The sequence below is a fragment of the Scomber japonicus genome, chromosome 1 (assembly GCF_027409825.1).
Source record: "Scomber japonicus isolate fScoJap1 chromosome 1, fScoJap1.pri, whole genome shotgun sequence".
In the NCBI taxonomy this organism is placed as follows: Eukaryota; Metazoa; Chordata; class Actinopteri; order Scombriformes; family Scombridae; genus Scomber; species Scomber japonicus.
The window spans coordinates 44,003,187-44,066,067 of NC_070578.1; the positions used below are offsets into that span (position 1 = coordinate 44,003,187).

Consider the following 62,881-nt stretch of genomic DNA (forward strand, 5'->3'; position numbering starts at 1 on the left):
AGAGGAAGGAGAGGAGAGAGAGGAGAGAGGAAGGAGAGGAGAGAGAGGAAGGAGAGGAGAGAGGAAGGAGAGGAGAGAGAGGAAGGAGAGGAGAGAGGAAGGAGAGGAGATAGAGAGGAGAGAGAGGAAGGAGAGGAGAGAGAGAAGAAGGAGAGGAGAGAGAGGAAGGAGAGGAGAGAGAGGAAGGAGAGGAGAGAGAGGAAGGAGAGAGAGGAAGGAGAGAGAGGAAGGAGAGGAGAGAGAGGAAGGAGAGGAGAGAGAGGAAGGAGAGGAGAGAGGAAGGAGAGGAGAGAGAGGAAGGAGAGGAGAGAGAGGAAGGAGAGGAGAGAGAGGAAGGAGAGGAGAGAGAGAAGAAGGAGAGGAGAGAGAGGAAGGAGAGGAGAGAGAGGAAGGAGAGGAGAGAGAGAAGAAGGAGAGGAGAGAGAGGAAGGAGAGGAGAGAGAGGAAGGAGAGGAGAGAGAGGAAGGAGAGAGAGGAAGGAGAGAGAGGAAGGAGAGGAGAGAGAGAAGAAGGAGAGGAGAGAGGAAGGAGAGGAGAGAGAGAAGAAGGAGAGGAGAGAGAGGAAGGAGAGGAGAGAGAGGAAGGAGAGGAGAGAGAGGAAGGAGAGAGAGGAAGGAGAGGAGAGAGAGGAAGGAGAGAGAGGAAGGAGAGAGAGGAAGGAGAGGAGAGAGAGGAAGGAGAGGAGAGAGAGGAAGGAGAGGAGAGAGGAAGGAGAGGAGAGAGAGGAAGGAGAGGAGAGAGAGGAAGGAGAGGAGAGAGAGGAAGGAGAGGAGAGAGAGAAGAAGGAGAGGAGAGAGAGGAAGGAGAGGAGAGAGAGGAAGGAGAGGAGAGAGAGAAGAAGGAGAGGAGAGAGAGGAAGGAGAGGAGAGAGAGGAAGGAGAGGAGAGAGAGGAAGGAGAGAGAGGAAGGAGAGAGAGGAAGGAGAGGAGAGAGAGAAGAAGGAGAGGAGAGAGGAAGGAGAGGAGAGAGAGAAGAAGGAGAGGAGAGAGAGGAAGGAGAGGAGAGAGAGGAAGGAGAGGAGAGAGAGGAAGGAGAGAGAGGAAGGAGAGGAGAGAGAGGAAGGAGAGGAGAGAGAGGAAGGAGAGGAGAGAGAGGAGAGAGAGAGGAAGGAGAGGAGAGAGGAAGGAGAGAGAGAAGAAGGAGAGGAGAGAGAGGAAGGAGAGGAGAGAGAAGAAGGAGAGGAGAGAGAGGAAGGAGAGAGAGGAAGGAGAGGAGAGAGAGGAAGGAGAGGAAGGAGAGGAGAGAGAAGAAGGAGAGGAGAGAGAGGAAGGAGAGGAGAGAGAGGAGAGAGAGGAAGGAGAGGAGAGAGAAGAAGGAGAGGAGAGAGAGGAAGGAGAGAGAGAAGAAGGAGAGGAGAGAGAGGAAGGAGAGGAGAGAGAAGAAGGAGAGGAGAGAGAGGAAGGAGAGAGAGGAAGGAGAGGAGAGAGAGGAAGGAGAGGAAGGAGAGGAGAGAGAAGAAGGAGAGGAGAGAGAGGAAGGAGAGAGAGAAGAAGGAGAGGAGAGAGGAAGGAGAGGAGAGAGAGGAGAGAGAGAGGAAGGAGAGGAGAGAGAGGAAGGAGAGGGGAAGGAGAGGAGAGAGAGGAGAGAGAGAAGAAGGAGAGGAGAGAGAAGGAGAGGAGAGAGAGGAAGGAGAGAGGAAGGAGAGGAGAGAGAGGAAGGAGAGAGGAAGGAGAGGAGAGAGAGGAAGGAGAGGAGAGAGAAGCACATTGAAGGTCCAGGACTGGAATCTGTCATCCGGACGTCTCCAGGCCCAGATTACCTGTGAGACCAGAAAGCACAGACAACTCCGGGGAAGAAGGATAGATGGATGGATAGAGAGAGAGAGGGAGGAGGAGAGAGGATAGATGGATGGATAGAGAGAGAGAGGGAGGAGGAGAGAGGATAGATGGATGGATAGAGAGGGAGGAGGAGAGAGGATAGATGGATGGATAGAGAGAGAGGGAGGAGGAGAGAGGATAGATGGATGGATAGAGAGAGAGAGGGAGGAGGAGAGAGGATAGATGGATGGATAGAGAGAGAGAGGGAGGAGGAGAGAGGATAGATGGATGGATAGAGAGAGAGGGAGGAGGAGAGAGGATAGATGGATGGATAGAGAGAGAGAGGGAGGAGGAGAGAGGATAGATGGATGGATAGAGAGAGAGAGGGAGGAGGAGAGAAGATAGATGGATGGATAGAGAGAGAGAATGGATGGATAGAGAGAGAGAGGGAGGAGGAGAGAGGATAGATGGATGGATAGAGAGAGGGGGAGGAGAGAGGATAGATGGATGGATAGAGAGAGAGGGAGGAGGAGAGAGGATAGATGGATGGATAGAGAGAGAGAGGGAGGAGGAGAGAGGATAGATGGATGGATAGAGAGAGAGAGATGGAGGAGGAGAGAGGATAGATGGATGGATAGAGAGAGAGAGGGAGGAGGAGAGAGGATAGATGGATGGATAGAGAGAGAGAGGGAGGAGGAGAGAGGATAGATGGATGGATAGAGAGAGAGGGAGGAGGAGAGAGGATAGATGATGGATAGAGAGAGAGAGGGAGGAGGAGAGAGGATAGATGGATGGATAGAGAGAGAGAGGAGGAGGAGAGAGGATAGATGGATGGATGGGGAGGGGGGGGGGGATGGATAGAGTGTGAGAGGGAGGAGGAGGAGAGGGTTTGATGGATGGATATGAGTGAGAGAGGGAGGAGAGGATAATGGTGGTTGAGAGTGAGGGGAGGAGGAGAGAGGATAGATGGATGATAGAGAGAGAGAGAGGAGGAGAGAGGATGATGGATGGATAGAGAGAGAGAGGGAGGAGGAGAGAGGATAGATGGATGGATAGAGAGAGAGAGGGAGGAGGAGAGAGATAGATGGATGGTAGAGAGAGGAGAGGGAGGAGGAGAGAGGATAGATGGATGGATAGAGAGAGAGAGGGAGGAGAGAGGATAGATGGATGGATAGAGAGAGAGAGGGAGGAGAGAGAGGATAGATGGATGGATAGAGAGAGAGAGAGGGAGGAGGAGAGAGGATAGATGGATGGATAGAGAGAGAGAGGGAGGAGGAGAGAGGATAGATGGATGGATAGAGAGAGAGGGGGAGGAGGAGAGAGGATAGATGGATGGATAGAGAGAGAGAGGTGGAGGAGGTGAGAGGATAGATGGATGGATAGAGAGAGAGAGGGAGGAGGGAGAGAGGATAGATGATGGATAGAGAGAGAGAGGAGGAGGAGAGAGGATAGATGGATGATAGAGAGAGAGAGGGAGGAGGAGAGAGGATAGATGGATGGATAGAGAGAGAGAGGGGAGGAGGAGAGAGGATAGATGGATGGATAGAGAGAGAGAGGGAGGAGGAGAGAGGATAGATGGATGGATAGAGAGAGAGAGGGAGGAGGAGAGAGGATAGATGAATGGATAGAGGAGAGAGAGGGAGGAGGAGAGAGGATAGATGGATGGATAGAGAGAGAGAGGAGGAGGAGAGAGGATAGATGATGGATAGAGAGAGAGAGGGAGGAGGAGAGAGGATAGATGGATGGATAGAGAGGAGAGAGGGAGGAGGAGAGAGGATAGATGGATGGATAGAGAGAGAGAGGGAGGAGGAGAGAGGATAGATGGATGGATAGAGAGAGAGAGGGAGGAGAGAGGATAGATGGATGGATAGAGAGAGAGAGGGAGGAGGAGAGAGGATAGATGGATGGATAGAGAGAGAGAGAGAGGAGGAGAGAGATAGATGGAAGGAAAGAGAGAGAGGATAGATGGATGGATAGAGAGAGAGAGGGAGGAGGAGAGAAGATAGATGGATGGATAGAGAGAGAGAGAGAGGAGGAGAGAGGATAGATGGATGGATAGAGAGAGAGAGGGAGGAGGAGAGAGGATAGATGGATGGATAGAGAGAGAGAGGGAGGAGGAGAGAGGATAGATGGATGGATAGAGAGAGAGAGGGAGGAGGAGAGAGGATAGATGGATGGATAGAGAGAGAGAGGGAGGAGGAGAGAGGATAGATGGATGGATAGAGAGAGAGAGGGAGGAGGAGAGAGGATAGATGGATGGATAGAGAGAGAGAGAGAGGAGGAGAGAGGATAGATGATGGATAGAGAGAGAGGGAGGAGGAGAGAGGATAGATGGATGGATAGAGAGAGAGAGGGAGGAGGAGAGAGGATAGATGGATGGATAGAGAGAGAGAGGGAGGAGGAGAGAGGATAGATGGATGGATAGAGAGAGAGAGGGAGGAGGAGAGAGGATAGATGGATGGATAGAGAGAGAGAGGGAGGAGGAGAGAGGATAGATGGATGGATAGAGAGAGAGAGGGAGGAGGAGAGAGGATAGATGGATGGATAGAGAGAGAGAGGGAGGAGGAGAGAGGATAGATGGATGGATAGAGAGAGAGAGGGAGGAGGAGAGAGGATAGATGGATGGATAGAGAGAGAGAGGGAGGAGGAGAGAGGATAGATGGATGGATAGAGAGAGAGGGAGGAGGAGAGAGGAACCCAGTGAATGCATTAATAGAACATGGTTCTCTGTTGTTCTGCAGTTCTTGAAGCAGATGTACGTTCTGGTTCTGGGTCTGGATGTTCTGGGGAACCCGTTTGGACTGATCCGAGGTCTGTCTGAAGGAGTGGAGGCCTTCTTCTACGAGCCCTTCCAGGTGAGAGACCAGCTGACTAACCAATCACACACATTCATACACCGTTGGCATAGCAACGGGAGCAGTTTAGGGTTAGGACACGCGGACACGTGGACCGGAGGAGTCGGAATCGAACTGCCAATCATCCGATTGGTGGACGACCGCTCTACTTCCTGGTCCACAGCCGCCCTGACAGACCTGGTTCAGGTGTGGATCTGGTTCTGTGTTTCAGGGTGCGGTTCAGGGTCCAGAAGAGTTCGCTGAAGGTTTTGTGATCGGGGTCCGGAGTCTGCTGAGTCACACTGTCGGTAAGACCTGAATCCTACAGCTGATCAAAACCTGATAACACTTATTAAAGATAAGAAAAACCTTTTATTGGTCCCACAGCGGGTTAGGGTTAGGGTTAGCTGCTCCTCCGTTAAAGGAGGCGAGGGTTAGGGTTAGCTGCTCCTCCGTTAAAGGAGGCGAGGGTTAGGGTTAGCTGCTCCTCCGTTAAAGGAGGCGAGGGTTAGGGTTAGCTGCTCCTCCGTTAAAGGAGGTGAGGGTTAGCTGCTCCTCCGTTAAAGGAGGTGAGGGTTAGGGTTAGCTGCTCCTCCGTTAAAGGAGGTGAGGGTTAGCTGCTCCTCCGTTAAAGGAGGTGAGGGTTAGCTGCTCCTCCGTTAAAGGAGGTGAGGGCTAGGGTTAGCTGCTCCTCCGTTAAAGGAGGTGAGGGTTAGGGTTAGGGTTAGCTGCTCCTCCGTTAAAGGAGGTGAGGGTTAGGGTTAGCTGCTCCTCCGTTAAAGGAGGTGAGGGTTAGGGTTAGCTGCTCCTCCGTTAAAGGAGGTGAGGGTTAGGGTTAGCTGCTCCTCTGTTAAAGGAGGTGAGGGTTAGGGTTAGCTGCTCCTCCATTAAAGGAGGTGAGGGTTAGGGCTAGGGTTAGCTGCTTCTCCGTTAAAGGAGGTGAGGGTTAGGGTTAGCTGCTTCTCCGTTAAAGGAGGTGAGGGTTAGGGTTAGCTGCTCCTCCGTTAAAGGAGGTGAGGGTTAGGGTTAGGGTTAGCTGCTCCTCCGTTAAAGGAGGTGAGGGTTAGGGTTAGCTGCTCCTCCATTAAAGGAGGTGAGGGCTAGGGTTAGGGTTAGCTGCTTCTCCGTTAAAGGAGGTGAGGGTTAGGGTTAGCTGCTCCTCCGTTAAAGGAGGTGAGGGTTAGGGTTAGGGTTAGCTGCTCCTCCGTTAAAGGAGGTGAGGGTTAGGGTTAGCTGCTCCTCCGTTAAAGGAGGTGAGGGTTAGGGTTAGCTGCTCCTCCGTTAAAGGAGGTGAGGGTTAGGGTTAGCTGCTCCTCCATTAAAGGAGGTGAGGGTTAGGGCTAGGGTTAGCTGCTCCTCCGTTAAAGGAGGTGAGGGTTAGCTGCTCCTCCATTAAAGGAGGTGAGGGTTAGGGTTAGGGTTAGCTGCTTCTCCGTTAAAGGAGGTGAGGGTTAGGGTTAGCTGCTCCTCCGTTAAAGGAGGTGAGGGTTAGCTGCTCCTCTGTTAAAGGAGGTGATCAGCTGTAGATGATTGATCAGTAGGTTATTGATGAGCTGCTTCCTCAGGTGGAGCTGCAGGTGTGGTGTCCCGGATCACGGGCTCGGTGGGGAAGGGTCTGGCAGCGATCACCATGGATAAAGAGTTCCAGCAGAAGAGACGAGAGGAGATGAACCGAACGCCCCGAGACTTTGGAGAGAGTCTGGCTAAAGGCGGGAAAGGTCTGCTGAAGGTAACCATAATAAATAATGAACATTAACACTTCAAATCATCCCTACCTGAACATGAGCTGATGGTCGGTATGCTGTGTCCCTGCAGGGTGTCGTCGGGGGCGTTACCGGCATCGTCACCAAACCTGTGGAGGGTAGGTCCCCCCACCCCTGTGTTTTCATTGGCTCAGTAGATCAGCTGATCACTGATCAGCTGGCTTTGTGTCACAGGTGCGAAGAAGGAGGGTGCGGCCGGCTTCTTTAAAGGCATCGGGAAGGGTCTGGTGGGCGTGGTCGCCCGGCCGACGGGCGGCATCGTGGACATGGCGAGCAGCACCTTCCAGGGGATCCAGAGGTAGTCACATGACACGCCTCCGCTGCCGTCAGTCACGTGATCAGCTCAATGATTCGTGTGTGTCTGTTTCCTGTCTGCCGACTAATGTTCACGTGTTCTGCTTTTGTTTTTGGGTGTTTTCTGTTCTGCTGTTTTTTGGTGAGAGTTTCGACTCATTAAAGCTGAGCTCCTTCATCACTGCCCTCTGAGCTCTTCCTCTGTGGTGTATTTAACAACTAGTGTTTGACTCTGAGCTCTTCCTCTGTGGTGTATTTAACGGTCAGTGTTTGACTCTGAGCTCTTCCTCTGTGGTGTATTTAACGGTCAGTGTTTGACTCTGAGCTCTTCCTCTGTGGTGTATTTAACGGTCAGTGTTTGACTCTGAGCTCTTCCTCTGTGGTGTATTTAACGGTCAGTGTTTAACTCTGAGCCAGCGATGAAGGAGCAGCTGTTTTATGTGTGCACGTTGGTGTCGTCCTGCAGCGGACACACGGTAAGTCGCTGCATTGTGTCACATGATCATCGCTCATCGCTCATCGCTCACCGCTCACCGCTCGTACCCCCGCCCCCTCTAAGCCCTGCCCCCAGCCTGTTGCTTGGTCACGCCCCCGAGGAGAGTCACATGACACGCAGGTAGAAAGGTCACTGCCTGAACAGCCAATCAGCCCTCAGTGGAGTTTATGAGCTCTTGGTTTCCATGACAACTCGTCCCACCCCCTCACGCCTCACTGGGTGCCTCCCCTTAGGGATTGGCTGATTGAATGTTCACATGGTAATCCAGGCTGATATACTTACCTGTAACCTAACCCTTACTCTTGAATACAGGGTTAGGGTTAGGGTTACATTTACTGTGTGAGCACACGTAAAACTGAACCAGAAATACTTTGTAGCTTTGTGTAAATCAAAGTAAATATTTGTGAGTACTACTAAGTATAAGTACTTCAACATACATGTGAATATTTGTACATACGTGTATTCTTTAGTACTGTGCTGTTCTTGATTAACGCAACATGCCTCAGTAGGATTCAACAGTTAGTAATATTAAATATATTTATCTATAGTAAATGAATAACAGCAGCTTCTTTTACATTTAAAGAATTTATTTATTAATGCTTTTATTTGATTGAATCTGTCGTCGCCTCGACAACCTGCTTCTGTCCCCAAAACATCCTCCATCAGTCATGTGACCCGTCAGCTATGAATCAGTCCATGATAACGTGTTAATGTTACTATTTCACGCCGTCACTGTAGAGGTCACGACAGGTGAGAACTTTAGAGACTCAGCATCGTGTGCACGTCAGCTCCATTCAGATCAGCTTCACACGCTGCTTTCACATTTACTGTGACCCCCTCTCACTGTGTGTGTGTGTGTTTGTGTGTGTGATGTCAGAGCGGCCGAGTCCACGGAGGAAGTGACCAAGCTGCGTCCCGTGCGGCTGATTAGAGAGGACGGTGTCATCCGGCCGTATGACCGAACGGAGTCGGAGGGTTTCGAGCTCTTCCAGGTTTGTGTATTTCCCTCCAATAGAAACACGCAGCGCCACATCAGCTGTAGGAAGTGTGTCAGTTGCCGCCATCAGCGCCTAACCCTTCACTGTTCAATCAATCAAACTTTATTAGTACTCAGTGTTCAAACGGGGACTGAGCAGCAGATAAAACAGAAAACTATTTAAGACTTAACACAATAATCAGTTCAGTTTTATTCAATTTAATCCGTCCTGTCTCCGGGTCTTGGTGGCATCAGGCTGAGCAGTGAAACCCAGAACTCCTTCTCTCCAGCTCTGCTCATCAGCTCCTCCTGGAGGATCCAAGCTGTTCCCAGACCAGCAGAGATATGTAATCCCTCCAGTGTGTTCTGGGTCTCCTCCCAGTTGGACCTGGAACTCCTCTAAAGGGGGGCGTCCAGGAGGATCCTGAGCAGGAGCCCAAACCACCTCAGCTGGCTCCTTTCCATGTGAAGGAGCAGCGGCTCTACTCCTAGCCTCCCCCGGATGTCTGAACTCCTGACCCGATCTCTAAGGCTGAGCCCAGACTCTCTCTGCTTGGATCCAGCATCTCATAGTTTGGGTCACTACCCAAAGCTGGTGAGCAGAGGTGAGGGTTGGGACATAGACTGACTGCTGCACTGAGAGCTGCACCTTCAGGCTCAGCTCTTTCTCCACCAGAACGGTCATCACTGCTGATGCTGCACCCATCCACCTGATGCTGCACCCATCCACCTGATGCTGCACCCATCCACCTGCTGCTGCACCCATCCACCTGATGCTGCACCCATCCACCTGTCAACCTCACGCTCCATCTGACCCTCACTGTGAACAAGACCCCCAGATACTTACCATACTCCGCTTGGGGCAGCAGCCCCCCCCCCCCCCCCCCCCCCCCACCCTGAGGGGGCAGTCCACCTTGTTCCAGCAGAGCACCATGGCCTCAGATGTGGAGGTGCTGACTCTCATTCTGACCGCTTCACATTCAGCTGTAAACCGTCCCAGAGCCTGTTGGAGATCTTCACCTGTAGAGTCCAACAGAACAACATCAACCGTAAACAGCAGACAGGTGATTCTGAGGTCCCCAAACTGGATACCCCCCCCCCCGGGCTGCACCTTGAGACTCTGTCCATGAAGATCACAAACAGGATCAGAGACCAGGGACAGCCCTGATGGAGCCCAACACCCACTGAGACCAGGTCTGACTCACTGCAGAGAATGTGAACACAGCTCTCACAGCGGTTGTTTAGGGACCCAATGGCTCACAGCAGAGACCCTGGTACCCCAAACTCCCACAAGGTCCCCCGAGGGACATGGTACTAAGCATTCTCCAAGTCCACACAGCACATGTAGACTGGATGTGTGAAGTCCCATGACCCCTCCAGGATCCCTGCAGGGTGAAGAGCTGGTCCACTGTTCCACGGCCAGAATCCACATCGCTCCTCCTGAATCAGGTTCAATGATCAGCCGGAGCCTTTCAGCAGCAGCGTCAGCTTCTCCTGGAGGCTGCTTCCCTTTCCTGACCCTACTGATGCTGGATCCTGGTGTTTGTGATCCATGGCTAGCACACAGTCCAATAACAATACGCCACTCAAATGGGGACATTCCTCCCAATCGCCCCCCTCCAGGTTTCTCCATCGTTGCCCACGTGGGCGTTGAAGTCCCTCAGCAGAAGTATGGACTCAGCGGGCCGCAGCCCCTCCAGGGCCCAGTGAGTCCCTGAAGGCCGGGTACTCTGAGCTGCTGTCAGTCCCAGGTAGCTCCAGCTGTGAAGCATTCGTGTCTCTGAGGCTCAGAACCTCCGACTGAAGGTTAGGGTTAGGGTTAGGTAATTGATTGATTGACAGTTCAGTGAGTTATGAGGCTCACATTGACACAAAGAGGAACAGCTGGTGTGGCACTGTGTGTGTGTGTGTGTGTGTGTGTGTGTGTGTGTGTGTGTTACAGTGTGTGTGTGTGTGTGTGTGTGTGTGTGTGTGTGTGTGTGTGTGTGTGTGTGTTACAGTGTGTGTGTGTGTGTGTGTGTGTGTATGTGTGTGTTACAGTGTGTGTGTGTGTGTATATATATATATATATGTGTGTGTGTGTGTGTGTATGTGTGTGTGTGTATATATATGTGTGTGTGTGTGTGTGTGTGTTACAGTGTGTGTGTGTGTGTGTGTGTGTTACAGTGTGTGTGTGTGTGTATGTGTGTGTGTGTATATATATGTGTGTGTGTGTGTGTGTGTTACAGTGTGTGTGTGTGTGTGTGTGTGTGTTACAGTGTGTGTGTGTGTGTGTGTGTGTGTGTGTGTTACAGTGTGTGTGTGTGTGTGTGTGTGTGTATGTGTGTGTGTGTATATATATGTGTGTGTGTGTAATGATGTAAAGCTTTGTGTGCACTAACCCTTTAACATGATGCCTCTCTTGTGTTACACGCAGCGTGAGGAGGATTAAACAGCATCAACTTTATAACAAAGTGCTTTTAAAGTCTCTAAAGTCTCTATATTCAACCCACTGTGTCTGTGTATATGTAAAGAAGTTATTTATATTATATTAATTATTATTCTCTGCATGTCTCTCAGACACTAAGGTCATTTTGGTTTTTAGTCATTTATAAATAAAGTTTCTGTAGAATCAGCAATATTTTTGTAAAAGCTGGTAGCATCACACGTGAGTCACTGCTGAGCTGTTTATGAATATATTTCATATTTCTGTCTTTGTGGTGATAAATACTGCATGACCTCTGACCTCTGTGTTTGTGACCTGTTTCAACATCTGTAATAAAAACTATAATCTGATGCAAACTGCTTTTATTTTGACGGGGAGGAGGAAGTAGTTAATATGAGTTATAGTCACCATTTAATAATGTGATGTGTGTGTTTGGTAGAAAGCTGCTGCAGGTGAGTCACACAGTCACCTGACCCTCCCCCAAACTCACCTTCTAACCCTTTTATGGATCAGTTAGTTGTATGTGTTGGTTTCAGCGTTCAGACATCCGGCAGCTGGAAGGGGAAGTGTTCAGAGATCACCTGCTGTTCCCCGGCCAGAGGAAGACCAACATCATCATCACCAACAGGTAATGACATCACCGACAGGTACATGACATCACCGACAGGTACATGACATCACCGACAGGTATATGACATTACCGACAGGTACATGACATCACCATGACGTCACCGACAGGTACATGACATCACCGACAGGTAATGACATCATCATGACATCACCGACAGGTACATGACATCACCGACAGGTACATGACATCACCATGACGTCACCGACAGGTACATGACATCACCATGACATCACCGACAGGTATATGACATCACCATGACATCACCGACAGGTATATGACATCACCGACAGGTACATGACATCACCATGATGTCACCGACAGGTAATGACATCACCATGACATCACCGACAGGTACATGACATCACCGACAGGTATATGACATCACCGACAGGTACATGACATCACCATGACATCACTGACAGGTACATGACATCACCGACAGGTATATGACATCACCGACAGGTACATGACATCACCATGACATCACTGACAGGTACATGACATCACCATGACATCGCTGACAGGTACATGTACCCTAACCCTCAGACCTGCAGACTCCTGTAGATAGGCAGAGTTAGATTATTACTAAGTATTCATTATTTGTTAATTGTATTAATTATTCATTATTAATTATTAATAATTTGTTATCAGGAGGGTTTTCTGCATGAAGGAAATCGACTTCGTCGGTCATTTCAACAAAGAGTGGGAATGTTTGTTTGAGAACTTTTATCGTCCTCCAGCCGTGGCAGGAAGTGAGCTGAAGATCTACTGCAAGGTAACACACCTGTTCACCTCAAGGAAGCATATAATATAATAAAGGAAGCATGTATAAGGAGCATAATGGAGTGTGTGTGTGTGTGTGTGTGTGTGTGTGTGTGTGTGTGTGTGTGTGTGTGTGTGTGTGTGTGTGTGTGTGTGTGTGTGTGTGTGTGTGTGTGTGTTTTTCAGGAACAGCAGAAGTTGATGCTTCCTAAGAGAGATGGTCATGAGTCTGTGCGGACCGTCCAGCTGAGAGACACACACACTGCTCAGGTACTGTGTGTGTGTGTGTTACAGTGTGTTACAGTGTGTGTGTGTGTGTGTGTTACAGTGTTATACAGTGTGTGTGTGTGTGTGTGTATCTACAGAAGCTGCATGGAGTCATCTCGGAGGCCCAGGTGCAGCAGCAGCAGCGCCGCCTGGTGAAGCAGAAGTCGCAGCGCTTCCTGAAACCCTAAGACCACCGTTTCCATGGTTACCGTCACATATATCCATTGTTTCCATGGTTACAGTCACATATATCCATTGTTTCCATGGTTACAGTCACATATATCCACTGTTTCCATGGTTACCGTCACATATATCCATTGTTTCCATGGTTACAGTCACATATATCCATTGTTTCCATGGTTACAGTCACATATATCCACTGTTTCCATGGTTACAGTCACATATATCCATTGTTTCCATGGTTACCGTCACATATATCCACTGTTTCCATGGTTACCGTCACATATATCCACTGTTTCCATGGTTACGTCACATATATCCACTGTTTCCATGGTTACAGTCACATATATCCACTGTTTCCATGGTTACAGTCACATATATCCATTGTTTCCATGGTTACAGTCACATATATCCATTGTTTCCATGGTTACCGTCACATATATCCACTGTTTCCATGGTTACAGTCACATATATCCATTGTTTCCATGGTTACCGTCACATATATATAAAAAACCTTTATTTACAGTTTTTCAGTTTAGAGTTTCTCTTCGCTTCTTTATTCTTATTGGATGAATTCAGATCTGATCCGTCCAATCAGCTGACAGCAGAGCTGAGTCATGTGATCACTTTGATATATTACTATCTATAGAAATAAATATTAATGTCTGAATGTTTGAATATGTTTGAATACGTGCTGGAAGATGAAGCCATAATAAGTTTATAATGAAGAAATATTTGTTTAAGTTTTGTCTGATTTTCTGGAAATGAATAAATAAAGATTTACTGACGTTGTGTTTGCTTTAATATCTGATGATGATGATGATGATGATGATGATGATCAGGGTTTGCTTTAATATCTGATGATGATGATGATGATGATGATGATCAGGGTTTGCTTTAATATCTGATGATGATGATGATGATGATGATGAAGATTAGGGCTCAGCTTGCTGTAATGACCTACAGGTATGACTTGTAATAAAAGATGAATAAATATAATAGATATTTGGAGGTCCGTCTCCTTCCTCCTGAACCAGAGGGTTAGGGTTAGGGAAGGACAGTCAGTGTTTGGTTCAGATCCTCCTTCAGTGCTGCAGGCCGCCCCCCCGACAGGCACCGCTGCCCCCCCGACGACCCCCTGCCTTCCATCATCCATCAGCAGAAGACCTGCAGACCCTAACCCTGCAGACCCTAACCCTGCCTTCCATCATCCATCAGCAGACCTGCAGACCCTAACCCTGGCCTCCATCATCCATCAACAGACCTGCAGACCCTAACCCTGGCCTCCATCATCCATCAACAGACCTGCAGACCCTAACCCTGCCTTCCATCATCCATCAACAGACCTGCAGACCCTAACCCTGCCTTCCATCATCCATCAACAGACCTGCAGACCCTAACCCTGGCCTCCATCATCCATCAACAGACCTGCAGACCCTAACCCTGCCTTCCATCATCCATCAGAAGACCTGCAGACCCTAACCCTGCTGCTCCTCCTCAGCTTCAGACTACAGCCTAACCCTGCTGCTGCTCCTCCTCAGCTTCAGACTACAGCCAGCCTCCATCCGTCAGACTGAACCACTGCATCTGCTTCCTATAGAGACCCAGGTAGTCACATGACTGTAACTCAGCAGCTCTAACCCTGCTTCTGTTACACACTGCTCTGATTGGCTGGGATTGAAGGTGGAGGCCACACCTCCAGCCAATCAGAGCAGGAGCTCATTACTAATGCAGAGGTCTGCAGGTCGTCGTCACGGCAACACAAACCAGGACAAGATGGTTTCCAGATGTTTCTGCTGCCTCCTCCTGATTGGTGGGCAGCAGGTAGAAATGTGATCTGATTGGCTGTTTGGAGTATCATGTTAGTGTGAGAGCTGCCCCGCAGCATCATGGGTAAATTTCCTCCAGTAACTTGAGCTCGTCAAAACGGAAACATCTGGAAGAGATGCATGATGGGAGAGGGGGGGGGGGCAGAGAGAAAGAAACAGAGAGAGATTCTGAGTTTCAAACTTTATTGAATCTATTTAAATATCAGGGTTCAAACATTTGGTTAAAAACTGAATAAATAATAAAACACAAACAGATCAGCTGATCTGAGAATATGAGTTCATGTTCTTCTAACTCTAACCCATCACACAGAATGAGTCCATGAGTCCATATCAGCCTGAACTGATCCAGGTCCTGCATCTCTTTGTAATATTTAAAATCAATCAGGACTCTGCTGAACAATAAAACCACATCAGTGTCCACACTGTCCTCTACCTTCCTCTTCCTGCTCACACACTCAGCCATCTTTGATTGTCCCAGAATAAAATTCAAAAGCTGACATTTGTGTTTATAAGCCTTCCTGTATCTGAAGCCGAAGGATGAAGGTGTGGAGAGAGAAGACCTCTCCTGCCTTCCTGAGAGGGCTGAGACGAGGACACTTAGAGAAGCAGTGGACCACTGTCTCTACGGCACCACAGAAGGGACATTTGTCTGAGACAGCAGGGTTCAGGATGGAGATGAATGCATTAACTGCTAAAATCCCATGGACCAGTCTCCACTGCAGGTCAGCCACTCTCTTAGTGAGCGGAGGTTTGTAGAAGCTCAGGCCGGACTTCCTCACCTGAGCTCAGGTGAGCTCTCCAGGGAGAGTCGGCCCGACGCTGCAGCTTCTGTCTGTTCAAACACTCCACCATCAGACCTGACAGAGCTTTACCTGTGGCCTCCTGCAGGTTCACCTCACACCGTCTGACACCGTCTGTCCAACAAGGATGGACACTGAGGGGGGGGGGTCATCAGGGCGGGGGACAGTCACACCGCCGCTGTAGTGCGTCAGCAGGAGACGCTCATGTCCCGTCAGACAGCTCCTCCAGTGGTCCAGCAGCCTGCCCACGATCCTCTCTGACCTCCCCCCGAGTGAAGGTGAGGACATCTCCCAGAGTTTAAATCCCTGCTCTGCTGAAAGCCTCAGTTACTGCTGCTCCCGCCCAGCAGGGGGTGCTCAGGTGTGGACCAGCGGTTCCTGCAGCAGCCAGAACAGAGAGTCACACTGAGCTCTCTGCTTCAGCAGCAGTTTCCACACAGTGAAGAGTCTTCCATAAAAACCAGGCAGGGTGTGAAACCTCACAGTCTTAAAATCCATTAAAAACACAGAGTCCTGTAGTCCCAGGCCACCGAGACGCTGCAGGACCAGCTGAGCCAGAGACCTCCACACCAGTTCCCTCGGTCCGTACAGCAGCTTCTGGACGAACTGGAGCCTGAGAGCAGCGTCCCTGCTGGCCAGGTGCACCAGTCCCTGTCCTCCCTCCTCCTTAGGAAGGAACGGAGGAGCCTGTGGGAGCCAGTGCAGTCTGTCCCAGAAGAAACCCACCAGAACTGCCTGGATCTCTGACAGGAGACTTAGGGGGGGTCGACACAAGCCAGCCGGTGCCAAAAAGAGGAGCACACCAGCAAGAGCCACCTCCACCTCTTCAGTCTGCCCTGTATGGACTCCAGAACCCCGTCACCTAAAACACTCCCAGATACTTTATCCCACCCGTCTTCCAGCTCAGCCCTCCCAGTAAAACCAGCTCACTTGGTCTTTTTTTAATTGACTTCAGTACCTATTATTAATATAATTATAATGAGCCCACTACTAACCAACATGTATGTAACCCTAACCCGCTCTGCAACGGTTAGGGTTAGAGGATGTTGGCGTTCTAGTGATTTAACATCAAACTGTTATTTTCATTATTCATGTAGAAAGACTATAGAGGACTATAGTTGCCTTAATAATGTAAAACTATATATCCAGCAGTAATAACTAGAACTACCTCCGTTACACCAAAATGATGTTTAATCACACACAACTTAATGTTTTCAATCACAAGTAAAAATAAAATAAAGACTTATAGATTAGAAACAATATGAATCACGGCCCACCGCGTGACGACAGGGAATCCGTGCGTCCATGAGAGCGGATCCTCGTTGTTTCCATGGTGACGCATTAGGCGTCCCCACCACTGTGAGATCAGGTCAACCCAACCTCACAGAGCAAGGCTGATATAACACTGTTAAAGCAGTCAGTAGCACACAGGCAGGGTATATATTACATTTATTAGGAAACAACCTGTTTGACTTACGTTGACTTTTATTGACAGAAAAAAGATTAGTCAGTAAAACTCTGACGGGTTTACATGAAGGACAGCTTCTTTAAAACTCTGACGGGTTTACATGAAGGACAGCGTCTTTAAAACTCTGACGGGTTTACATGAAGGACAGCTTCTTTAAAACTCTGACGGGTTTACATGAAGGACAGCGTCTTTAAAACTCTGACGGGTTTACATGAAGGACAGCTTCTTTAAAACTCTGACGGGTTTACATGAAGGACAGCTTCTTTAAAACTCTGACGGGTTTACATGAAGGACAGCTTCTTTAAAACTCTGACGGGTTTACATGAAGGACAGCTTCTTTAAAACTCTGCCGGGTTTACATGAAGGACAGCTGCTTTAAATATGGTGTTAAAATACATGTGTGTGTGTGTATGCCTAACCCTTTTATTACTGACCCTAACCCTTTTATTACTGACCCTAACCCTTTTATTACTGACCCTAACCCTTTTATTACTAACCCTAACCCTTTTATTACTGACCCTAACCCTTTTATTACTGACCCTAACCCTTTTATTACTAACCCTAACCCTTTTATTACTGACCCTAACCCTTTTATTATTGACCCTAACCCTTTTATTACTAACCCTAACCCTTTTATTACTGACCCTAACCCTTTTATTACTGACCCTAACCCTTTTATTACTGACCCTAACCCTTTTATTACTGACCCTAACCCTAACCCTTTTATTACTGACCCTAACCCTTTTATTACTGACCCTAACCCTTTTATTACTGACCCTAACCCTTTTATTACTGACCCTAACCCTAACCCTTTTATTACTGACCCTAACCCTTTTATTACTGACCCTAACCCTTTTATTACTGACCCTAGCCCTTTTATTACTGACCCTAACCCTTTATTACTGACCCTAACCCTTTTATTACTGACCCTAACCCTTTTATTACTGACCCTAACCCTTTTATTACTAACCCTAACCCTTTTATTACTGACCCTAACCCTTTTATTACTGACCCTAACCCTTTTATTACTGACCCTAACCCTTTTATTACTGACCCTAACCCTCCATCACGCTGTAAGGAACCAACGAGCTCTGACAGGACGCTCAGTGTTGGAGAGTAACTCATCTTGAATCTTCTTCCATTACATTTATGGTGAATGGATTTCATTAATTTGACACTTTTCACTCACTCACACACACTGAAGGGTGAGGGTCAGGGTCAGGGTCAGGGTCAGGGTCAGGGTCAGGGTCAGGGTCAGGGTCAGGGTGCTGACCTGCTCATCAGGAGGACTTCCTGATCCTGCAGCGTCTTATCAAAGGACACGTCTAGGATTCGAACCACCGATCTTCCGATCAGCGGACGCTCTACCTCCCTTCAGATTAAGATTTATATCAAAAGCTAATAAATGGAAGCAGACATCAAACCACTTTGACTACTTTTAACTACTTTTACTTTTAATACAAGTGCTTTGTTCTAATGTGTTTTAAAAATACTTTGAAGGCAGTATTTCTACTTTCATTTCTTCATTCTACTATTTGAAGGGATTTGTTAACACTAAGAAAATATAGAATATTTCCAGCGTTGTCCTTTTTTAATATTTGTGACAAAAGATTAAAAACACCAATAAAATAACATTCACAATGTGAACTCGTGTCAGGTGGAAAATAAAAAGATATCATTTCTCTCAGCTACACATTCTGCTTTTACAAAGCTTTCATCATATTTAAAGTCACATGGTCACAAGTTGCCATGACAACACCTGACCTGTCAGGGACGGGGCTAAAGTCTGTGCAGCACTTTGGTTAAATGAGCCTGTGAGTGTTCCTCTAGTCCCCCTCCCCCTCAGGACAAACTGCATGATACATTATCAGCATGTTGAGGCTGTAATTAACCCTGCAGCCTGTGGGAGGCGCTGTTGCCATCAGGTCCTGTAGTGGAGTGACTGTGGAATAAAAACATCTGTTTAGTACTGAAGCTTCCATAAATCATTCTGTCATCAGCAGTCTGATGAAGGTTCTTTGCCTCCTCTGGGTTTGTCTCAGATTATTTGGTCCAGGTTCTTTGCGGTCCCGCCTCTTCTGGGTCTGTCATATATCATGAGGTTCAGGTTGTCCGGTCACATGTCCTCATAGAGTAGCATCCCGTTAAAGATGGTGAGCGGCTCCACAGAGTGGGCCAGTTTGCCCATCACCAAGTCGATGCAGACTGTGTCTCGGGTTTGCAGAGGCAGAATGATGCTAAAGACGGCCAGCGAACCCGGGGGGGTCTTGGCCTCGGCCACGGGGTTGTTCTCCAGGCCTTCAGGCTGGTAGCCCCCAGAGTCTGCCCGGGTCATGCCATAGTTGGACTTGGACAGAACTGCCTCAATCTTCTCATTCTTGTAGCCTGTCAGGACGGCACTGAAAAAGTAGTGTCCGTCTACAGGGGCAGTGAAGATGCCTGAAGAGGACAGAGTTGCATATTTATAGAGCTACAGTTATACAAGTATAGTGTGATAGAGGTGCAGAGTTATAAAGGTGTAGAGTTATAGAGGTGTAGAGTGATAGAGGTGTAGAGTGATAGAGGTGCAGAGTGATAGAGGTGCAGAGTGATAGAGGTGTAGAGTGATAGAGGTGTAGAGTGATAGAGGTGTAGAGTGATAGAGGTGTAGAGTGATAGAAGTATAGAGTGATAGAGGTGTAGAGTGATAGAGGTGTAGAGTGATAGAGGTGTAGAGTGATAGAGGTGCAGAGTGATAGAGGTGTAGAGTTATAGAGGTGTAGAGTGATAGAGGTGTAGAGTGATAGAGGTGTAGAGTTATAGAGGTGTAGAGTGATAGAGGTGTAGAGTTATAGAGGTGTAGAGTGATAAAGGTGTAGAGTGATAGAGGTGTAGAGTGATAGAGGTGCAGAGTGATAGAGGTGTAGAGTGATAGAGGTGCAGAGTTATAGAGGTGTAGAGTTATAGAGGTGTAGAGTGATAGAGGTGTAGAGTGATAGAGGTGTAGAGTGATAGAGGTGTAGAGTGATAGAGGTGCAGAGTGATAGAGGTGTAGAGTGATAGAGGTGTAGAGTGATAGAGGCGTAGAGTGATAGAGGTGTAGAGTTATAGAGGTGTAGAGTGATAGAGGTGCAGAGTGATAGAGGCGTAGAGTGATAGAGGTGTAGAGTGATAGAGGTGTAGAGTGATAGAGGTGTAGAGTGATAGAGGTGTAGAGTGATAGAGGCGTAGAGTGATAGAGGTGTAGAGTTATAGAGGTGTAGAGTGATAGAGGTGCAGAGTGATAGAGGTGTAGAGTGATAGAGGTGCAGAGTTATAGAGGTGTAGAGTGATAGAGGTGTAGAGTGATAGAGGTGTAGAGTTATAGAGGTGTAGAGTTATAGAGGTGTAGAGTGATAGAGGTGCAGTGATAGAGGTGTAGAGTGATAGAGGTGCAGAGTGATAGAGGTGTAGAGTGATAGAGGCGTAGAGTGATAGAGGTATAGAGTTATAGAGGTGCAGAGTTATAGAGGTGTAGAGTGATAGAGGTGTAGAGTGATAGAGGTGTAGAGTGATAGAGGTGTAGAGTGATAGAGGTGTAGAGTGATAGAGGTGTAGAGTGATAGAGGTGTAGAGTTATAGAGGTGCAGTGATAGAGGTGCAGTGTGATAGAGGTGCAGAGTGATAGAGGTGTAGAGTGATAGAGGTGTAGAGTGATAGAGGTGTAGAGTGATAGAGGTGTAGAGTGATAGAGGTGCAGAGTGATAGAGGTGTAGAGTTATAGAGGTGTAGAGTGATAGAGGCGTAGAGTGATAGAGGTGACGAGTGATAGAGGTGTAGAGTTATAGAGGTGTAGAGTGATAGAGGTACAGAGTGATAGAGGTGTAGAGTGATAGAGGTGTAGAGTTATAGAGGTGTAGAGTGATAGAGGTGCAGAGTGATAGAGGTGTAGAGTGATAGAGGTGTAGAGTGATAGAGGTGTAGAGTGATAGAGGTGTAGAGTGATAGAGGTGTAGAGTGATAGAGGTGTAGAGTGATAGAGGTGCAGAGTGATAGAGGTGTAGAGTGATAGAGGTGTAGAGTGATAGAGGTGCAGAGTGATAGAGGTGTAGAGTGATAGAGGTGTAGAGTTATAGAGGTGTAGAGTGATAGAGGTGTAGAGTTATAGAGGCGTAGAGTGATAGAGGCGACGAGTGATAGAGGTGTAGAGTGATAGAGGTGCAGTGATAGAGGTGTAGAGTGATAGAGGTGCAGAGTGATAGAGGTGCAGAGTGATAGAGGTGTAGAGTTATAGAGGTGCAGAGTGATAGAGGTGTAGAGTTATAGAGGTGTAGAGTGATAGAGGTGTAGAGTGATAGAGGTGTAGAGTGATAGAGGTGCAGAGTGATAGAGGTGCAGAGTGATAGAGGTGTAGAGTTATAGAGGTGTAGAGTGATAGAGGTGTAGAGTGATAGAGGTGTAGAGTGATAGAGGTGTAGAGTGATAGAGGTGTAGAGTGATAGAGGTGTAGAGTGATAGAGGTGTAGAGTGATAGAGGTGCAGAGTTATAGAGGTGTAGAGTGATAGAGGTGCAGAGTTATAGAGGTGTAGAGTGATAGAGGTGCAGTGATAGAGGTGTAGAGTGATAGAGGTGTAGAGTGATAGAGGTGTAGAGTTATAGAGGTGTAGAGTGATAGAGGTGTAGAGTGATAGAGGTGTAGAGTGATAGAGGTGTAGAGTTATAGAGGTGCAGTGATAGAGGTGCAGAGTGATAGAGGTGTAGAGTGATAGAGGTGTAGAGTGATAGAGGTGTAGAGTGATAGAGGTGTAGAGTGATAGAGGTGTAGAGTGATAGAGGTGTAGAGTTATAGAGGTGCAGTGATAGAGGTGCAGAGTGATAGAGGTGTAGAGTGATAGAGGTGTAGAGTGATAGAGGTGTAGAGTGATAGAGGTGTAGAGTGATAGAGGTGTAGAGTGATAGAGGTGTAGAGTGATAGAGGTGTAGAGTTATAGAGGTGTAGAGTGATAGAGGTGCAGAGTGATAGAGGTGTAGAGTGATAGAGGTGTAGAGTGATAGAGGTGTAGAGTGATAGAGGTGTAGAGTGATAGAGGTGTAGAGTTATAGAGGTGCAGTGATAGAGGTGCAGAGTGATAGAGGTGTAGAGTGATAGAGGTGTAGAGTGATAGAGGTGTAGAGTGATAGAGGTGTAGAGTGATAGAGGTGTAGAGTGATAGAGGTGTAGAGTGATAGAGGTGTAGAGTGATAGAGGTGTAGAGTTATAGAGGTGCAGTGATAGAGGTGTAGAGTTATAGAGGTGTAGAGTGATAGAGGTGTAGAGTGATAGAGGTGTAGAGTGATAGAGGTGTAGAGTGATAGAGGTGTAGAGTGATAGAGGTGTAGAGTTATAGAGGTGTAGAGTGATAGAGGCGTAGAGTGATAGAGGCGTAGAGTGATAGAGGTGACGAGTGATAGAGGTGTAGAGTGATAGAGGTGCAGAGTGATAGAGGTGTAGAGTTATAGAGGTGTAGAGTGATAGAGGCGTAGAGTGATAGAGGTGACGAGTGATAGAGGTGTAGAGTTATAGAGGTGCAGAGTGATAGAGGTGCAGAGTGATAAAGGTGTAGAGTGATAGAGGTGCAGAGTGATAGAGGTGTAGAGTGATAGAAGTGTAGAGTGATAGAGGTGTAGAGTTATAGAGGTGTAGAGTGATAGAGGCGTAGAGTGATAGAGGTGTAGAGTGATAGAGGTGCAGAGTGATAGAGGTGTAGAGTGATAGAGGTGTAGTGTGATAGAGGTGCAGAGTGATAGAGGTGTAGAGTGATAGAGGTGTAGAGTGATAGAGGTGTAGAGTTATAGAGGTGTAGAGTGATAGAGGTGCAGAGTGATAGAGGTGCAGAGTGATAGAGGCGACGAGTGATAGAGGTGTAGAGTTATAGAGGTGTAGAGTGATAGAGGCGTAGAGTGATAGAGGCGTAGAGTGATAGAGGTGTAGAGTTATAGAGGTGCAGTGATAGAGGTGTAGAGTTATAGAGGTGTAGAGTGATAGAGGTGTAGAGTGATAGAGGTGTAGAGTGATAGAGGTGTAGAGTGATAGAGGTGTAGAGTGATAGAGGTGTAGAGTTATAGAGGTGTAGAGTGATAGAGGCGTAGAGTGATAGAGGCGTAGAGTGATAGAGGTGACGAGTGATAGAGGTGTAGAGTGATAGAGGTGCAGAGTGATAGAGGTGTAGAGTTATAGAGGTGTAGAGTGATAGAGGCGTAGAGTGATAGAGGTGACGAGTGATAGAGGTGTAGAGTTATAGAGGTGCAGAGTGATAGAGGTGCAGAGTGATAAAGGTGTAGAGTGATAGAGGTGCAGAGTGATAGAGGTGTAGAGTGATAGAAGTGTAGAGTGATAGAGGTGTAGAGTTATAGAGGTGTAGAGTGATAGAGGCGTAGAGTGATAGAGGTGTAGAGTGATAGAGGTGCAGAGTGATAGAGGTGTAGAGTGATAGAGGTGTAGTGTGATAGAGGTGCAGAGTGATAGAGGTGTAGAGTGATAGAGGTGTAGAGTGATAGAGGTGTAGAGTTATAGAGGTGTAGAGTGATAGAGGCGTAGAGTGATAGAGGCGACGAGTGATAGAGGTGTAGAGTTATAGAGGTGTAGAGTGATAGAGGCGTAGAGTGATAGAGGCGTAGAGTGATAGAGGTGTAGAGTTATAGAGGTGTAGAGTGATAGAGGTGTAGAGTGATAGAGGTGCAGAGTGATAGAGGTGCAGAGTGATAGAGGTGTAGAGTGATAGAGGTGTAGAGTGATAGAGGTGTAGAGTGATAGAGGTGTAGAGTGATAGAGGTGTAGAGTGATAGAGGTGCAGAGTGATAGAGGTGCAGAGTGATAGAGGTGTAGAGTGATAGAGGTGCAGAGTGATAGAGGTGCAGAGTGATAGAGGTGCAGAGTGATAGAGGTGTAGAGTGATAGAGGTGTAGAGTGATAGAGGTGTAGAGTGATAGAGGTGTAGAGTGATAGAGGTGTAGAGTGATAGAGGTGCAGAGTGATAGAGGTGTAGAGTGATAGAGGTGTAGAGTGATAGAGGTGTAGAGTGATAGAGGTGCAGAGTGATAGAGGTGTAGAGTGATAGAGGTGTAGAGTGATAGAGGTGTAGAGTGATAGAGGTGCAGAGTGATAGAGGTGCAGAGTGATAGAGGTGTAGAGTTATAGAGGTGTAGAGTGATAGAGGTGTAGAGTGATAGAGGTGTAGAGTGATAGAGGTGTAGAGTGATAGAGGTGCAGAGTGATAGAGGTGTAGAGTGATAGAGGTGTAGAGTGATAGAGGTGTAGAGTGATAGAGGTGTAGAGTGATAGAGGTGCAGAGTGATAGAGGTGTAGAGTGATAGAGGTGCAGAGTGATAGAGGTGCAGAGTTATAGAGGTGTAGAGTGATAGAGGTGTAGAGTTATAGAGGTGTAGAGTGATAGAGGTGTAGAGTGATAGAGGTGTAGAGTGATAGAGGTGTAGAGTGATAGAGGTGCAGAGTGATAGAGGTGCAGAGTGATAGAGGTGCAGAGTGATAGAGGTGCAGAGTGATAGAGGTGTAGAGTTATAGAGGTGTAGAGTGATAGAGGTGTAGAGTGATAGAGGTGTAGAGTGATAGAGGTGTAGAGTGATAGAGGTGCAGAGTGATAGAGGTGTAGAGTGATAGAGGTGTAGAGTGATAGAGGTGTAGAGTGATAGAGGTGTAGAGTGATAGAGGTGCAGAGTGATAGAGGTGTAGAATGATAGAGGTGCAGAATGATAGAGGTGTAGAGTGATAGAGGTGTAGAGTGATAGAGGTGCAGAGTGATAGAGGTGCAGAGTGATAGAGGTGTAGAGTGATAGAGGTGTAGAGTGATAGAGGTGTAGAGTGATAGAGGTGTAGAGTTATAGAGGTGTAGAGTGATAGAGGTGTAGAGTGATAGAGGTGTAGAGTGATAGAGGTGTAGAGTGATAGAGGTGTAGAGTGATAGAAGTGCAGAGTGATAGAGGTGTAGAGTGATAGAGGTGCAGAGTGATAGAGGTGTAGAGTGATAGAGGTGTAGAGTGATAGAAGTATAGAGTGATAGAGGTGTAGAGTGATAGAGGTGTAGAGTTATAGAGGTGTAGAGTGATAGAGGTGTAGAGTGATAGAGGTGTAGAGTGATAGAGGCGTAGAGTGATAGAGGTGCAGAGTGATAGAGGTGTAGAGTGATAGAGGTGCAGAGTTATAGAGGTGTAGAGTTATAGAGGTGTAGAGTGATAGAGGTGTAGAGTGATAGAGGTGTAGAGTGATAGAGGTGCAGAGTTATAGAGGTGTAGAGTTATAGAGGTGTAGAGTTATAGAGGTGTAGAGTGATAGAGGTGTAGAGTGATAGAGGTGTAGAGTGATAGAGGCGTAGAGTGATAGAGGTGTAGAGTGATAGAGGTGTAGAGTGATAGAGGTGTAGAGTTATAGAGGTGTAGAGTGATAGAGGTGTAGAGTGATAGAGGTGTAGAGTGATAGAGGTGTAGAGTGATAGAGGTGCAGAGTGATAGAGGTGTAGAGTGATAGAGGTGTAGAGTGATAGAGGTGCAGTGATAGAGGTGTAGAGTGATAGAGGTGCAGTGATAGAGGTGTAGAGTGATAGAGGTGTAGAGTGATAGAGGTGTAGAGTGATAGAGGTGTAGAGTTATAGAGGTGTAGAGTGATAGAGGTGTAGAGTGATAGAGGTGCAGAGTGATAGAGGTGTAGAGTGATAGAGGTGTAGAGTGATAGAGGTGCAGTGATAGAGGTGTAGAGTGATAGAGGTGCAGTGATAGAGGTGTAGAGTGATAGAGGTGTAGAGTGATAGAGGTGTAGAGTTATAGAGGTGTAGAGTGATAGAGGTGTAGAGTTATAGAGGTGTAGAGTGATAGAGGTGCAGAGTGATAGAGGTGTAGAGTGATAGAGGTGTAGAGTGATAGAGGTGTAGAGTGATAGAGGTGTAGAGTGATAGAGGTGTAGAGTGATAGAGGTGTAGAGTGATAAAGGTGTAGAGTGATAGAGGTGTAGAGTGATAAAGGTGTAGAGTGATAGAGGTGTAGAGTTATAGAGGTGTAGAGTGATAGAGGTGTAGAGTGATAGAGGTGTAGAGTGATAGAGGTGCAGTGATAGAGGTGTAGAGTGATAGAGGTGCAGTGATAGAGGTGTAGAGTGATAGAGGTGTAGAGTGATAGAGGTGTAGAGTTATAGAGGTGTAGAGTGATAGAGGTGTAGAGTTATAGAGGTGTAGAGTGATAGAGGTGCAGAGTGATAGAGGTGTAGAGTGATAGAGGTGTAGAGTGATAGAGGTGTAGAGTGATAGAGGTGTAGAGTGATAGAGGTGCAGTGATAGAGGTGTAGAGTGATAGAGGTGCAGTGATAGAGGTGTAGAGTGATAGAGGTGTAGAGTGATAGAGGTGTAGAGTGATAGAGGTGCGGAGTGATAGAGGTGTAGAGTGATAGAGGTGTAGAGTGATAGAGGTGTAGAGTGATAGAGGTGTAGAGTTATAGAGGTGCAGAGTGATAGAGGTGCAGAGTGATAGAGGTGTAGAGTGATAGAGGTGTAGAGTGATAGAGGTGTAGAGTGATAGAGGTGTAGAGTGATAGAGGTATAGAGTGATAGAGGTGTAGAGTGATAGAGGTGTAGAGTGATAGAGGTGTAGAGTGATAGAGGTGTAGAGTTATAGAGGTGCAGTGATAGAGGTGCAGAGTGATAGAGGTGTAGAGTTATAGAGGTGCAGTGATAGAGGTGTAGAGTTATAGAGGTGTAGAGTGATAGAGGTGTAGAGTGATAGAGGTGTAGAGTGATAGAGGTGCAGTGATAGAGGTGTAGAGTGATAGAGGTGCAGTGATAGAGGTGCAGTGATAGAGGTGTAGAGTGATAGAGGTGTAGAGTGATAGAGGTGTAGAGTGATAGAGGTGTAGAGTGATAGAGGTGTAGAGTGATAGAGGTGCAGAGTGATAGAGGTGCAGAGTGATAGAGGTGTAGAGTTATAGAGGTGTAGAGTGATAGAGGTGTAGAGTGATAGAGGTGTAGAGTGATAGAGGTGTAGAGTGATAGAGGTGCAGAGTTATAGAGGTGCAGAGTGATAGAGGTGCAGTGATAGAGGTGCAGAGTGATAGAGGTGTAGAGTGATAGAGGTGCAGAGTGATAGAGGTGTAGAGTGATAGAGGTGTAGAGTGATAGAGGTGTAGAGTGATAGAGGTGTAGAGTGATAGAGGTGCAGAGTGATAGAGGTGCAGTGATAGAGGTGCAGTGATAGAGGTGTAGAGTGATAGAGGTGCAGTGATAGAGGTGCAGTGATAGAGGTGTAGAGTGATAGAGGTGTAGAGTGATAGAGGTGTAGAGTGATAGAGGTGCAGAGTGATAGAGGTGCAGAGTGATAGAGGTGTAGAGTGATAGAGGTGTAGAGTGATAGAGGTGTAGAGTGATAGAGGTATAGAGTGATAGAGGTGTAGAGTGATAGAGGTGCAGAGTGATAGAGGTATAGAGTGATAGAGGTGCAGAGTTATAGAGGTGCAGAGTGATAGAGGTGCAGAGTGATAGAGGTGCAGAGTGATAGAGGTGTAGAGTTATAGAGGTGTAGAGTGATAGAGGTGTAGAGTGATAGAGGTGCAGAGTTATAGAGGTGTAGAGTGATAGAGGTGTAGAGTGATAGAGGTATAGAGTGATAGAGGTGTAGAGTGATAGAGGTGCAGAGTGATAGAGGTATAGAGTGATAGAGGTGTAGAGTGATAGAGGTGTAGAGTGATAGAGGTGTAGAGTGATAGAGGTGTAGAGTTATAGAGGTGTAGAGTGATAGAGGTGTAGAGTGATAGAGGTGCAGAGTTATAGAGGTGTAGAGTGATAGAGGTGTAGAGTGATAGAGGTATAGAGTGATAGAGGTGTAGAGTGATAGAGGTGCAGAGTGATAGAGGTATAGAGTGATAGAGGCGTAGAGTTATAGAGGTGTAGAGTGATAGAGGTGTAGAGTGATAGAGGTGTAGAGTGATAGAGGTGTAGAGTGATAGAGGTGTAGAGTGATAGAGGTGTAGAGTGATAGAGGTGCAGAGTGATAGAGGTGTAGAGTGATAGAGGTGTAGAGTGATAGAGGTGTAGAGTGATAGAGGTGCAGAGTGATAGAGGTGCAGAGTGATAGAGGTGTAGAGTTATAGAGGTGTAGAGTGATAGAGGTGTAGAGTGATAGAGGTGTAGAGTGATAGAGGTGTAGAGTGATAGAGGTGCAGAGTGATAGAGGTGTAGAGTGATAGAGGTGTAGAGTGATAGAGGTGTAGAGTGATAGAGGTGTAGAGTGATAGAGGTGCAGAGTGATAGAGGTGTAGAGTGATAGAGGTGCAGAGTGATAGAGGTGCAGAGTTATAGAGGTGTAGAGTGATAGAGGTGTACAGTTATAGAGGTGTAGAGTGATAGAGGTGCAGAGTGATAGAGGTGTAGAATGATAGAGGTGCAGAATGATAGAGGTGTAGAGTGATAGAGGTGTAGAGTGATAGAGGTGTAGAGTGATAGAGGTGTAGAGTGATAGAGGTGTAGAGTGATAGAGGTGTAGAGTGATAGAGGTGTAGAGTGATAGAGGTGTAGAGTGATAGAAGTGCAGAGTGATAGAGGTGTAGAGTGATAGAGGTGCAGAGTGATAGAGGTGTAGAGTGATAGAGGTGTAGAGTGATAGAAGTATAGAGTGATAGAGGTGTAGAGTGATAGAGGTGTAGAGTTATAGAGGTGTAGAGTGATAGAGGTGTAGAGTGATAGAGGTGTAGAGTGATAGAGGCGTAGAGTGATAGAGGTGCAGAGTGATAGAGGTGTAGAGTGATAGAGGTGCAGAGTTATAGAGGTGTAGAGTTATAGAGGTGTAGAGTGATAGAGGTGTAGAGTGATAGAGGTGTAGAGTGATAGAGGTGCAGAGTTATAGAGGTGTAGAGTTATAGAGGTGTAGAGTGATAGAGGTGTAGAGTGATAGAGGCGTAGAGTGATAGAGGTGTAGAGTGATAGAGGTGTAGAGTGATAGAGGTGTAGAGTTATAGAGGTGTAGAGTGATAGAGGTGTAGAGTGATAGAGGTGTAGAGTGATAGAGGTGTAGAGTGATAGAGGTGCAGAGTGATAGAGGTGTAGAGTGATAGAGGTGTAGAGTGATAGAGGTGCAGTGATAGAGGTGTAGAGTGATAGAGGTGCAGTGATAGAGGTGTAGAGTGATAGAGGTGTAGAGTGATAGAGGTGTAGAGTGATAGAGGTGTAGAGTTATAGAGGTGTAGAGTGATAGAGGTGTAGAGTGATAGAGGTGCAGAGTGATAGAGGTGTAGAGTGATAGAGGTGTAGAGTGATAGAGGTGCAGTGATAGAGGTGTAGAGTGATAGAGGTGCAGTGATAGAGGTGTAGAGTGATAGAGGTGTAGAGTGATAGAGGTGTAGAGTGATAGAGGTGTAGAGTGATAGAGGTGTAGAGTGATAGAGGTGCAGTGATAGAGGTGTAGAGTGATAGAGGTGCAGTGATAGAGGTGTAGAGTGATAGAGGTGTAGAGTGATAGAGGTGTAGAGTTATAGAGGTGTAGAGTGATAGAGGTGTAGAGTTATAGAGGTGTAGAGTGATAGAGGTGCAGAGTGATAGAGGTGTAGAGTGATAGAGGTGTAGAGTGATAGAGGTGTAGAGTGATAGAGGTGTAGAGTGATAGAGGTGCAGTGATAGAGGTGTAGAGTGATAGAGGTGCAGTGATAGAGGTGTAGAGTGATAGAGGTGTAGAGTGATAGAGGTGTAGAGTGATAGAGGTGCGGAGTGATAGAGGTGTAGAGTGATAGAGGTGTAGAGTGATAGAGGTGTAGAGTGATAGAGGTGTAGAGTTATAGAGGTGCAGAGTGATAGAGGTGCAGAGTGATAGAGGTGTAGAGTGATAGAGGTGTAGAGTGATAGAGGTGTAGAGTGATAGAGGTGTAGAGTGATAGAGGTATAGAGTGATAGAGGTGTAGAGTGATAGAGGTGTAGAGTGATAGAGGTGTAGAGTGATAGAGGTGTAGAGTTATAGAGGTGCAGTGATAGAGGTGCAGAGTGATAGAGGTGTAGAGTTATAGAGGTGCAGTGATAGAGGTGTAGAGTGATAGAGGTGTAGAGTGATAGAGGTGTAGAGTGATAGAGGTGTAGAGTGATAGAGGTGTAGAGTGATAGAGGTGCAGAGTGATAGAGGTGTAGAGTGATAGAGGTGCAGAGTGATAGAGGTGTAGAGTGATAGAGGTGTAGAGTGATAGAGGTGTAGAGTGATAGAGGTGCAGAGTGATAGAGGTGCAGAGTGATAGAGGTGTAGAGTGATAGAGGTGTAGAGTGATAGAGGTGTAGAGTGATAGAGGTGTAGAGTGATAGAGGTGCAGAGTGATAGAGGTGCAGTGATAGAGGTGCAGTGATAGAGGTGTAGAGTGATAGAGGTGCAGTGATAGAGGTGCAGTGATAGAGGTGTAGAGTGATAGAGGTGTAGAGTGATAGAGGTGTAGAGTGATAGAGGTGTAGAGTGATAGAGGTGCAGAGTGATAGAGGTGCAGAGTGATAGAGGTGTAGAGTGATAGAGGTGTAGAGTGATAGAGGTGTAGAGTGATAGAGGTATAGAGTGATAGAGGTGCAGAGTGATAGAGGTATAGAGTGATAGAGGTGCAGAGTTATAGAGGTGCAGAGTGATAGAGGTGCAGAGTGATAGAGGTGCAGAGTTATAGAGGTGTAGAGTGATAGAGGTGTAGAGTGATAGAGGTATAGAGTGATAGAGGTGTAGAGTGATAGAGGTGCAGAGTGATAGAGGTATAGAGTGATAGAGGCGTAGAGTTATAGAGGTGTAGAGTGATAGAGGTGTAGTTATAGAGGTGTAGAGTGATAGAGGTGTAGAGTGATAGAGGTGTAGAGTGATAGAGGTGTAGAGTGATAGAGGTGCAGTGATAGAGGTGCAGTGATAGAGGTGCAGTGATAGAGGTGTAGAGTGATAGAGGTGCAGAGTGATAGAGGTGTAGAGTGATAGAGGTGTAGAGTGATAGAGGTGCAGAGTGATAGAGGTGTAGAGTGATAGAGGTGCAGAGTGATAGAGGTGTAGAGTGATAGAGGTGTAGAGTGATAGAGGTGCAGAGTGATAGAGGTGCAGTGATAGAGGTGCAGTGATAGAGGTGTAGAGTGATAGAGGTGTAGAGTTATAGAGGTGTAGAGTGATAGAGGCGTAGAGTGATAGAGGTGACGAGTGATAGAGGCGTAGAGTGATAGAGGTGTAGAGTTATAGAGGTGTAGAGTGATAGAGGTGTAGAGTGATAGAGGTGCAGAGTGATAGAGGTGTAGAGTGATAGAGGCGTAGAGTGATAGAGGTGACGAGTGATAGAGGCGTAGAGTGATAGAGGTGTAGAGTTATAGAGGTGTAGAGTGATAGAGGTGTAGAGTGATAGAGGTGCAGTGATAGAGGTGTAGAGTGATAGAGGTGTAGAGTGATAGAGGTGTAGAGTGATAGAGGTGCAGAGTGATAGAGGTGTAGAGTGATAGAGGTGTAGAGTGATAGAGGTGTAGAGTGATAGAGGTGCAGTGATAGAGGCGTAGAGTGATAGAGGTGTAGAGTGATAGAGGTGTAGAGTGATAGAGGTGTAGAGTGATAGAGGTGCAGAGTGATAGAGGTGTAGAGTGATAGAGGTGTAGAGTGATAGAGGTGTAGAGTGATAGAGGTGTAGAGTGATAGAGGTGCAGAGTGATAGAGGTGTAGAGTGATAGAGGTGTAGAGTGATAGAGGCGTAGAGTGATAGAGGTGCAGAGTGATAGAGGTGCAGTGATAGAGGTGTAGAGTGATAGAGGTGTAGAGTGATAGAGGTGTAGAGTGATAGAGGTGTAGAGTGATAGAGGTGCAGAGTTATAGAGGTGCAGAGTGATAGAGGTGTAGAGTTATAGAGGTGTAGAGTGATAGAGGTGTAGAGTGATAGAGGTGCAGAGTGATAGAGGTGTAGAGTGATAGAGGTGTAGAGTGATAGAGGTGCAGTGATAGAGGTGTAGAGTGATAGAGGTGTAGAGTGATAGAGGTGTAGAGTGATAGAGGTGCAGTGATAGAGGTGTAGAGTGATAGAGGTGCAGTGATAGAGGTGCAGTGATAGAGGTGTAGAGTGATAGAGGTGTAGAGTGATAGAGGTGTAGAGTTATAGAGGTGTAGAGTGATAGAGGTGTAGAGTGATAGAGGTGCAGAGTGATAGAGGTGTAGAGTGATAGAGGTGTAGAGTGATAGAGGTGCAGTGATAGAGGTGTAGAGTGATAGAGGTGTAGAGTTATAGAGGTGTAGAGTGATAGAGGTGTAGAGTGATAGAGGTGTAGAGTGATAGAGGTGTAGAGTGATAGAGGTGTAGAGTTATAGAGGTGTAGAGTGATAGAGGTGTAGAGTGATAGAGGTGTAGAGTGATAGAGGTGTAGAGTGATAGAGGTGCAGTGATAGAGGTGTAGAGTGATAGAGGTGCAGTGATAGAGGTGCAGTGATAGAGGTGTAGAGTGATAGAGGTGTAGAGTGATAGAGGTGTAGAGTGATAGAGGTGCAGAGTGATAGAGGTGCAGAGTGATAGAGGTGTAGAGTGATAGAGGTGTAGAGTGATAGAGGCGTAGAGTGATAGAGGTGCAGAGTGATAGAGGTGTAGAGTGATAGAGGTGTAGAGTGATAGAGGTGTAGAGTGATAGAGGTGCAGAGTTATAGAGGTGTAGAGTTATAGAGGTGTAGAGTGATAGAGGTGTAGAGTGATAGAGGCGTAGAGTGATAGAGGTGTAGAGTGATAGAGGTGTAGAGTTATAGAGGTGTAGAGTGATAGAGGTGCAGAGTGATAGAGGTGCAGAGTGATAGAGGTGTAGAGTGATAGAGGTGTAGAGTGATAGAGGTGTAGAGTGATAGAGGTGTAGAGTGATAGAGGTGCAGTGATAGAGGTGCAGTGATAGAGGTGTAGAGTGATAGAGGTGCAGTGATAGAGGTGTAGAGTGATAGAGGTGCAGAGTGATAGAGGTGCAGTGATAGAGGTGCAGAGTGATAGAGGTGTAGAGTGATAGAGGTGCAGTGATAGAGGTGCAGAGTGAAAGAGGTGCAGAGTGATAGAGGTGCAGTGATAGAGGTGCAGTGATAGAGGTGCAGTGATAGAGGTGTAGAGTGATAGAGGTGCAGTGATAGAGGTGTAGAGTGATAGAGGTGCAGTGATAGAGGTGCAGTGATAGAGGTGCAGTGATAGAGGTGTAGAGTGATAGAGGTGTAGAGTGATAGAGGTGCAGTGATAGAGGTGCAGTGATAGAGGTGAGAGGAGATCATGTATGTTCTAGGATCATGCAGGTTCTAGGATCATGCAGGTTCTAGGACCATGCATGTTCTAGGATCATGTAGGTTCTAGGATCATGCAGGTTCTAGATCATGTATGTTCTAGGATCATGCAGGTCTAGGATCATGTAGGTTCTAGGATCATGTATGTTCTAGGATCATGTATGTTCTAGGATCATGCAGGTTCTAGGATCATGTATGTTCTAGGATCATGTATGTTCTAGGATCATGCAGGTTCTAGGACCATGCATGTTCTAGGATCATGCAGGTCTAGGATCATGTATGTTCTAGGATCATGCAGGTTCTAGATCATGTATGTTCTAGGATCATGCAGGTTCTAGGATCATGCAGGTTCTAGGATCATGTAGGTTCTAGGATCATGTATGTTCTAGGACCATGCAGGTTCTAGGATCATGCAGGTTCTAGGATCATGTATGTTCTAGGATCATGCAGGTTCTAGGACCATGCAGGTTCTAGGATCATGCAGGTTCTAGGATCATGTATGTTCTAGGATCATGCAGGTTCTAGGATCATGCAGGTTCTAGGATCATGTATGTTCTAGGATCATGCAGGTTCTAGGATCATGTATGTTCTAGGATCATGCAGGTTCTAGGATCATGTATGTTCTAGGACCATGCAGGTTCTAGGATCATGCAGGTTCTAGATCATGTATGTTCTAGGATCATGCAGGTTCTAGGATCATGTATGTTCTAGGATCATGCAGGTTCTAGGACCATGCATGTTCTAGGATCATGCAGGTCTAGGATCATGTATGTTCTAGGATCATGCAGGTTCTAGGATCATGCAGGTTCTAGGATCATGCAGGTTTTAGGATCATGCAGGTTCTAGGACCATGCAGGTTCTAGGATCATGTATGTTCTAGGATCATGCAGGTTCTAGGATCATGCAGGTTCTAGGACCATGCAGGTTCTAGGACCATGCAGGTTCTAGGGTGCTCACCTGTCCTGGGATCATAGAAATCTCCTTCATTGACGAACATCTTGTCGAAGACGATGGTTCCTGCTCGCTCCATCGGAGCCGTGAGGGCGGCCGAGAACGACAGTTTGGGTACATGAGCATCAGCACCGGGCACACCTGTACACACACACACACACACACACACACATATTATATGAATACACACCTGTACACACACAGGGAGCTGAGATGGGTTAGGGGTTTAGGGTCAGGGGTCAGGGGTTTAGGGTCAGGGGTCAGGGGTTAGGGGTTTAGGGTCAGGGGTTTAGGGTCAGGGGTCAGGGGTCAGGGGTCAGGGACTCATGATTGGAAATCAGAACCTGTTTCAATCTTTATTCATAAAGCAGCAAATCACTCAGAGCAGGTCTAGACCAGAACCCTGACCCGGCTCCTGCTGGGTGTGTGTGTGTGTGTGTGTGTGTGTGTGTGTGTGTGTGTGTGTGTGTGTGTGTGTGTGTAGTGCCACATTAAATTAAAACACGTACCTGCTTCACCTCGGGGACCTGCAGGAAACCAGATCAGCCCGTTAGTTTAAAATTTGTTCTGCTTCATTATCAGGTTATATAGAGTGTGTGTGTGTGTGTGTGTGTGTCTGTGTGTGTGTGTCTGTGTGTGTGTGTGTGTGTGTGTGTGTGTGTGTGTGTGTGTGTCTGTGTGTGTGTGTCTGTGTGTGTGTGTGTGTGTGTGTGTGTGTGTGTGTGTGTGTGTGTGTGTGTGTGTTACTGGGCACACCTCGTGCTCCACTCTCTCCAGGTCGTCCAGGAGGTCCAGGTGGTCCACGTGGTCCTGGTAGCCCATTGAAGCCTCTCTCTCCTGGGGGGCCCTGGCCTCCAGGCAGGCCTGTGTGTGTGTGTGGGGAGGAGGGGGGGGGGGGGGGGGGGGGGGGCGGGTTTAACTTGTGTCATTAGCATCGTGTCATTAGCATCGTGTCATTAGCATCGTGTCATTAGCATCGTGTTATTAGCATCGTGTTATTAGCATCGTGTCATTGGCATCGTGTCATTGGCATCGTGTCATTGGCATCGTGTCATTAGCATCGTGTCATTAGCATCGTGTCATTAGCATCGTGTTATTAGCATCGTGTTATTAGCATCGTGTTATTAACTCACCGGTGGCGTCGTGCTCAGAGGAACCCTGCAGCCTGGTCAGAACCTGGTTCATGGAGGAGTTCAGGTTCTTCATTCGGCTCTGGAAGTCGTCCTGGTTCTTCTGGACCACGTCCAGGACTCCGCCGTGCCGGACCACCGAGTCGTTCAGACCCGAGACACACGTCCACAAACTCGACACGTGTCGGTTCAGACCTGAACACGGACACACAGCGTGTTCATGTGTTCATAGGTTCATGTGTTCATAGGTTCATGTGTTCATAGTTCATGTGTTCATAGCTCATGTGTTCATAGCTCATATGTTCATAGGTTCATGTGTTCATAGCTCATGTGTTCATAGTTCATGTGTTCATAGCTCATGTGTTCATAGTTCATGTGTTCATAGCTCATGTGTTCATAGCTCATGTGTTCATAGTTCCATGTGTTCATAGCTCATGTGTTCATAGCTCATGTGTTCATAGTTCATGTGTTCATAGGTTCATGTGTTCATAGCTCATGTGTTCATAGTTCATGTGTTCATAGGTCATGTGTTCATAGCTCGTGTTCATAGTTCATGTGTTCATAGTTGCATGTGTTCATAGGTCATGTGTTCATAGGTTCATGTGTTCATAGTTCATGTGTTCATAGCTCATGTGTTCATAGTTCATGTGTTCATAGGTTCATGTGTTCATAGGTCATGTGTTCATAGGTTCATGTGTTCATAGCTCATGTGTTCATACCGTCTCTGATCTTGCTGATGGAGTCCGACACCCCGTCCAGCCTCCCACAGACGTCCTCCATCTTGGTCAGTCTCTTCTCCAGCCCGTCGCTGGATCTCTTGCAGTCGGCGGTCTCCAGCAGCAACGTGGTCTCGAACCGCCGGACGTCTCGGTGCAGCCCGTCCAGGCGATCCCGGCTCTCCTCCGTGTGCTCCGTCACCTCCTGCTGGATCTTGTCCAGCTCAGAGATGATCTTATCCTTGGTGTTGCCTGTGGGGGTCAGAGGATGAATGAGTGAATGGTGGGGGGGGGTGGAGGGGGCAGCGAGGAGAGCCGGACTTACCGAGGTCGGTGATGACGCTGCCGTGTTTCTGCACCGTGTGTTCGAGACCCTTCAGCGTGTCGTTGATGGAGCTGAAGGTGAGGATGACCTCGGACAGTTCGGCCTGCAGCGTCTTCAGCTGGTGGTTGTTGATGGAGCCTCCGATCACGCTGTGACCGTCTAAAGACTTGTCAGCATCCAGCCCGGGGCCCCCGGCCCCAGTGGCCCGGCCGCCTCCACCAGGGGCCTCACTGGCCCGGCCGCCTCCACCAGGGGCCTCACTGGCCCGGCCGCCTCCACCAGGGGCCTCACTGGCCCGGCCGCCTCCTCCAGGGGCCTCACTGGCCCCGCTGCCTCCACCAGGGGCCTCACTGGCCCCGCTGCCTCCACCACCAGCACCAGAACCAGCAGAGCCACCACCTGAAGAAAGGTTTGATTGGTTTAGTTTGTGTCCGCTTTGGGCAACTTAATTATGAATCAGTTATTCATTAATAATATGAAACGGTACTGAGTCTGTTTCTCTGGATAACTCGCGTCTCTAAATGGTCTTTAAACTTTTAACATATTTAAAAGAACTGAGCAGAAATATGAATATACGAGGTTCAGGAGCAGAAAACAGATCCAGGAGTGATTTTGGACTCTTTTTAAAAAGACATGTTAACACGTTCTGGTTTTAAAGCGTTCTATCGCTGTGAACAGATCCGCTGTGATTGGTGGAGCTGACCTGGAGGTGTGCGGGGGCCGGGCGTACATCGGCCGGTGCAGCTCCTCACGTCGTCTCGCAGGAGGCGGACGTCGTCTTGCAGGCGGGAGCAGATCCGGAGGCAGCCGCCATCTGAATCCATGCGGGTCTGGAGCGTGTCGATGCGGTTCTCCATGCGGCTCAGCGCGTGCCGGGAATGATTGTTTAACGTGCGCAGCTCGTCGTGCACGCGCCCACACAGCTCGCAGTCCTGCCCCAGCAGCTCCACCTCGGTCACGATCCGGTTAAAGTGCTCACCGTGGTCACCTGTCAGAGCTTTGATCTTACGGACGTCATGGCTCAGGTCCACCACCTAGAGACGATTCACACGTTAATGTTCACGTTCACTGTGTTAACATTAACACTATATGCATACCCTAACCCTCTATATGCATACCCTAACCCTCTATATGCATACCCTAACCCTCTATATGCATACCCTAACCCTAACCCTCTATATGCATACCCTAACCCTGACCCTCTATATGCATACCCTAACCCACTATATGCATACCCTAACCCTAACCCTCTATATGCATACCCTAACCCTCTATATGCATACCCTAACCCACTCTATATGCATACCCTAACCCTCTATATGCATACCCTAACCCTCTATATGCATACCCTAACCCTCTATATGCATACCCTAACCCTAACCCTCTATATGCATACCCTAACCCTCTATATGCATACCCTAACCCACTCTATATGCATACCCTAACCCTCTATATGCATACCCTAACCCTCTATATGCATACCCTAACCCACTCTATATGCATACCCTAACCCTCTATATGCATACCCTAACCCTCTATATGCATACCCTAACCCTCTATATGCATACCCTAACCCACTCTATATGCATACCCTAACCCTAACCCTCTATATGCATACCCTAACCCTGACCCTCTATATGCATACCCTAACCCTAACCCTCTATATGCATACCCTAACCCTGACCCTCTATATGCATACCCTAACCCTCTATATGCATACCCTAACCCTCTATATGCATACCCTAACCCTCTATATGCATACCCTAACCCTGACCCTCTATATGCATACCCTAACCCTCTATATGCATACCCTAACCCTCTATATGCATACCCTAACCCTCTATATGCATACCCTAACCCTCTATATGCATACCCTAACCCTCTATATGCATACCCTAACCCTAACCCTCTATATGCATACCCTGACCCTAACCCTCTATATGCATACCCTAACCCTGACCCTCTATATGCATACCCTAACCCTAACCCTCTATATGCATACCATAACCCTCTATATGCATACCCTAACCCTCTATATGCATACCCTAACCCTGACCCTCTATATGCATACCCTAACCCTAACCCACTCTATATGCATACCCTAACCCTAACCCACTCTATATGCATACCCTAACCCTAACCCTAACCCTCTATATGCATACCCTAACCCTAACCCTCTATATGCATACCCTAACCCTCTATATGCATACCCTAACCCTAACCCTCTATATGCATACCCTAACCCTAACCCTCTATATGCATACCCTAACCCTCTATATGCATACCCTAACCCTAACCCTCTATATGCATACCCTAACCCACTATATGCATACCCTAACCCTCTATATGCATACCCTAACCCTGACCCTCTATATGCATACCCTAACCCTGACCCTCTATATGCATACCCTAACCCTGACCCTAACCCTCTATATGCATACCCTAACCCTCTATATGCATACCCTAACCCTAACCCTCTATATGCATACCCTAACCCACTCTATATGCATACCCTAACCCTAACCCTAACCCTCTATATGCATACCCTAACCCTAACCCTCTATATGCATACCCTAACCCTCTATATGCATACCCTAACCCTAACCCTCTATATGCATACCCTAACCCACTATATGCATACCCTAACCCTCTATATGCATACCCTAACCCACTATATGCATACCCTAACCCTAACCCTCTATATGCATACCCTAACCCTCTATATGCATACCCTAACCCTCTATATGCATACCCTAACCCACTATATGCATACCCTAACCCTAACCCTCTATATGCATACCCTAACCCTGACCCTCTATATGCATACCCTAACCCTGACCCTCTATATGCATACCCTAACCCTAACCCACTCTACATGCATACCCTAACCCTCTATATGCATACCCTAACCCTAACCCTAACCCTGACCCTGACCCTCTATATGCATACCCTAACCCTCTATATGCATACCCTGACCCTAACCCTCTATATGCATACCCTAACCCTAACCCTGACCCTGACCCCTCTCTGTGGGTCTCACCTTGTCGTACAGAGAGTCTCCCGACACCGACAGGTCTTTGAGTTGAGTGTTGAAATGTCGAATCTGGTCCTCGTTGGCGACGACTCTCCACTCCAGAGATTTCTTTGTTGTATTATCTCGTTCTCCCCCCACCCCCGATAATCCTCCTCCCTCTCCCCACCTCCCTCCTCCCCCTACGCCTCCTCTCCCTCCTCCATCTTCTCCCCACCTCCCTCCTCCCCCCATGCCTCCTCTCCCTCCTCCCCCTACATCTCCCCTCCCTCCTCCATCTTCTCCTCCTCTCCCTCCTCCCCCTACGCCTCCCCTCCCTCCTCCATCTTCTCCTCCTCTCCCTCCTCCCCCTACGCCTCCCCTCCCTCCTCCATCTTCTCCCCACCTCCCTCCTCCCCCTACGCCTCCTCTCCCTCCTCCATCTTCTCCCCACCTCCCTCCTCCCCCCACGCCTCCTCTCCCTCCTCCCCCTACGTCTCCCCTCCCTCCTCCATCTTCTCCTCCTCTCCCTCCTCCCCCTCTTCCAGACCCTCCACAGCCACAGTCCTCCACCCTCCGGCTCAGGATGGAGGTGATGTTTTGCAGCTTTTCCAGCCTCTTATCGTGGTCGCTGACCCGGTCTTTCACCAGCCCCACGTCCAGCTCCACATCTGCAATCCGGAAAGCTTGATCGTCAAACCGCTCCAGGAAGACGGTCCTCAGGTCTCCTAACTCTCTGTGGAAGTACTCCTTCAGGTCTTTCTCCAGGTGAGAGCAAGTTTGTTCAGTGTTGTTGACTCGCCGCTCCAGGTCACTTAGTTGCTTCTCCAGTTTGTCCTCTGTTGGTACCTGATCCCTCCCACCACCACCAAGTCCACCAGCTCCTCCTCTCAAGCCCCCGTCCCCCCTGTTGCTGCCCCCGTCCCCCCTGTTGCTGCCTCCGTCCCCCCTGTTGCTGCCCCCGTCCCCCCTGTTGCTGCCTCCGTCCCCCCTGTTGGTGCCCCCGTCCCCCCTGTTGCTGCCCCCGTCCCCCCTGTTGGTGCCCCCGTCCCCCCTGTTGGTGCCCCCTCCCCCACTGAGCTCTCTGTCTAGGCGGGTCTGCAGAACATCAAAGTTCTCAGAGGCAGAGCTAATTTTGCGCTCAGCATCAGTGACGCGGTTTTGGAGGTCGTTGATGGTATCACAGCATCCCTGCGAACGCTCCACCTCCCGCCGCAGTCCGTCCAGCCCCTGCCGATACCGACCATCCATCGCATTCAGCTGCTTCTCCAGAGCTCGGATCCTTTCCCGGTCTTCCTGCTGCTGTCTGCGCAGGTCCTCCACGCCAGCCTGAAAAAAACAGTCAGGTACTTTATTAAAGAAGTACAGAAGTACAAATGCACAGGACTGAAGTACTGGTAATGACAGAGTACTGATACCTGGCAGGAGGAGCAGGACAGTGACACCCTCCTCTCCAGCTCCCTGAGGATCTCCTCCTTCAGCGAGTTCAGGCCTCCTCCAGAGGAGCCTCCTTCCAGCTCGTTTCCTTTTCCGTTCACCAGGTGGTTGTTAATGCTGACTAGTGTTTTATCGTGAGCCTGTTGGAGCAGAGACACATCAGCGTCTCTTCTGACTGGAAACCAAACCAGTCCTACCATCCTCCCATCACAAATATTACTACAAACATCTGGATTTAGTCTGCATCATGTGGACCTCTCTGAGTCAGTACTCACATGTGTAGGACTGTCTGAGACTCACCTGTGTGCGGTTGTCCAGCTGGTCCAGTTTGGTCTGAATGCTATGAATGGTCTCTTTGATCTCTGGCTGAGCTGCGTCAGCTGGGTTTCTTCCCCCTGGGGAGCCTCCGCCGAAGCCGGGCTTGTTGCGCTCATTCATAGCGGACTGCAGGTCCTGCAGGTTCTTGGTCAGACTCTGGATCTTTTCTTCCAGCTGCCTCATCTTCTCGTTATCGACTCGTCCTGCAAGAACACAAAGCTGCAACTTCAGAGCTACAAACCGAAGGTTTACAGCCACATGAAGACACGTCTGACACCGGAGGAGGAGAATCAGTTCCTGATGGGTCACTGATGTTCTCTCCATGATGCTGAGTGGAGCAGGAACGATCTCCATCAGCACTGTGCTGGTCTAACAGAACCTTAATGTTCAGTCTGGTACAGTAACTGTGGACACGGGGTCTGAAGTCTGTCTTCATGGCATTTGACTTTTTAATGTCTACTCACCACCATGACCTCCTCCCTGTCCGGGGCTCGTCCCCCGTCCTCCCTGTCCGGGGCTCGTCCCCCCTCCTCCCTGTCCGGGGCTCGTCCCCCGTCCTCCCTGTCCGGGGCTCGTCCCCCCTCCTCCCTGTCCAGGGCTCGTCCCCCCTCCTCCCTGTCCGGGGCTCGTCCCCCCTCCTCCCTGTCCGGGGCTCGTCCCCCCTCCTGGACGGGGTTGAAGCCTGGTGGTGGAGATCTGGGTCCCCGCTCCACCAGCTGGACCGTCGCTGCAGTCATCTCCGTTGTAACCATGGCAACACTTCCACTCCATCTCCGTCACCATTTTGTAGGCCACTTTGTACCGAGGCCTCATGTAAGTCCGATAGCTGTAGAGACACAACCAGTTAGTTCAACATCCAATCAGAGCCTGCGTGGCTCCTGATGTCATGATGTCATGTGATAATGAGGCTGCTCAGCTGATCAGAGAACACATTTGACATGTGAGTCACCCTTCTCTTATTTCTCCTCTGTGTAAAGTTCGGAGACGTCACAGCCCACCACAAGTATGTTTGACACGAGCTCTCAGCCAATCAGCTTGTATAAAAACACAAAGTCAGCCTTGATTGGATCCAGCTGTGCGGCTGCAGAGGAACAGATGTTTACTCTCCAGCAGCCGTGAGTCTGAGGCAGCTCTCAGCCTGGTGGTGGTGCTGCAGGGTCAGCAGGTCATCTCCAAAAACTGAAACAGCTCATCTCAAATATTCAGTTTATGCACTACCTTTGGCTGCAAAGAAGAAGAAGTTCAGACAGGAAGCTTCTGTTTCCACATTAAAGGCAGAAGAAGAAGAAGAGACGAAGATTTAAATAAAAGGTTCAAATTTCTCTGTGAGAATTACAGAGAGAGAAGAAGAGTGATGACAGGGTGGAACATTTCCCAGAAAGAAGCAGAAGAATAAACCCAACAGCAGGAAGCAGCTGTCTGTGTGTGTGTGTGTGTGTGTGTGTGTGTGTGTGTGTGTGTGTGTGTGTGCAGCACTTACGCCACCACCCGGCTGCACTGGCCGCTGCCCCAGCTGCAGGGATGATAATCTGGCTTCACGTAGGTCTCCACGCCGTCCTCCACCACACAGCTCACCGTCTTCGTCACCACAAACGCACACCAGTTCCTGTCAGAGACGCACACACACACACACACACACACACACACACATACACACATACACGTCGATGTTCAGTCGTCTGTGTCGGTGGCTGCATAAGAAAATAAAATATGAGCAGAACCAGACTCATCATGTTCAGGATCAGATGAAGAACTTTAAACCTGATTCTGGGACCAGGTGGAGTCCACATGTGGTGGACACGGACACACACGCACACACACACACGCACACACACACACACACAGAAACAAACACACACACACACACACACAGAAACACACACAAACATTCAACTACAGCTTTTTCTGGTCTGTGGTATGGGTTAGGGTTAGTGTGCATCTGTGTGTATTTGTGTGTACTTCAGGCCCCTGAGTGTGTAGATAGTGTATGTATAGGTTCATAGACAACAGCTGACAGTGAAATGTATTCAGCTCCGTGTTTATCATCACAGACAGACGTGCACGTGCACGTGCACGTGCATGTCCACGCAGCTTTGAGAAAGGCGTGTAGAAATAGAATGAGCAGTTTTTGGTAGAGATGTCATTAAACGTCCATCAGTAAGTCCTGTTGTGTGGAAATGTTGAGCACATGGTGTGATGTCATCAGCTGATGTCATCGGGGTGTGATGATGAATGTGTGTGTTTGTGTGTGTGTGTGTGTGTGTGTGTGTGTGTGTGTGTGTGTGTGTGTGTGTGTGTGTGTGTGTCAGCCATGTTGGATCCACAGCTGACAAACAGTCATTGTGTTTAAATTGAATTGTGTTAATTTCGTCTGGAATTCACAACAAGCAGGAATTTCACTTCTGCTGCCCGTCACACGTTCTGCTGGTAGTCTCAGGGTTCTGCTGGTAGTCTCAGGGTTCTGCTGGTAGTCTCAGGGTTCTGCTGGTAGTCTCAGGGTTCTGCTGGTAGTCTCAGGGTTCTGCTGGTAGTCTCAGGGTTCTGCTGGTAGTCTCAGGGTTCTTCTGGTAGTGTGGGGGTTCTGCTGCCCGTCACACGTTCTGCTGGTAGTCTCAGGGTTCTGCTGGTAGTCTCAGGGTTCTGCTGGTAGTGTTAAGGTTCTGCTGCCCGTCACACGTTCTGCTGGTAGTCTCAGGGTTCTGCTGGTAGTCTCAGGGTTCTTCTGGTAGTGTGGGGGTTCTGCTGCCCGTCACACGTTCTGCTGGTAGTCTCAGGGTTCTGCTGGTAGTCTCAGGGTTCTGCTGGTAGTCTCAGGGTTCTTCTGGTAGTGTGGGGGTTCTGCTGCCCGTCACACGTTCTGCTGGTAGTCTCAGGGTTCTGCTGGTAGTCTCAGGGTTCTGCTGGTAGTCTCAGGTTTCTGCTGGTAGTCTCAGGGTTCTGCTGGTAGTGTGATGGTTCTGCTGGTAGTCTCAGGGTTCTGCTGGTAGTGTGAGGGTTCTGCTGGTAGTCTCAGGGTTCTGCTGGTAGTCTCAGGGTTCTGCTGGTAGTGTGAGGGTTCTGCTGGTAGTCTCAGGGTTCTGCTGGTAATCTCAGGGTTCTTCTGGTAGTGTGGGGGTTCTGCTGCCCGTCACACGTTCTGCTGGTAGTCTCAGGGTTCTGCTGGTAGTCTCAGGGTTCTGCTGGTAGTCTCAGGTTTCTGCTGGTAGTCTCAGGGTTCTGCTGGTAGTGTGATGGTTCTGCTGGTAGTCTCAGGGTTCTGCTGGTAGTGTGAGGGTTCTGCTGGTAGTGTGAGGGTTCTGCTGGTAGTCTCAGGGTTCTGCTGGTAGTGTGAAGGTTCTGCTGGTAGTTTCAGGGTTCTGCTGGTAGTGTGAAGGTTCTGCTGGTAGTGTGATGGTTCTGCTGGTAGTGTGATGGTTCTGCTGGTAGTGTGAAGGTTCTGCTGGTAGTGTGAGGGTTCAGCTGGTAGTGTCAAGGTTCTGCTGGTAGTGTGAGGGTTCTGCTGGTAGTGTGATGGTTCTGCTGGTAGTGTGAGGGTTCTGCTGGTAGTGTGATGGTTCTGCTGGTAGTGTGAAGGTTCTGCTGGTAGTGTGAGGGTTCTGCTGGTAGTGTGAAGGTTCTGCTGGTAGTTTCAGGGTTCTGCTGGTAGTGTGATGGTTCTGCTGGTAGTGTGATGGTTCTGCTGGTAGTGTGAGGGTTCTGCTGGTAGTGTGAGGGTTCTACTGGTAGTTTCAGGGTTCTGCTGGTAGTGTGAAGGTTCTGCTGGTAGTTTCAGGGTTCTGCTGGTAGTGTGAGGGTTCTGCTGGTAGTGTGAGGGTTCTGCTGGTAGTGTGGGGGTTCTGCTGGTAGTGTGAGGGTTCTACTGGTAGTTTCAGGGTTCTGCTGGTAGTGTGAAGGTTCTGCTGGTAGTTTCAGGGTTCTGCTGGTAGTGTGAGGGTTCTGCTGGTAGTGTGAGGGTTCTGCTGGTAGTGTGGGGGTTCTACTGGTAGTGTGAGGGTTCTGCTGGTAGTGTGAGGGTTCTGCTGGTAGTGTGAGGGTTCTGCTGGTAGTGTGAGGGTTCTACTGGTAGTTTCAGGGTTCTGCTGGTAGTGTGAAGGTTCTGCTGGTAGTTTCAGGGTTCTGCTGGTAGTGTGAGGGTTCTGCTGGTAGTGTGAGGGTTCTGCTGGTAGTGTGAGGGTTCTGCAGTATCTTAGCTGTTCCTAGGACTGTACTCTTCTGGACCGAGACTTCAGATGTTGTAGCTGGAATATGCTGGAGCCGCTCACAGCTCCCAGTGGTCCCAGTGGTCCCAGTGTTCCCAGTGCTCCCAGTGGTCCCAGTGGTCTCAGTGGTCCCAGTGGTCTCAGTGGTCCCAGTGTTCCCAGTGCTCCCAGTGCTCCCAGTGGTCCCAGTGTTCCCAGTGGTCCCAGTGTTCCCAGTGTTCCCAGTGCTCCCAGTGCTCCCAGTGGTCCCAGTGTTCCCAGTGCTCCCAGTGCTCCCAGTGGTCCCAGTGTTCCCAGTGCTCCCAGTGCTCCCAGTGCTCCCAGTGGTCTCAGTGGTCCCAGTGGTCTCAGTGGTCCCAGTGTTCCCAGTGCTCCCAGTGCTCCCAGTGGTCCCAGTGCTCCCAGTGGTCCCAGTGTTCCCAGTGCTCCCAGTGCTCCCAGTGGTCCCAGTGGTCCCAGTGCTCCCAGTGGTCCCAGTGTTCCCAGTGGTCCCAGTGTTCCCAGTGCTCCCAGTGCTCCCAGTGCTCCCAGTGGTCCCAGTGGTCCCAGTGCTCCCAGTGTTCCCAGTGTTCCCAGTGTTCCCAGTGGTCCCAGTGGTCCCAGTGGTCCCAGTGCTCCCAGTGCTCCCAGTGCTCCCAGTGGTCCCAGTGTTCCCAGTGGTCCCAGTGCTCCCAGTGCTCCCAGTGCTCCCAGTGGTCTCAGTGGTCCCAGTGGTCCCAGTGGTCCCAGTGGTCTCAGTGGTCCCAGTGCTCCCAGTGGTCCCAGTGGTCCCAGTGCTCCCAGTGCTCCCAGTGCTCCCAGTGGTCTCAGTGGTCCCAGTGGTCCCAGTGGTCCCAGTGGTCTCAGTGGTCCCAGTGCTCCCAGTGGTCCCAGTGGTCTCAGTGGTCCCAGTGCTCCCAGTGTTCCCAGTGGTCCCAGTGCTCCCAGTGCTCCCAGTGCTCCCAGTGGTCTCAGTGGTCCCAGTGGTCCCAGTGGTCCCAGTGGTCTCAGTGGTCCCAGTGCTCCCAGTGGTCCCAGTGGTCTCAGTGGTCCCAGTGTTCCCAGTGCTCCCAGTGGTCCCAGTGGTCCCAGTCCCTCACATCTTGGAGCTTTCAGAAATCTTCCTTCGTGTTTTTAACGTGTACGAATGACAATAAATGTTCTGAGCTCCTCTTTCAGACCCTAACCCAATCAGCTGATTGGTCGGTCAGACCCTAACCCAATCAGCTGATTGGTCGGTTAGACCCTAACCCAATCAGCTGATTGGTCGGTCAGACCCTAACCCAATCAGCTGATTGGTCGGTTAGACCCTAACCCAATCAGCTGATTGGTCGGTTAGACCCTAACCCAATCAGCTGATGGTCGGTCAGACCCTAACCCAATCAGCTGATTGGTCGGTTAGACCCTAACCCAATCAGCTGATTGGTCGGTTAGACCCTAACCCTCAGCAGACCTTTAGAGACTTTGTCACTGAGGCGTAGTAACCGTCTCCAGGTCAGGGTTAGGGTCTCGTGTTAAAGGGTCAGGGTCTCGTGTTAAAGGGTCAGGGTCTCGTGTTAAAGGGTCAGGGTCTCGTGTTAAAGGGTCAGGGTCTCGTGTTAAAGGGTCAGGGTCTCGTGTTAAAGGGTTAGGGTCTCGTGTTAAAGGGTCAGGGTCTCGTGTTAAAGGGTCAGGGTCTCGTGTTAAAGGGTCAGGGTCTCGTGTTAAAGGGTCAGGGTCTCGTGTTAAAGGGTCAGGGTCTCGTGTTAAAGGGTCAGGGTCTCGTGTTAAAGGGTCAGGGTCTCGTGTTAAAGGGTCAGGGTCTCGTGTTAAAGGGTTAGGGTCTCGTGTTAAAGGGTTAGGGTCTCGTGTTAAAGGGTCAGGGTCTCGTGTTAAAGGGTTAGGGTCTCGTGTTAAAGGGTCAGGGTCTCGTGTTAAAGGGTCAGGGTCTCGTGTTAAAGGGTTAGGGTCTCGTGTTAAAGGGTCAGGGTCTCGTGTTAAAGGGTTAGGGTCTCGTGTTAAAGGGTCAGGGTCTCGTGTTAAAGGGTCAGGGTCTCGTGTTAAAGGGTGAGGGTCTCGTGTTAAAGACCATACAGCAGTAACAGTTATTATACTGAGTTATAGTTAGTTAGTAATTATTATAGTTCTGGTTCTCAGTGTGGACAGACCCAACATGTCCGTATGTTACTGCTGTGTAGGGTTAGGATGCAACACATGTTTGAATTTAAAAAAGCTGTGTATTATTTTATTATTTACCCTTTTTATGGAAACCTTTACATTTCATTGTTCAGTATGATGAGATAATGCAGGATGAGCACACATTTCTATCTCTGCAATGTTTCATTATATTAATTATAAAGCAGAAATAGACTCTGCCTGAGATATGAGGAGGGTTGGATGAGACCCTAACCCAATAATCCTGTTATTACACAGAGCAGCAACAGAAAGCTGATCTTATGTTAAAGGCATGAGTGACGTCAGACTCAGAAACCCAACCCTATCTAAATATTTACTGCTGATCCAGAGTCTGTTTCAGGACTGAACATTAAAGACAAAGCTTCTGTTTAAAACACAGATGTTCAACTGATGTTAATAAAACTCTACGTAACTACTGACACTACTGACAACGAGGGAACACCATGTGACACTACTGACAACCAGGGAAACACCATGTGACACTACTGACAACGAGGGGAACACCATGTGACACTACTGACAACGAGGGAACACCATGTGACACTACTGACAACGAGGGGAACACCATGTGACACTACTGACAACCAGGGGAACACCATGTGACACTACTGACAACGAGGGGAACACCATGTGACACTACTGACGAGGGGAACACCATGTGACACTACTGACAACGAGGGAAACACCATGTGACACTACTGACACTACTGACAACGAGGGGAACACCATGTGACACTACTGACGAGGGAAGCACCATGTGACACTACTGACAACGAGGGAAACACCATGTGACACTACTGACAACGAGGGAACACCATGTGACACTACTGACAACGAGGGAAACACCATGTGACACTACTGACAACGAGGGGAACACCATGTGACACTACTGACAACGAGGGAACACCATGTGACACTACTGACAACGAGGGAAACACCATGTGACACTACTGACAACGAGGGGAACACCATGTGACACTACTGACAACCAGGGAAACACCATGTGACACTACTGACAACGAGGGAAACACCATGTGACACTACTGACAACGAGGGAACACCATGTGACACTACTGACAACCAGGGAAACACCATGTGACACTACTGACACTACTGACAACGAGGGAACACCATGTGACACTACTGACAACGAGGGAACACCATGTGACACTACTGACAACGAGGGAACACCATGTGACACTACTGACAACCAGGGAAACACCATGTGACACTACTGACACTACTGACAACGAGGGAAACACCATGTGACACTACTGACAACGAGGGAAACACCATGTGACACTACTGACAACGAGGGAACACCATGTGACACTACTGACGAGGGAAACACCATGTGACACTACTGACAACGAGGGGAACACCATGTGACACTACAGACAACGAGGGAAACACCATGTGACACCATGTGACACTACTGACACTACTGACAACGAGGGAAACACCATGTGACACTACTGAAGACGAGGGAAACACCATGTGACACTACTGACAACGAGGGAACACCATGTGACACTACTGACAACGAGGGGAACACCATGTGACACTACTGACAACGAGGGGAACACCATGTGACACTACTGACAACGAGGGAACACCATGTGACACTACTGACAACGAGGGAACACCATGTGACACTACTGACAACGAGGGAACACCATGTGACACTACTGACAACCAGGGAAACACCATGTGACACTACTGACACTACTGACAACGAGGGAAACACCATGTGACACTACTGACAACGAGGGAAACACCATGTGACACTACTGACAACGAGGGAACACCATGTGACACTACTGACGAGGGAAACACCATGTGACACTACTGACAACGAGGGAAACACCATGTGACACTACTGACAACGAGGGAACACCATGTGACACTACTGACGAGGGAAACACCATGTGACACTACTGACGAGGGAAACACCATGTGACACTACTGACAACGAGGGAAACACCATGTGACACTACTGACAACGAGGGGAACACCATGTGACACTACTGACAACGAGGGAAACACCATGTGACACTACTGACGAGGGAAACACCATGTGACACTACTGACGAGGGAAACACCATGTGACACTACTGACAACGAGGGAAACACCATGTGACACTACTGACAACGAGGGGAACACCATGTGACACTACTGACAACGAGGGAAACACCATGTGACACTACTGACACTACTGACAACGAGGGAAACACCATGTGACACTACTGACACTACTGACAACGAGGGGAACACCATGTGACACTACTGACAACGAGGGAAACACCATGTGACACTACTGACAACGAGGGAAACACCATGTGACACTACTGACAACGAGGGAAACACCATGTGACACTACTGACAACGAGGGGAACACCATGTGACACTACAGACAACGAGGGAAACACCATGTGACACTACTGACAACGAGGGAACACCATGTGACACTACTGACGAGGGAAACACCATGTGACACTACCGACGAGGGAAACACCATGTGACACTACTGACAACGAGGGAAACACCATGTGACACTACTGACAACGAGGGAAACACCATGTGACACTACTGACAACGAGGGGAACACCATGTGACACTACTGACAACGAGGGAAACACCATGTGACACTACTGACACTACTGACAACGAGGGAAACACCATGTGACACTACTGACACTACTGACAACGAGGGGAACACCATGTGACACTACTGACAACGAGGGAAACACCATGTGACACTACTGACAACGAGGGAAACACCATGTGACACTACTGACAACGAGGGAAACACCATGTGACACTACTGACAACGAGGGGAACACCATGTGACACTACAGACAACGAGGGAAACACCATGTGACACTACTGACAATGAGGGAAACACCATGTGACACTACTGACAACGAGGGAAACACCATGTGACACTACTGACAACGAGGGAAACACCATGTGACACTACAGACAACGAGGGAAACACCATGTGACACTACTGACAACGAGGGGAACACCATGTGACACTACTGACAACGAGGGAAACACCATGTGACACCATGTGACACTACTGACACTACTGACAACGAGGGAAACACCATGTGACACTACTGACACTACTGACAACGAGGGAAACACCATGTGACACTACTGACACTACTGACAATGAGGGAAACACCATGTGACACTACTGACACTACTAACAACCAGGGAAACACCATGTGACACTACTGACGAGGGAAACACCATGTGACACCATGTGACACTACTGACACTACTGACAACGAGGGGAACACCATGTGACACTACTGACAACGAGGGAAACACCATGTGACACTACTGACAACGAGGGGAACACCATGTGACACTACTGACAACGAGGGAAACACCATGTGACACTACTGACACTACTGACAACGAGGGAAACACCATGTGACACTACTGACACTACTGACGAGGGAAACACCATGTGACACTACTGACAACGAGGGGAACACCATGTGACACTACTGACACTACTGACAACGAGGGAAACACCATGTGACACTACTGACAACGAGGGAAACACCATGTGACACTACTGACAACGAGGGAAACACCATGTGACACTACTGACACTACTGACAACGAGGGAAACACCATGTGACACTACTGACAACGAGGGAAACACCATGTGACACTACTGACAACGAGGGGAACACCATGTGACACTACTGACAACGAGGGAAACACCATGTAACACTACTGACACTACTGACAACGAGGGAAACACCATGTGACACTACTGACACTACTGACGAGGGAAACACCATGTGACACTACTGACACTACTGACAACCAGGGAAACACCATGTGACACTACTGACAACGAGGGAAACACCATGTGACACTACTGACACTACTGACGAGGGAAACACCATATGACACTACTGACACTACTGACAACGAGGGAAACACCATGTGACACTACTGACACTACTGACGAGGGAAACACCATATGACACTACTGACACTACTGACAACGAGGGAAACACCATGTGACACTACTGACAACGAGGGAAACACCATGTGACACTACTGACACTACTGACGAGGGAAACACCATATGACACTACTGACACTACTGACAACGAGGGAAACACCATGTGACACTACTGACACTACTGACGAGGGAAACACCATATGACACTACTGACACTACTGACAACGAGGGAAACACCATGTGACACTACTGACAACGAGGGAAACACCATGTGACACTACTGACAACGAGGGAAACACCATGTGACACTACTGACACTACTGACAACGAGGGAAACACCATGTGACACTACTGACAACGAGGGAAACACCATGTGACACTACTGACAACGAGGGAAACACCATGTGACACTACTGACACTACTGACAACGAGGGAAACACCATGTGACACTACTGACAACGAGGGGAACACCATGTGACACTACTGACAACGAGGGAAACACCATGTGACACTACAGACAACGAGGGGAACACCATGTGACACTACTGACAACGAGGGAAACACCATGTGACACTACTGACAACGAGGGGAACACCATGTGACACTACTGACAACGAGGGGAACACCATGTGACACTACTGACAACGAGGGAACACCATGTGACACTACTGACAACGAGGGAAACACCATGTGACACTACTGACAACGAGGGGAACACCATGTGACACTACTGACAACGAGGGAAACACCATGTGACACTACTGACACTACTGACAACGAGGGAAACACCATGTGACACTACTGACAACGAGGGAAACACTATGTGACACTACTGACAACGAGGGAAACACCATGTGACACTACTGACACTACTGACAACCAGGGAAACACCATGTGACACTACTGAAAACGAGGGAAACACCTTATGACACTACTGACACTACTGACAACGAGGGAAACACCATGTGACACTACTGACAATGAGGGAAACACCATGTGACACTACTGACAACGAGGGAAACACCATGTGACACTACTGACAATGAGGGAAACACCATGTGACACTACTGACAACGAGGGAAACACCATGTGACACTACTGACACTACTGACAACGAGGGAAACACCATGTGACACTACTGACAACGAGGGAAACACCATGTGACACTACTGACACTACTGACAACGAGGGAAACACCATGTGACACTACTGACACTACTGACAACGAGGGAAACACCATATGACACTACTGACAACGAGGGAAACACCATGTGACACTACTGACACTACTGACAACGAGGGAAACACCATGTGACACTACTGACACTACTGACAACGAGGGAAACACCATATGACACTACTGACAACGAGGGAAACACCATGTGACACTACTGACACTACTGACAACGAGGGAAACACCATGTGACACTACTGACACTACTGACAACGAGGGGAACACCATGTGACACTACTGACACTACTGACAACGAGGGAAACACCATATGACACTACTGACAACGAGGGGAACACCATGTGACACTACTGACAACGAGGGGAACACCATGTGACACTACTGACACTACTGACAACGAGGGTAACACCATGTGACACTACTGACGAGGGCGTCATGGGTTCGCTATGATTGGTTAAAAGGAGACAGAGAAGACAAATGTATTAAAACAACCCACGATATCAATATATATTATATATGTATATATGCATGTATAGCATATATATATATAATAGTTATATGTATATATGCTATATAAATAGGGTTAGGGTTAGTATACATATATATAACTATTATTTATATATTACATATATTATATATAATAGTTATATGTATATATAATATATAAATAGTATATATATATATAACTATTATTTATATATATAATAGTTATATATATGCTATACATGCAGACTCACAGCTCTCACGTCACCATGAGCCTCTGAAGCCTCCACAGGGCAGACTCCAGTAGGGCTGGGCGATATGGACAAATACATACATACATATAATATAACCCTAACCCTAACCCTAGACTGCAGTAGGGCTGGGCGATATGGGTTAACCCTAACCCTAACCCAGCCCTAGACTTCAGTAGGGCTGGGCGATATGGGTTAACCCTAACCCTAGACTTCAGTGCTTCAGCAGATAACGAGGAACAGAAACACCCTTCTAACCCTTCAGTGCATTTTAAACTAATTTTATATCATCGTATCATAAAGTTATAAAGGCCCACACACACATTCTTGTCTTCAAACCCTTGAGAGGACATGCATTGACATCATGCGTTCCCAACACCTTAAACCCAGGGAGGGGGTTAGGGGTTAGGGTTAGGGTTAGGGGTTAGGGTTAGGGGTTAGCCCTAACCCTAACCCTAACCCTAACCCTAACCCTAACCCTCAGAGCTCACAGGACCTCTAAACACTGAACCGTCCCCACAGCGCCGGTTTAGGACTGAGACCGGTCCTCTGAAAGATAGAAAGATGTGAACACACACACACAGTGATGTCAGCCTCTGAACAGGAAATGAGTCATCGGGGTGTGTGTAGAGTTCATTTTGCTGCTGCTGTTACACATGTGAATAAAATCAAGTCACTGCTGAGCGAACACGTCTCACAGATCAGAGTTTGGAGATTATTGATCAGCTGTGAAGCATCATGTGACCTTATTGATTGATCAGCTGTGAAGCATCATGTGACCTTATTGATTGATCAGCTGTGAAGCATCATGTGACCTTATTGATTGATCAGCGGTCTGATTCACACACTACATGGGCGGGAACACCTGAATAGGTGGATGTTTGGAGGCGGGGTATGCGAGTGATTGACAGGAGCTTCAGCCAATCACAGCAGAGATTAAACTTCATAATCCTGTAAAATATGTGAATGGACAGAAGTTAGGGTTACGATGTCTCTGAGCTGGGTTAGGGTTAGGGTGTCTCTGAGCTGGGTTAGGGTTAGGGTGTCTCTGAGCTGGGTTAGGGTTACGATGTCTCTGAGCTGGGTTAGGGTTAGGGTGTCTCTGAGCTGGGTTAGGGTTACGGTGTCTCTGAGCTGGGTTAGGGTTACGATGTCTCTGAGCTGGGTTAGGGTTACGGTGTCTCTGAGCTGGGTTAGGGTTACGGTGTCTCTGAGCTGGGTTAGGGTTAGGGTGTCTCTGAGCTGGGTTAGGGTTACGGTGTCTCTGAGCTGGGTTAGGGTTACGGTGTCTCTGAGCTGGGTTAGGGTTACGGTGTCTCTGAGCTGGGTTAGGGTTACGGTGTCTCTGAGCTGGGTTAGGGTTACGGTGTCTCTGAGCTGGGTTAGGGTTAGGGTGTCTCTGAGCTGGGTTAGGGTTAGGGGGGCAGGTTTAGGGAATGGGAGAGGCACCTGTCTAGGTTCATCTGGAATAATACCAGACCCAGACTTAGATATTCAACAGCTGCCTGACCCTGTAAAGAGGGTTAGGGTCCGCTCAGCTGAGACCCCTTTGGTGCTGCTGTGACCCCGTTTATGAGGCTAAGTGGACTGAGTCGTCTCTGAGGGACGTCGGCTCTGAGAAGAGAGATGAAGCTAACCCTAACCCTCCCAGCAGCTCTAGACCACATACCAAGGGTCACCTCGATAAGCCGGATAGTAACACATGGGGTCTTTAATGATCCCGAGGGTTAGGGTCTGCAGGATCCGATCCACTCTCCCTCCAGCAGGACCGCTGTGAGGTTTTGGGTTGGGGGTAATAAAGTGACCCCAGCTGGGATACTGCAGTACTTTTACTGTAATACTGCATACTACATCACTATAATACTGCAGTACTTTTACTGTAATACTGCATACTACATCACTATAATACTGCAGTACTTTTACTGTAATACTGCATACTACATCACTATAATACTGCAGTACTTTTACTCTAATACTGCATACTACATCACTATAATACTGCAGTACTTTTACTGTAATACTGCATACTACATCACTATAATACTGCAGTACTTTTACTGTAATACTGCATACTACATCACTATAATACTGCAGTACTTTTACTGTAATACTGCATACTACATCACTATAATACTGCAGTACTTTTACTGTAATACTGCATACTACATCACTATAATACTGCAGTACTTTTACTGTAATACTGCAGTACTTTTACTGTAATACTGCATACTACATCACTATAATACTGCAGTACTTTTACTGTAATACTGCAGTACTTTTACTGTAATACTGCATACTACATCACTATAATACTGCAGTACTTTTACTATAATACTGCATACTACATCACTATAATACTGCAGTACTTTTACTGTAATACTGCATACTACATCACTATAATACTGCAGTACTTTTACTGTAATACTACATACTACATCACTATAATACTGCAGTACTTTTACTGTAATACTGCATACTACATCACTATAATACTGCAGTACTTTTACTGTAATACTGCATACTACATCACTATAATACTGCAGTACTTTTACTGTAATACTGCATACTACATCACTATAATACTGCAGTACTTTTTCTGTAATACTGCATACTACATCACTATAATACTGCAGTACTTTTACTGTAATACTGCAGTACTTTTACTATAATACTGCATACTACATCACTATAATACTGCAGTACTTTTACTGTAATACTGCAGTACTTTTACTGTAGTACTGCATACTACATCACTATAATACTGCAGTACTTTTACTGTAATACTGCAGTACTTTTACTGTAGTACTGCATACTACATCACTATAATACTGCAGTACTTTTACTGTAATACTGCAGTACTTTTACTGTAGTACTGCAGTACTTTTACTGTAATACTGCATACTACATCACTATAATACTGCAGTACTTTTACTGTAATACTGCAGTACTTTTACTGTAGTACTGCATACTACATCACTATAATACTGCAGTACTTTTACTGTAATACTGCAGTACTTTTACTGTAGTACTGCAGTACTTTTACTGTAATACTGCATACTACATCACTATAATACTGCAGTACTTTTACTGTAATACTGCATACTACATCACTATAATACTGCAGTACTTTACTGTAATACTGCATACTACATCACTATAATACTGCAGTACTTTTACTGTAATACTGCATACTACATCACTATAATACTGTAGTACTTTTACTGTAATACTGCATACTACATCACTATAATACTGCAGTACTTTTACTGTAATACTGCATACTACATCACTATAATACTGCAGTACTTTTACTGTAATACTGCATACTACATCACTATAATACTGTAGTACTTTTACTGTAATACTGCATACTACATCACTATAATACTGCAGTACTTTTACTGTAATACTGCATACTACATCACTATAATACTGCAGTACTTTTACTGTAATACTGCATACTACATCACTATAATACTGCAGTACTTTTACTGTAATACTGCAGTACTTTTACTGTAATACTGCAGTACTTTTACTGTAATACTGCATACTACATCACTCATAATACTGCAGTACTTTTACTGTAATACTGCATACTACATCACTATAATACTGCAGTACTTTTACTGTAATACTGCATACTACATCACTATAATACTGCAGTACTTTTACTGTAATACTGCATACTACATCACTATAATACTGCAGTACTTTTACTGTAATACTGCATACTACATCACTATAATACTGCAGTACTTTTACTGTAATACTGCAGTACTACATCACTCATAATAAGGCAGTACTTTTACTGTAATACTGCATACTACTTCACTATAATACTGCAGTACTTTTACTGTAATACTGCATACTACTTCACTATAATACTGCAGTACTTTTACTGTAATACTGCATACTACTTCACTATAATACTGCAGTACTTTTACTGTAATACTGCATACTACTTCACTATAATACTGCAGTACTTTTACTGTAATACTGCATACTACTTCACTATAATACTGCAGTACTTTTACTGTAATACTGCATACTACTTCACTATAATACTGCAGTACTTTTACATGTAATGAAGTATTTGTACTTTGCTGTGTACTTTTTCTTCTTCCAGTACTACAAACAGTACACAGCTCATCATCATCATCATCAGAACAGCGGAGCTTTCCGTGCACGTGTCATTTTACCTGTGTCTGCTGGCCGCGCGGACTCCGTGCGGGTGCGCGTGCCCTCCAGCGTACAAACTGTAGGTGGATCGCAGCGGGAACGCGCTTTTGGCGTCTGCACAGGTCCAGAGCGCGAGCAGCAGCAGCGGGATCGCGGCCATCCCGCTGATCAATACGGATCGATGCAGAGTATTGATACTGATCAGCTGGCGGGAACAACTCTCGTCTCCATGGAGACCAAAGTTTCCACAAAACGCCCCGTGCGTCCTACAGACCCATAACCCGGACTCTGGTCCAGACTCCCCAAATCCCGGACCTGGAGCCCAGAGGAGCTTTAATCCGGGTTGGTCCCGCTTTTAATCCGTTTTTAATCTGGTTCTAATCCGGTTCTAATCCGGACAGGTTCCGGTTTTAATCCGGTTCTCTTCAGTCTGTCATCAGAACTTCTGAAACAAAGAAGAAAACGTTGCGACAGAGTCCAGCTGCTCCTCCTCTTCATCACCGCCCCCCTGCGCTAACCCCGCCCCCCCCGGCGGAGAAACCAGACACGTGTGGCTCCTGGTCCACACAGCCCCCCTTCCCCCCCCCCCCCCCCCACACACACACAGAGCTGATCCTGGTCCACACAGCCCCCCCCCCCCCACACACACACACAGAGCTGATCCTGGTCCACACAGCCCCCCCCCACACACACAGAGCCCCCCCCCCCCCACAAACACACACACAGCTGATCCTGGTCCACACAGCCCCCCCCCCTCCCCACACACACACACAGAGCTGATCCTGGTCCACACAGCCCCCCCCCCCCACACACACACACAGCTGATCCTGGTCCACACAGCCCCCCCTCCCCCCCCCCGCCCACACACACATACAGAGCTGATCCTGGTCCACACAGCCCCCCCGCCACACACACACAGCTGATCCTGGTCCACACAGCCCCCCCCCCTCCCTCCCCTCCCACACACACATACAGAGCTGATCCTGGTCCACACAGCCCCCCCGCCACACACACACAGCTGATCCTGGTCCACACAGCCCCCCCCCCTCCCTCCCCCCCCGCCCACACACACAGAGCTGATCCTGCTCCACACCCTAACCCTGATGGGTTAGAGTTGGGTAACCTCACATCAGGGTTAGGGTTGGGTAACCTCACATCAGGGTTAGGGTTGGGTAACCTCACATCAGGGTTAGGGTTAAGGTTGGGTAACCTCACATCAGGGTTAGGGTTAAGGTTGGGTAACCTCACATCAGGGTTAGGGTTAGGGTTGGGTAACCTCACATCAGGGTTAGGGTTAGGGTTGGGTAACCTCACATCAGGGTTAGGGTTAGGGTTAGCTTCCCACTTTGTCCAGTTCATTGTGTATCCTGACAGTTTGGGGTAGGATTGTATCAGGTGTGGTATCGATCGTCTATGTATAATAATAATTTGAGCTCTTTGCCTCCACCCCCCCCCCCCCCCCTCTAAATGGTTAGGGTTAGCCTGATGGCGATAGCTAATGGTTCCAGTACAACATTAGTAATGGTGACAGAGTGCAGGGTTAGGGTTAGGCTAACCCGTTAGTTAGCACCGCTGCTTTAGGATTCTTGTATAGAGTTTTAATCCATTTAATTAGTTATTAGTTATTAGTAATATTATAATATAATATATATATATTATAATAATATAATATTATAATATAATATATAACCCTAACCCAGTAACAGCAGTTTACAGGTTGTGATCGTTCTCTGATATATCAGTTCATCATTGGATGAAGACTGAGCCTCCATTCAAATAACTGAACTTATACACACACACACACACACACACTCACACACTCACACACACACTCACACACACTCACACACACACTCACACACACACACACACACACACACACACACACACACACACACACACACACACACAGGAGAAAACATTCCAACATACTTCCTGCTGTTTAAGGAAGTCATATCAGCTGTTCCTTAAATAACCTGGTCAATATGACCTCTGAGTGTGATCCAACATACACACCCACACACACACCCAAACACACACACACACACACACACACACAAACTCACATACACACACATACACACACACACACACACACACACACACACACACACACACACACACACACACAACTCACATACACACACACACACACACACACACACACTAATAATAATAGTTATTATTATTGCTGCTAGCAGAGCAGCACTAAAGCAGCAGCAGCAGCAGTAGTAGAGCAGCAGCAGCAGCAGTAGAGCAGCAGCAGTAGTAGAGCAGCAGCAGTAGTAGAGCAGCAGTAGAGCAGCAGCAGTAGTAGAGCAGCAGCAGTAGAGCAGCAGTAGTAGTAGAGCAGCAGCAGCAGTAGTAGAGCAGCAGCAGCAGTAGTAGAGCAGCAGTAGTAGTAGAGCAGCAGCAGTAGTAGAGAAGCAGCAGTAGTAGAGCAGCAGTAGTAGTAGAGCAGCAGTAGTAGTAGAGCAGCAGTAGTAGTAGAGCAGCAGCAGTAGTAGAGCAGCAGTAGTAGTAGAGCAGCAGTAGTAGTAGAGCAGCAGTAGTAGTAGAGCAGCAGCAGTAGTAGAGCAGCAGCAGCAGTAGAGCAGCAGTAGTAGAACAGCAGTAGTAGATCAGCAGTAGTAGTAGAGCAGCAGCAGCAGCAGCAGCAGCAGCAGCAGTAGTAGTAGAGCAGCAGCAGTAGTAGTAGAGCAGCAGCAGCAGTAGAGCAGCAGCAGTAGTAGAGCAGCAGCAGCAGCAGCAGCAGTAGAACAGCAGTAGTAGAGGAGCAGCAGCAGCAGCAGTAGAGCAGCAGTAGTAGTAGAGCAGCAGCAGCAGTAGTAGAGCAGCAGCAGCAGTAGTAGAGCAGCAGTAGTAGTAGAGCAGCAGCAGTAGTAGAGAAGCAGCAGTAGTAGAGCAGCAGTAGTAGTAGAGCAGCAGTAGTAGTAGAGCAGCAGTAGTAGTAGAGCAGCAGTAATAGTAGAGCAGCAGTAGTAGTAGAGCAGCAGTAGTAGTAGAGCAGCAGCAGTAGTAGAGCAGCAGCAGCAGTAGAGCAGCAGTAGTAGAACAGCAGTAGTAGATCAGCAGTAGTAGTAGAGCAGCAGCAGCAGCAGCAGCAGCAGCAGCAGTAGTAGTAGAGCAGCAGCAGTAGTAGTAGAGCAGCAGCAGCAGTAGAGCAGCAGCAGTAGTAGAGCAGCAGCAGCAGCAGCAGCAGTAGAACAGCAGTAGTAGAGGAGCAGCAGCAGCAGCAGTAGAGCAGCAGTAGTAGAGCAGCAGCACTAAAGCAGCAGCAGCATCAATAGAGCAGCAGTAGAGCAGCAGCAGCAGTAGCAGCAGTAGTAGAAGAGCAGCAGCAGTAGCAGCAGTAGTAGAGCAGCAGTAGTAGAGCAGCAGTAGCAGCAGCAGTAGTAGAGCAGCAGCAGCAGTAGAAGAGCAGCATTAGAGCAGCAGTAGAAGAGCAGCAGCAGTAGAAGAGCAGCAGCAGTAGAGCAGCAGCAATAGATCAGCAGCAGCAGTAGAGCAGCAGCAGTAGAAGAGCAGCAGCAGCAGCAGCAGAGCAGCAGCAGCAGCAGCAGCAGTAGAAGAGCAGCAGCAGAGCAGCAGCAGCAGCAGAGCAGCAGCAGCAGTAGAAGAGCAGCAGCAGCAGTAGAGCAGCAGCAGCAGCAGCAGTAGATCAGCAGCAGCAGTAGAAGAGCAGCAGCAGTAGAAGATCAGCAGCAGCAGTAGAGCAGCAGCAGTAGAAGAGCAGCAGCAGTAGAAGAGCAGCAGCAGTAGAGCAGCAGCAGTAGAAGAGCAGCAGCAGTAGAAGAGCAGCAGCAGTAGAAGAGCAGCAGTAGTAGAGCAGCAGTAGAGCAGCAGCAGTAGAAGAGCAGCAGCGGTAGAGCAGCAGTAGCAGTAGAGCAGCAGCAGCAGTAGAAGAGCAGCAGAGCAGCAGTAGTAGAGCGCAGCAGCAGTAGAGCAGCAGCAACAGTAGACGAGCAGCAGCAGTAGAAGAGCAGCAGCAGTAGAAGAGCAGCAGCAGCAGTAGAAGAGCAGCAGCAGTAGAGCAGCAGCAATAGATCAGCAGCAGCAGTAGAGCAGCAGCAGTAGAAGAGCAGCAGCAGCAGCAGCAGCAGCAGCAGTAGAAGAGCAGCAGCAGAGCAGCAGCAGCAGCAGCAGAGCAGCAGCAGCAGTAGAAGAGCAGCAGCAGCAGTAGAGCAGCAGCAGCAGCAGTAGAGCAGCAGCAGAGCAGCAGCAGAGCAGCAGCAGCAGAGCAGCAGCAGAGCAGCAGCAGCAGAGCAGCAGCAGTAGAAGAGCAGCAGCGGTAGAGCAGCAGTAGCAGTAGAGCAGCAGCAGCAGTAGAAGAGCAGCAGAGCAGCAGTAGTAGAGCGCAGCAGCAGTAGAGCAGCAGCAACAGTAGACGAGCAGCAGCAGTAGAAGAGCAGCAGCAGTAGAAGAGCAGCAGCAGCAGTAGAAGAGCAGCAGCAGTAGAGCAGCAGCAATAGATCAGCAGCAGCAGTAGAGCAGCAGCAGTAGAAGAGCAGCAGCAGCAGCAGCAGCAGCAGCAGTAGAAGAGCAGCAGCAGTAGAGCAGCAGCAGTAGAAGAGCAGCAGCGGTAGAGCAGCAGTAGCAGTAGAGCAGCAGCAGCAGTAGAAGAGCAGCAGAGCAGCAGTAGTAGAGCGCAGCAGCAGTAGAGCAGCAGCAACAGTAGACGAGCAGCAGCAGTAGAAGAGCAGCAGCAGTAGAAGAGCAGCAGCAGCAGTAGAAGAGCAGCAGCAGTAGAGCAGCAGCAATAGATCAGCAGCAGCAGTAGAGCAGCAGCAGTAGAAGAGCAGCAGCAGCAGCAGCAGCAGCAGCAGTAGAAGAGCAGCAGCAGAGCAGCAGCAGCAGCAGCAGAGCAGCAGCAGCAGTAGAAGAGCAGCAGCAGCAGTAGAGCAGCAGCAGCAGCAGTAGAGCAGCAGCAGAGCAGCAGCAGAGCAGCAGCAGCAGAGCAGCAGCAGAGCAGCAGCAGCAGAGCAGCAGCAGCAGTAGAAGAGCAGCAGCAGCAGCAGCAGCAGCAGCAGTAGAAGAGCAGCAGCAGAGCAGCAGCAGCAGCAGCAGAGCAGCAGCAGCAGTAGAAGAGCAGCAGCAGCAGCAGAGCAGCAGCAGCAGCAGTAGAGCAGCAGCAGCAGTAGAGCAGCAGCAGCAGCAGCAGTAGAAGAGCAGCAGCAGCAGCAGAGCAGCAGCAGCAGCAGCAGTAGATCAGCAGCAGCAGTAGAAGAGCAGCAGCAGTAGAAGATCAGCAGCAGCAGTAGAGCAGCAGCAGTAGAAGAGCAGCAGCAGTAGAGCAGCAGCAGTAGAAGAGCAGCAGCAGTAGAAGAGCAGCAGCAGTAGAAGAGCAGCAGTAGTAGAGCAGCAGTAGACCAGCAGTAGAAGAGCAGCAGAGCAGCAGTAGTAGAGCGCAGCAGCAGTAGAGCAGCAGCAACAGTAGACGAGCAGCAGCAGTAGAAGAGCAGCAGCAGTAGAGCAGCAGTAGAGCAGCAGCAGTAGAAGAGCAGCAGTAGAGCAGCAGTAGAAGAGCAGCAGCAGTAGAGCAGCAGCAGTAGAAGAGCAGCAGAGCAGCAGCGGTAGAGCAGCAGCAGCAGTAGAGCAGCAGCAGTAGAAGAGCAGCAGAGCAGCAGCGGCAGAGCAGCAGCAGTAGAGCAGCAGCAGTAGAGCAGCAGCAGCAGCAGTAGAGCACCAGCAGTAGAAGACCAGCAGAGCAGCAGCAGTAGAGCAGCAGCAGTAGAGCAGCAGTAGCAGTAGAGCAGCAGCAGCAGTGGAGCAGCAGCAGTAGAGCAGCAGCAGCAGCAGTAGTAGAGCAACAGCAGTAGAGCAGCAGCAGCAGCAGCAGTAGTAGAGCAGCAGT

At 48.2% G+C, this 62,881-nt stretch overlaps 2 protein-coding genes across 2 annotated transcripts in view; one reads left to right on the forward strand and one right to left on the reverse strand.

Moving 5' to 3' along the window:
- vps13c (vacuolar protein sorting 13 homolog C) overlaps nucleotides 1-13,380 on the forward strand; it is a 90,805-nt gene extending 77,425 nt beyond the window's left edge. Inside the window, exons 60-71 of the mRNA XM_053334342.1 lie at nucleotides 4,499-4,612; nucleotides 4,824-4,899; nucleotides 6,157-6,320; nucleotides 6,407-6,452; nucleotides 6,529-6,652; nucleotides 8,022-8,136; nucleotides 11,082-11,173; nucleotides 11,828-11,951; nucleotides 12,125-12,208; nucleotides 12,304-12,414; nucleotides 12,693-13,228; nucleotides 13,320-13,380. Coding sequence (XP_053190317.1) covers nucleotides 4,499-4,612; nucleotides 4,824-4,899; nucleotides 6,157-6,320; nucleotides 6,407-6,452; nucleotides 6,529-6,652; nucleotides 8,022-8,136; nucleotides 11,082-11,173; nucleotides 11,828-11,951; nucleotides 12,125-12,208; nucleotides 12,304-12,393 — 1,029 coding nt within the window. The 3' untranslated portion in view covers nucleotides 12,394-12,414; nucleotides 12,693-13,228; nucleotides 13,320-13,380. The remainder of the gene's footprint in view (nucleotides 1-4,498; nucleotides 4,613-4,823; nucleotides 4,900-6,156; nucleotides 6,321-6,406; nucleotides 6,453-6,528; nucleotides 6,653-8,021; nucleotides 8,137-11,081; nucleotides 11,174-11,827; nucleotides 11,952-12,124; nucleotides 12,209-12,303; nucleotides 12,415-12,692; nucleotides 13,229-13,319) is intronic.
- A 4,483-nt stretch (nucleotides 13,381-17,863) lies between these two features.
- Nucleotides 17,864-57,449, reverse strand: LOC128360385 (EMILIN-1-like). Its single transcript, XM_053320810.1, has 16 exons — nucleotides 57,048-57,449; nucleotides 42,054-42,179; nucleotides 41,038-41,399; nucleotides 40,556-40,776; nucleotides 40,237-40,395; nucleotides 39,883-40,147; nucleotides 39,314-39,699; nucleotides 38,849-38,998; nucleotides 36,512-36,842; nucleotides 35,809-36,207; nucleotides 35,487-35,735; nucleotides 34,771-34,962; nucleotides 34,394-34,501; nucleotides 34,147-34,164; nucleotides 33,644-33,778; nucleotides 17,864-18,921 (listed from the first exon to the last, which is right to left on the reverse strand). Exons 1-16 carry the CDS (start codon nucleotides 57,185-57,187, stop codon nucleotides 18,599-18,601), a joined length of 3,564 nt encoding a protein of 1,187 aa, XP_053176785.1. The 5' UTR covers nucleotides 57,188-57,449; the 3' UTR covers nucleotides 17,864-18,598.
- Between the last annotated feature and the right edge of the window lie 5,432 nt (nucleotides 57,450-62,881).

Coding starts and splice junctions, on each gene's coding strand:
- LOC128360385 (XM_053320810.1), bottom strand. CDS start 57,187: ATGGCCGCGATCCCGCTGCTGCTGCTCGCGCTCTGGACCTGTGCAGAC. Junction 40,777..41,037: donor ACAGGGAGGAGGTCATGGTG/GTGAGTAGACAT, acceptor GTGTTCTTGCAG/GACGAGTCGATAACGAGAAG. Junction 36,843..38,848: donor GAGACTCTCTGTACGACAAG/GTGAGACCCACA, acceptor AATCGTCTCTAG/GTGGTGGACCTGAGCCATGA.